The following is a 72089-nucleotide window of genomic DNA, read 5'->3' on the forward strand; positions in this document are numbered from 1 at the left end:
GTTTTCTTCATTTTTGTTTGGTTGAGCATAATTACCTCAGTTGTTTTTATGAGAAGCTCAAATCTTTTGGATCCTTTGGATTTTCTTTATCATGCCCTAACTTTACGTGGGCAGCTTTGATCATTGAGTTTTTTCGCACTTGCCCCCCCAGTGTGGTGTGTGATCCTAGTTAAGGTTATTTTCAAAAAACATTACCAGGCTCAAAAGGGGACTGCAAAGGATATACTTCAACCTTGTGAAAGGATTATCAAAGATGGCCTTTCCTCATCTCAAATGCATGCATTTAAGAGCGGTAAGCCTTGCTTTCATGCGAGTATGCAAAGTGATTATTCATTCAAATAAAACTCAGCTTTGGAGTCACCTCATGGTGTTTTTTTGTTTTTTCTTTGTTTTTGTTTTTATTTTGTCTTGTTTCTTTCAAGTTTTCTAGGTGTATGGTTACCCTTCTAAGGAATCACTTGAATTTCCAGAACGCATTTGTTTTGGACAAATACCAACATGATTTCTGTTTTTGTACTCACTTTGGAGGTCCCAAAAAATATCATTGAAAACATATAAGATTATATATGGTTTTGGAAGAAAGGAAAACACCGAAGGATTCTTCGTGTTGTAGTTTTATGAGTAAAAGTTGTGCTCAAAATGTTATTTACATGTAATAACAAAAAAAGAAATATGATATGAACATAAGAAAGCACATGATCTTATTTAACAAGAAAAACGCATTTGACAGAGAAAGTCTTGTGGCATTTGAACCAAATTACCACCAAGACTGAAATAGACATTATCAAAAGCATTAAACAAAAGGTAATAATAGGACAAGCTTCATTGGCGAATCTGCTCTTATGTTAGCCTCCTTTCAAAAGTTCGGTGCAGAGGACTCAAAGACAATGTAGAACAACACCACGACCAAAATTTGAGTTCTTCAAAATTCATGCTATCATATCCGCACCCATACTGGACCATTGATGCTTTCAGATTCCCCGAACATTCCATTGCTAATGTTTTTCTAATCCACTACTTCTAGCATGATGCGGTAGAGGATTCGTGTTCACATTAGAAGTGTCTTCAAATTCTATCCACCCGGCCTTGATTAATTGCAGAACCTTTCTCTTGAAAGCACTGCAAGTATGGGTGTTATGCCCAACAATACCACTATGGTATTCACAATTGAGCTTTGGCTTGTACCAATTAGGATAAGGTGGCTGCACAGGTGTTAGAGTTTCTGGAGCTACATGCTCGATGCTCAATAGCTTCTAGCACATCTCATTCAGGGGTAGCGGTAATAGAAGTCATTGTTCTTGAACCCTTTGGTAATTTTCAATTTGGCTTTTGGCTTGAAAGTTATAGGGCTCAGGTTTTTTGATGTTGGTAATCTGGGATGGAGTGTGGTAGTTTTGGGATGAGTTTTTCCTACCACTATAGCCATCTTCAACATTATGGACCTCTTTTCTTTCGAAGCCTCTTTTCTCGGTGGGTGCAGAAATTCTACCACTCTTGACACCTTGCTCTAAGCATTCACACACTACCACAACGTCAGTGAATTGCTGGGCCGAACTACCCATCACATGCTCGTAATATGGTGCCTTGAGTGTGTTGGCAAACAAAGAGACCATCTCTTTGTCCAGAAATGGAGGATGGACTTGAGAAGCTGATTCCCACCATTTTTAGCATATTCCCTATGCTTTCTTTGTCCTTTTTCTCTATATTGGACAAGCTGGTTCTGTTGGGAGAAATGTCCATGTTGTACTTGTACTGCTTGACAAAAGCATCCACCAGATCCTTCCATCTCTGGATTTTTGTGTTGTCTAATCTCATGTACCAGCTCAAAGTTGCTCCACTTAAGCTATCCTAAAAAAATTGCATCAGTAGTTTTTCATCATGTACTAATTCTGTCATTTTATTACAACAGGACCTGAGATGAGTCATGGGGCATTGTGTTCCACTATATTTCATGAACTCAGGAACACGAAACTTTTTTGGGATAACCACGTTTGGGACCAAACACATCTCTATTGCCCGTACCGGGTCATATGAGTCTACCTCTTCAATGACTTTGAGTCTGGCTTCCAACACCTCTATCTTAGCTTGATTAATGTTATCAGATGACTTAGCCTGGTAGGACTCGTTAGCAGATGCCTCCATGACTGTCAAAGCTGGTGTAGGTGTCGTTGACTGCATAAATGTTGGATTTTGTTGAGGCTCTTGACCATGTTCACTCATTCTTTCTTCAGGCTGAACTGTAGTAGGAGCCTAATTAAAGGTGACCGGTCGGTTAGAAGGACCTTCACCAGAGGTATTTCTCAGTGTTTACTCGAGTAAGCCAGTGAGGCGAGTCACGCTTGTCTTCAAAGACTCCAACTCTTCTTGAAAATAGGCATCACGTTGAGCATGCTCTTCATCTTCCATGTTTCTTGCTCGAAGTCGGGTGTTGCAGACTTTTTGGGGACCTAGATTTCAATCTGATGTATGTATGTTAAATGTATGAACATGTAATCTATATGATGAACTTGCCCTTCGAAGGGTGACATATGATCGTAACTCTTTGCATGATGAAACAAGAATCTTGATTATTGCCCATACTTTACAATGAAAATTTTCTGAGTGACGGTCTTTGTGTCACCCACAAGTCTTGAGTTCAAGATGCTTCAAGAAGGGTTTGCCCTGATGTAAATAAAGATAGCACATACAACCTAAGGACAGGTTCTATTCATTATGTGAACATGAGTAGGTTTTCTACCTGGTCTCAAAAAGGTTTCATATATGCCCAATGACGATCTTCGTAAAGACAGTATAAGGGCGTTACGATAAATGGTTAAGGCACGTATACTTATCATTACCAAGCAGGCACTCAGATATGAGTTGGGTGTTTCACGCATCTGAACCCTGATCAATAATCATAGGGCAGATCATTAATTCCCCACTTAACTTAGAAGCTTGTGTGTGCTTTTCAAAAATTTAAAGCATGTGATGCATGAGGCAGTTCTATACAATACATGAACAACTATGTTCAGAAATTAAAGCGTGTAAGAAAATAAATAAAAGGAGCATATTAAAAGTAAACGCACAAACCAAACAACACAATTATCAGACAAAAACAATGCTTAGTCCATAAGGTCCCCAGTGGAGTCGCCATTCTGTCACACATGTGCGGCGTCGCGGCGATCGTCCACCACTCTCAGGTAAAAATGGAAAGGTCTATCTGGCAAATATGGAGAGACAAGGAATTCTTGTCTCTTATTAGTAGAAAATTTGAATGTGAGTCGCCACCTAGTATTCTGGTCACTAGGAACCCTAACTGGTCTCAGAGATCGAGTACGGAGACTGGTTGCGTAAAGGGAAGGTATTAGCACCCCAACTACGCCCTACCTAAGGTAGGCTGTATTGTTTTAATGTCTGATAAAAAACTATGGTCTTATTGCATTTTCTAATTGTTGAGTTGTCTAAAGTTCAAGAAAAACCCTCTTTAATAAGGAGGTTCTTATCTTAATGGGGTAAAACCTAATCGCTCTAGCGTCTGAGAAAAAAGAATTTAATATCCGGAATACGTATTATGTGTAATGTCACACCCCAGATACGAAAAGACAAACAAAATAAAATTTTTGTTGTTTTTGAAATTTTGGTCAATGTTTTCTTGACTTTAATAAACTAGTTATTAAAGTCAAAATGCATGCTAAAACGTTGTTTTTTGGTGTATGAAAAACACAATATGATTTTTAGCTTTGAGACATTTGGTCGTATGCACAAAAACATTTTTTTCTTTTTTTCAAACTTTTTTGTATTTTGGAAGTTTTGACGAAAACCAGGTATTTTAATGCCGGATTTGTATTTTTTTGGTATAGAAATACCAACCAAATACTAAGAAAAATTTAGTAAAAAAAACACGAAAAACAATTACAATTTTCGAAAAGAAATTTTTTTTGTTAATTGGGCCGGTGCTGCCAGCCCATCAAACAGTGGGCTTCTCCACTGTTCACACGTAAAGTGAACAGTGAAGAAGAAGAAGGAGGTGGAGGAGGAGAGGGAAGAAAGCTGACCTGCAGTGGCTCACGGTGCTGCTGGCGGCGATGGAGGTGGCAGGACGCAGCTGTTGCCGACAGTGGAGGTGTCGGCGATGACGGTTCTCACAGTTTCTTCCCCTGTTTTTTCTTCTCTTCTTCTTTTTTTTTTCTTTTTTCTCTCTCGGTTCTCTCTTCTCTATCCCTATTCTACTCCTTTCTTCTTTCTCTCTATCCCTCTCTTTCTTTCTTGCTCTCCCTTCACCTATTTTTATAGGCAAAAAACAGGGGAGAGAGAGAACGGGGCGGCCATTATGCTGCCGCCACTCCAACACGTGGAAAGCTTTGGGTTGTGTCGGCATCTTTTTAAAGGGGAGTCGGTGTCTTTTTAAAAGGGAAGATGGCGGTGATAGAGGAGGAAAAAATCTTCTTCTTCCCCTGTTTCGCGCGTCCAGGGGAAGAAGAAAACCCACAGTGCCGTTTAAAACAGCACTATTTGGGTCCTTTTTTTTTAATGAACAATGTTTGAAACGATGCCGTTTTAAACAAAACGCGCTGTTTCATTTAAAAAGAAAAGGCGGCAAAAACGTGTCAGAGTTCACATTGGTCCTCAATTTGTGATTTGTTCAATCAAGTGCTAAATTGCAATTTTGATTTAAAAATCAATGCAATTGTATCCCTGCCAAAAATTAAACAGCGGCCCTAAAGTTGGCCATCTTTTTCACTTTGGTCCTTGGCCTTGAATTAGTGCAATTTGACCTCAGAACTTTAATTTCTTCCAATTAAAGCCTAAATTGATTTCAAAATCAATTTTCCTTGCAATCAAACCCTCCATAAATTCAAGTAAACCTTCAATAAAATTTAATTGAGTCCGTAAATATCTGATTTTGGACTTTTCTTCCTCAAATTGAATTTTCTTTGTCAATAGGGCTCTCATCAATCAATAAAATACTGCCAAATTTTAATCTTTGTAATTTTGAACCTCCTCAACCAATTTTTAGGACGCTCTGGCATCCTCTTTTCTCTGTTATATTTTTTGATAATATTTTTGATTTTTTTGTATTTTTTGAATAGAAAAAAAATGTGAATTAAGGAATAACCCAAAAATGGGTTATGACAAACTATGTTGCTCGATTCATTTTACAACTTACAACCACTTGTGAACCAATCTTCTGACTACTCCGAAAAAAGAATCATAAGGTATGGGATAAAGACTGTCAAGAAGCCTTTGATAAGATTAAATAGTATTTTTAAAAGCCACCTCTATTGGTACCACTTGTACTTAGAAAGCCTCTTATTTTTTATTTAACAGTGACTAATCAGCTATAGGTTGTGTGCTTAGATAACATGATGAGTCTGGAAGGAATGAGTAAGCCATTTATTACCTTAGTAAGAAATTCACTGAGTGTGAATCTTGTTACAATATGATAGAGAAGTTGTGTTGTAGTTTGGTATGGAGTGAAAAGAGGCTTCGACAATACATGATTTATTACACCACTTGGTTGAACTTAAAAATGGATCCTCTAAAATATATATTTGAAAAGCCTCCTTAAATGTCGAGTAGAATAGCCAGATGGCAAGTGTCGTTAGTTGAATATGATATCATCTACATGACAAGAAAATCTATGAAAGGAAGTGCAATTACTGATCATTTAGTTGATAATGCCATTGAGGATTATAAACCATTAAACTTGGACTTCCCTGATAAAGATGTATTGGTAGTGGAAAAGGAAGACAAAAATGAATGATGGACCATGTATTTTGACGGTGTAGTAAATGTGTTTGGTAATGGGGCCGGTGTTGTAATAATCTCCCCAGAGGAAAAGCAATATCCTATTTCAATCAAGTTGCAATTTAATTGCACAAATAATATAGCTGAGTATAAGGCTTGTATTTACAAATTGGAAGTTGTATTAGAGATGAAGATAAGGAAATTAAAGGTATATAAGGACTTTGATGTTGATAATCTGCCAAGTAAAAGGTGAATAACAGACGAGGGATGAGAAAATGAGACCAAACCAAGAATATCTCTCCTAACTTGCTAAAGATTTTGATGAGATAGAGTTTACTCATTCAAGAAAAGATAAGAATAAGTTTGCCGATGCTTTGGCAACTTTGGCCTCAATGGTTATAATTGATTGTGGTATTAGAGTACAACCCATATACATTGAGATCAGGAGCTCTCCTACTTATTTTTGTTTAGGAGAAGAGGAAATATATGGCAACTTTTTGTACACAGATATAAATAGATTCATCTAATATCGAGAATATCCCTTGACAATATGGGGAATAAATATGATTGGGCTAATTAATCCAAAAGCTAGCAACGGACATCGGTTTATCCTTGTAGCAATTGATTACTTCACGAAATGGGTAGAGGTCTGCTCCTATGCTAATGTGACTCAGAAGGTAGTTAAACGATTCATTAAGAGAAACCTAATTTGTAGGTATGGTTTACCTGAAAAGATAGTGGCCGATAATGCCCAAAACTTTAATGGAAAGACGATCGCATAATTATGTGCTAAGTGAAAAATCAAACATTATAATTCACCTGCTACAGACCAAAGATGAATGACGTTGTTGAACATAAAAAAGATTGTTCAGAAAATAGTGGTTACCTACAAAGACTGGCATGAATGGCTTCCTTATACTCTTCATGCATACTGAGTAGTTATAAGGACATCAACTAGGTTACACCTTATTCACTAGTTTATGAGATAGAGGCAGTGATACCATTGAAAGTGGAGATTCCCTCTCTAAGGGTCCTTATAAAATCTAAACTTGAGGGGGTTGAATAGACTAAAATATGATATGAGCAACTAAACATGATCAGCAAGAAGAGATTAGTTGTAATTTGCCATCATCAATTGTACCAAAGAAGGATGGCTAGAGCGTATGACAAGAAAATCTAACCAAGGAAGTTCAAGGAAAGAGATCTCGTGTTAAGAAAAACTTTACCACTACCTGGCGAAGACCATGGTAAATGGGCTCCAAATTATGAAGGTCCGTATGTAGTGAAGAAGACATTCTTAAGAGGAGCATTATTATTGACATGAATAAATGGAGAAGATTTGATTAGGCCCAAAAACTCCTGATTCTGTAAAAAAAAATCCATAATGTATAAGTTTTCATCAAATCAATAAAATGAAGTTTTGGCCTAGAAATTCTCTTTGCATATCTTCCATGTTTGTCGATACCAAAGAACCCACAAACACACATTTATAGCCTTGCATGATCTCGTAGACTTGGCTCATTTATTTTACCAAAAATCTTTTCCCCAATGGAATTTCAAAAATCTAAACTTTCTTTTGACTTCATAAATAATTCAATGTTTGTTTAAAACAACATTTGACATTCTATTTATAAGATGACAAATAAGTCAAACAACTCTCTTATTGAGGTGACTAAATTTTAAACCAGAATATATGAATTATAAAATGAAGAGTCACCCTCACATTATGTCTCTTTAGCCATGTTTTAGTTGTACGCATGATTACATGTAGTGGATTCAATGATCATGGAATCATGAAATGCATCTCTTCGTAAAGTTCAGATATTACACTAGATAAGGTCAAAGTTTATTGATTTTAACCATTTGCACTTGAAATGAAGAAAGGTCATCTTTGTTATCCCTTTCACATTAAAAAATAAATATATTCCTTGTAATCCCCTTTTGAGCCTAAATAATTTTTCTTCAGAAAAATCCTGACTAGAATTGCACCTCAAAAAGCAGTGAGAATGCCAAAAGGCAAAAGAGCCCGATAAACTCAAATGCTAGAGGGCATACCATAATCAAAAGCAAAAGTGATAGTCAAAACAAAATAAGGATGCCCTACCAAAACAATAAAAAAAAAGGCAAATAAAAAAAACGGCAAAAGAAAAAAATATTAAAAGACACAATGAGTCAAAAAAATGATAATGATCATGAGTCTTTAAAACCTTGAAACACTTTATAAGCTTTATAAATCCCTTTCTTTTATAGCCATGAGTCATAACCTATTTTGTGTGCCTTTAAAAGTCATTTCTAATCAAACAAGCAAGCAAGCAATATGGACCAATAATTGACGCTCTCAAAATGCAAGACTTTTTCATATAAGTTGTGATATTGCGAGCAAGCTACTCGTTATTATTCATATTGATAAAATGAGTACTAAAAAAAAGAGATAATTTTTCTCAAACAAAACCTCGAGCTTTTACTTAAGTATCTTGCTTTAAAACCCACAAAAACAGAAGGTCACCTCATCATGTACCTTCAACAATTTCAATCTCGCCGACACAAGAACAAATCATCCCTTCTTTAAAAACAAAATATAATAAATAAAAAATAAATCCCACAGAGTTATAAGATTTCAAAAAAAAGTGTTTTAAACTCACATCAGAATAATTTTTGTTCTCAAAATACAAGATGTTCAAGATTTAAAAAATCATTATGGTTAAAGATTTGTTCACTAAAACCAAGCAGAAAAAAGGTTGTTCAAAGCCATTGTTTGTTTGAGTCATTAACAAAACATACTTAGGGGTAATGGCTATTATAAAGGGGCAATGTTGTATTTTAGAAGGAGATTTGATCTTTTTAAGGTAACAATATAAAAAGGAATGTTTCCTACAATAAGACAATGAGGCATTTTTGTTTACAAAAAACAATTTGATCCTTTTAAGATAATTAGTAACACTGAATATTATTAGCAGAGAGACAAGAGAATAATGAATGATCCTCTCAAAATGATCAACGAGATAAAAAAATTTCAGCAAGTAAATGGATTGTGATGGGTACCATAAAGGTTGAGCTGTGTATAATTATAAATTTTCTGGAAAAGACTTAAATAGGCCAACATGAGTAGGCTAAAACCTAAGTGATAAGAAATAACAGACCTCGTCAATCAAGCAACAAAGAGATTGAGAAGAAATGAGGACCTATATTTCAAACTAGGTAAAGATGCTTACATGTCATCTAACTTAAAAACATTGAACAATGTGTTTTTGCAGAAAAATCATAAGATAAATCCCTGATATGGTCTATCAGAAGGCAGGCCACCTCAAAATGGCCAAATTTGAAAATACTTCTCCAAATTTTTTACTTTTGAGAAATCTTTGTATTTTTTACCTGGGCAAGTCGCCTATGAGAATTAGACAAACCTGAAAAATCTTTATATTTTTCATAATTAGGTAGGTCACCTATTACAATAAGATTAATGTTGAATTCACTTTCATGTATTTCACAAACGGGTAAGTCACCCGAAAAATGAGAGCAATGTTAAAATCACTTTCATATATTTCACAAATAAATAGGTCACCTGGAAAATAAGACTATTCTTGAAATCACTTTTATGTATTTAACAAATGACCAAGTTTCCTGGAACAATTATACCACTTTTGAAAAATTTCTGAATTTTTCACATAAACAGGTAGGTCGCATGGAACAATTAGATCACTTTTAAAAATTCTTCAAGTTTCTCACACTAAGAGGTAGGTTGTTTGGAATAATTAGATCATTTTTGAAAAATATTAGATATTTTTATACAATGGGCAGGTCGTCTAGAATAATTAGACCATTTCTAAAAATCTTTGAATTTTTCATTGAGAAGGTAGATTGCCTCTCAAATGACTAATTTCAAAATTTTAGTGTTTCATGAGGAAAGTCACTTCTCAAACGACTAGTTTTGAAGTTTTTCAAGGTAAAAATAAATAAATAAATAAATAATAATAATAATAATAATAATAATAATAATAATTGTTTTCATATATTTTGTCTTTACAAGCTTACTATATAATGCCTTTTACAAAATTATATATCGTAAACGTTGTAAATAGGAAGCAATTGTTATAACTTAATTTTGATCCTATTTCTTTTTATTTTGATTTTTAAGGAGATGTTAAATTTGGAATTAAATAATTGAGGACTACTTTTGATCAAGAGAGTGATTTTTCAACTTATAAAAGAAAATAGGAACTATAATGTGTTTTTGTCCTCTTGATCTTTAGTTTTAAAAAAGATATGATAATTTTAGTTATTCATTTTCAAATTTAATTTTAAATTCTAATCAAATTTAACTTTTAAAAAAGAGAATTATTTTGTTTGAGATTTTATTTTCCATATACTATGAAACTCTTGTATTATAAATACAAATTTTGCATTAAAAAAAAATTCCTAGGGTTTCAAGTTTTAAATTGTCAGCAACCATCTACCCTCTGACGAGAACACCCCTGAGCTTCATCTTTGTCCCATGCTGTCACCAACATCAACCCATTAAAGCAATGGTGATCTCTCAAGACAAGAATCGTCAAGGCCCCAACAATCGCAGAAACATCTACGGTAATACTATAAATAATTGTCTAGTTATTTTTGTTTAGCATGTGTAAGTCATTAAAATAGAAAACAAGGATTCCTAGGAATGTTGGCTTTGTCATCTTCTGTTGATGCTGGTCTCCTTCCGGCTTTAGTCATAGTGGGTCCTGATATGTAAATTTACCGACATAATAGGTGACATGTTTTTAAAATATTTTTTATTTTTTAATATCTCATCTATTCCGTTGATAAATACCAACTAAACTTAATTTATCAATAATTTTGTTTGAAAAAGCAAAAAAAATTATTCATCACAATTTTCATAAGCAATTACATTGTGAAAAAAATTTACACAGTGTTTTCGTTACTGTTTACTAATTTTCTAGTAGTGAAAATTCTTTTAAAAATAACTTGTGCGGCAACAAAACCGACCTAGCATATATAGTTTTGATTTGAAAAAACAAACTAAAACTAATGAAAAAAAATAATATCCACCTCAAATAATTTATTTGAAATTACTTTCCAATTTTTAGAAAACAAAGAGAAATAAATAGAATTTTTCACATAAACAGGTAGGTCGCATGGAACAATTAGACCACTTTTAAAAATTCTTCAAGTTTCTCACACTAATCGGTAGGTTCTCTAGAATAATTAGATCATTTTTGAAAAATATTTTATTTTTTTATACAATGGACAGGTCGTCTAGAATAATTAGATCATTTCTAAAAATCTTTGAATTTTTCATTGACAAGGTAGGTTGCCTTTCATATGACTAATTTTAAAATTTTAGTGTTTCTCGAGGAAAGTCACTTCTCAAACGACTAGTTTTGAAGTTTTGCAAGGTAATAAAAAATAATAAATAAATAAATAAATTCTTAGAAAATTATAAACTAAAATTATTTTTGACTAATTTTCTAGCAGTGAAAATTCTTTCAAAAATAACTTGTTAGTTTTTTATACGGCAACAAAACCGACCTAGCATATATGGTTTTGATTTGAAAAAATAAACTAAAACTAATGAAAAAAAATAATATCCACCTCAAATAATTTATTTGAAATTACTTTTCAATTTTTAGAAAACGAAGAGAAATAAATAGAATATTATAGGTTTGAATTGAAAATTATAATGGGAACAACCACTCAAATAATTTATTTGAAATTACTTTCCAATCTTTGGGCCTGCAATACAGACCAATAACCACCCGACTACGTTATAAGCCCAATATACATGTCGGGCTGGAACAACAATTTTAAGAGGTTGGCTTCTTCTCCTTTGCCACCCATCTCTTTTTATTCTCCCTGTTTGTTCTTTCTCAAAATTAAAAAAACAATTAAAAAAAAAAAGAATTCTTGCAGATAACACCAAGATAACCAGGAAATGAAATTATTATCAATGACAATAATATTTGATTAACAAAAAACCAACAAATTGTCACGTCGTAGTTTTTTTTTTCTTTAAGAAAAGACCTCACTTATTGTCATAAATGTATGATATTTTTTAATGTCATGTCAGTTTGGGATTATAACAGCTTTTAAGGTTGTGTTTGAAAACAATAGTTTTAAGAATTAAATTTTTTAAAATAAAATTCCATAGATGAAGCTGAAGTTTTTCGTACCCACTATGTTTTCTTATTAGTATTAAATTTTGTCATTTTTGCTTTGATTTTTTTTAAATTATAATTTAAAGCTCTATCCTATAATATTAACCTTTAATATAATGTTGGTAATACTTGATAATATATAAATTAAAATAAATTATAAAATTTAAAAACATGCAGACATACGGGAGCATGGGATAAAAAGAAATAAAGCTTAATGATTATTTTCCTGTTTATTTTTGTGTTTTCAAAATATTTTTGAAAAAATTTAAAAATTTTTTATTTTTTTATTTATTTTAAATTAATATTTTTTATGTTTTTAAATCATTTTGATGTGCTAATGTCAAAAATAATTTTTAAAAAATAAAAAAAATATTATTTTAATATATTTTCGAGTGAAAAATAATTTAACCACAAATAAAAATATAATTTCTCGAGTAAAGAGAAAACTGTAACAATTGAGCTGTATCACTCCACGGGTATAAACAGCCATGACAGTGAAACTATCTTTTTTAAAAAAAAAATTCTTTATTCTTTATAATTAACTTCGCTAGTTTTTCTATTCTCAAGAGGGAAAAAGGCAGTTGAAGTAAAAAAACAAAGAGAGAGAGTATTTGCAGTTGAATAGCAGTTTTGCGAAACACCCTCTGCACCTACATGACTGCATTATTTTCTTCATTACTTCTGTCATTATACTGCTGCTTGAATTGACTCATGCTGAACGTCTGTGCACGGGAGGGGTGTTCCTCTCCCCATGCGAATGACAGGTTGCTTTTGCTTTGCTCACCTAAGCCAATTGTCTCATTTCTCTCCAAACCTTCCTAGCTCTCTCTTTTTTCTTCCTCTCTACTGCTCTAGACAGCAACCCAGAGTGTCTGTGGGGTAACTTGGTAGGTTATGTGATTATGGTTTCAAAAAATAAAATTAGTATTTTATAATTTGATTAAATTACAGGATAAAGAGGGTAAATCTTCCAATAAATTAAAAAAATATATAATTTATAGTTTTGTTAATCAAATCATGAGAAAATCTGTAAGAATATCCATGCAAATTTATAATTGATGAAGGTTAAGCAGCAAGGATTAATCTGTACATGTAAATGGGATAAAACACTGTTCAAACCAAAAATAGCAAACGAAGCTAAATGGAAACTAGCTAGCTAGTAGATTAGGAGTGGTAGCAGTGTTTTTCTTTATTATTATTATTTAAATTAATCCATACAGAGCAAGATCAGTACAAAAGTAAACAGATGCCACAAATCATTACCTGCTCTCCTTCTCCCTCTCTCTCTCTCTCTCTGCGTACGTACGTGCTTCAAAAAGAAAAGAAAAAATTCTAGTTTTTGAACAGCTCATAGATGCAAAGACAAACAGGAAACAAAGGAGAGAGCAGAAAAGACCAGTTTTTGCCTCGGAAAAGAGCACAACACTCAGCTCCAATTCCTCTATAATTCTGTGTATTTCTAGTTTTAATCCCAAGAAAACCAAAAGGAAAAGATAAATTATTGTGCACAAAAAGGACTCCATGGGGGGTGTGTGTGTGTTTGAATACTGTTTTGGGTTACATGAATAGGAGAGAAGTTGCCAAATATCCCATAAAAGACCATGCCAACCCTTCTTTTCTAGCTAGCATGCACACATGGCCTCTTCTTCTCGCAAAATCCACAATGGTTATGACTATTCATGCCCTTTAGAAGGAGGTGAGGAAGACAGAGAGTGGCTTCAGCTAGGGTTAGGGTTAGGGATTAGTAGAATCACAACACCACCAACAACATGCAGGAAGCAAGAGAACAATATTATTGAAAAATCAAAATACACTGTTCCAGGATCTGCAGTTTCTTCTTCTTCAGTACATTTTCAAGCTCACCAGCAAATAGGCCACTCCTTAGGATTAGAGTTAGGGTTAGGAATTGTAGGGCTCAATGGTGGTAGTGGTGGTGTCAGGAGGGACAAAGTTGTGGCGCCGCTTAGTAATTACTGTCACAAAAGCAGCCTGTGCCAAGACAACCAAGGTCAAGAAGATCATGATTATAATGTTGATTTAACAGCAAGGTTATCATCACCATCATGCCCATTGCACATGATTTCAAGTAGTAGTACTGGCTTCCTTGGCTGGAAAATGCCGGTTTCCAATGTTTCCCATAATTGCTCTTCATTGCTACCACCACCACTGCCTCTTTTTTCTCCCACAACAACCATAACTACAAGACCGCACTTTGCTGGTTTGTGGTTTACGCTCAGCTCCTCTATCAACCGGTGAGTGTTTTCTAAAACAAAATCATTCTCTTCCTCTAGTGGTTCTATTTCAATTTTGCACCTTGAAATTTTGAGTACTTCGATCAGCACCCTTTTCTCAATTTGCAATCATTAAAAGGAGTGGCTGGTTCTCTTTGCACTTTCTCTTTTGATCCTCCCTTTCTGTTGTTAATCATTGCTTATGAGTCCAACAATGCTCACTAGCCAAGATGTGTACTCCCTTTCTCCAAATATTCTTCTCTCTAGTTGCCTCTTTACACTTATTTTTATGGCTTTCTTAGGTATTTTCACCTCACCCTCTCATTCTATGACATGTATCTCTCTTGCATATATTTTTATTTTGCGTAGCTAGTTCATGACTTGAACAGTAGTGTTGCGCGCATTTGTCTAAGTTCATTAGCTGATTAATCAAGTAAATCTTCTTCTTCTGCCAGATTTCTCTATTTTAAAACCCCATCCACTAAGAAATTCATCCAGCTTACTACATCTTTTAATCCTCATTGTGTATAAAATCTAGGGTTAATTGGGTTGTGTTTATGGATTGGCAGGGAAGGAGAAGCACTACCTCAAATACCAAAAGCGTACATAAGAGTGAAGTAAGTAGTCATAGAAAGTAGTGCACGTTCGAGTATTTACACACATGATCGTATCATGCATAATATATCAGTTCATCAGAAGTGTCATTCATGCTTATTCTTTCTTCTATCTAATGATGATGCTTGGAGAAAATGAGTGAAAAGCTGACAAAGTTGCTTTTGTTTTTGGGTTTTGGTGCTCTCTTTCACCGCTTTTTTCTAATGGGGTCATCTTGTAATAAAATAAAGAGACGAGAGCGTGACTGTTTTCATGGTTAAGAAGTACCTGGTTAGAAAGCTTGGTCTCTCTAACGAAGATGAGGTAATTTATTTCTCTTTCTCACTCTAATCATTCTTTTAGTGAGATGAGAAGCTCTTATTACGTGGGTCATGATGTAGAAAAAACCAACACTACATGATGCCTGTCTGTATTGCCCATGTTTATTCGCATGCACCTGGTAGATTTAGCTAGCCTTTTGATTTGAAAGTTTTAGGGTTTTGATGGCCTTTAGTTATAGACCTCTTGATGGTGCATGGATTCTGTCAAGGTTTCATCTCTTGGTTCTTTTGCATGGTATAGAGAGAGGGAGAGAGAGATTGAAAGCCATGAGCATGGAATAACCCTAAACCATGTTCCTTTGGTTCCACCTATGAGATAAAGAAGCACCTCTATAATTGACTACAAGATCTTTTACATAATTTGAGAAGTGAACGTCAGAAAAGTTAGTTGGACGTGATAATTAATAAGGTGTGGAAGTAGATAAATCATCTGAGTAAGATCAGATAAATGTATAGGGCTAGCTTTCAAGCCCTGTACACATCTTTTTCACTGTGTTCAATCTTTATCCTAAAGCCTTTTGCTTGAGTCAAAAACAACATTATGCAGAGAAATAACTTTATTGAAAAGCAGAAGTGCACAAAGTTTATATGTAATCCAACATTATTTTCTTTTCTGTAACACTAAATTTTGGTGTCATGTCTCTACTAGGAAGAAAGTGTCATCGATGAATCTTTAGAATGTAAATTCTTTTGCGCTTGATTTTTCTTCATACCTTCTTTGGAAAGAGACAAACCCTTGCATCTTTTCATTCCTTGGCATGTTCTTCAATCTTCACTGAACTATACTGTTAAAATTTGTTATATGTGATGGTAGACATGTCCCTGTCAAATTCACTGAGACTATACTTGGACTCGAGGTAAATTTGTCTATTAAATTGATTAATTTGTAATTAACAGCTGATCCAAATTAACCCCCCCCCGTGATCTCAAAACTGTGGTGAGTCTCATGATGATAACGTAATTTTTTTATGACAGTATTTTTGAATCAGAAATTCTGACACTAATATCATATACTAATAGATATAAAAGATTTAATTCTCATTGTAATCTAATAGTGAGATAAGATGGCATTGTCAAAGTATTTTGAGCTTCATTCTCTCCAATATTGCCTTACAGTCTCTTGAAACCCTCTTAATTATAAGTCTTTCTCGTCATCCCTCGCCCCGACCACAACTGAGGCTAGGATACTTAGTCCATAGATTACTGTTGTACAGGGAATAGACATTTGTCATAGTTATGGTTATGTTTAGAAATTAAAAAAACTTGTCCTTCGAGTTTTATTTTTCTTGCTAATCCACGGTTTCCATTTCATTTCATAATTTAAGAATCATTCAGTATTGTTGCACACGTTGCTAAATTTCTTACTTCTGTAACATTATCAATGTGATAGTGATGTCATTTAAGGATGTTTAAAATTGTTTTGAATTACGAAGATGAATTTGATTGTTCTGTGGAGGGCTGTATAAAATCGTTGGTTGAGAAACTGATGAAGCGATAAAAATGATCCTAGATACCAACGATATAGGGAAGTCTATGTAACATCAAAGATCAGTACTTGGTCACAGAAAAATCCGCAGACCAAAAATCTGGTGTAGATCATGCTTGTTGTAGGTTCAAATCTCTCTGTATAAAGGGCTAAAGGCCCTTTTGAAAAGTTAACCAGCCTGTAGGGTAGTCAACCTCTAGATATCTGCGCTTCATATTGTTGTAAAATTCAGTTAAACTAGTAGGATAATGAGTTGCGAAGAGCATAATGCATCTAGAAGTCAAACCTTTTAAGTGTTGCAAATGATTTCTTAGCTAAGATAATCAAGGGTCTTCATGCATGTTTTATAAGAGGAGATGATCAGTAAGTGGCTATTTATAGACAATTAGCAGAAGTCATTAATGGCTGATTACTACAGCCTTTTCATTTCGAACATTATTTTCCTGCAAATGAATTAATGATTCCGAATCATGGGAGTTCGAATTTTTCTCTCTTTTCCTTGAGAATCCATGCTTGTAATCTACATGTTACATGAAATACATTTTGTGTAAGCAGAATATGCCTACATTAGTTCTTTTACCATGCAATTATGTACAACGCAGATTGAAATATCATGCATGGGGCAGAAACTGATGCATGCAGAGACATTGAAGCAAGTGAGAGATGCTATTTGGCTGCCTGGACTTGTTGATTCTGTAAATTCAACAACCATATCACTTGAAAACTCACTGATCAATGGCTCGATTTTACATCAATTGATGTCTTTGCATTATCATGTACCATGTGATGTCTAGTGCTAGGGTTTCATTAAATGCCTAACAGGTATTGATCTCTCCTCGGAATCCACCAAGATGTATAAAATTACGACAACATATGTGTAATCTAAAATGCATATTCTGCACTTGAACCATTAATAACAATAATATTGTGTTGTTATCTTATATATACTGCAGTTTGATTTTGTCTTTGAACGTGGTAATAATATTATTTGATCTTCATGATCATAAAAAAAAAAAGACAAAAAAAAGGGAGATGAAAGAATTGTTCTTCGAAAGAAAACTAGAAGTTCATATGGAAAAAAAGGGAACTAATTGATTTTATTTATGTTATAATCATTGTTCATATGGAAAAAAAAAAGTTGAATTATTTCCATCAAATTAAGTTTTCATTATTTTTTTGAGATAAAAAATTGTAGTTTGATTCAATTTGATTATATATATATATAGCCATAGTGTATTTTTTTTTTAATTTCTCTGGTTTTTTTAATTTCTATATTTTATAAAAAAAATTTAACTGGTTTTTTTTATCAGTTTGACATCTGAAATTGATTTTTTAAGTTAATTTTGGATTGTTTTTACGGGTATTTTTTATAACATACCATAAAGTCATATATAGCCCTCGATATGATTGCCTCGATAAAGTAATTATTCATTAGACATCGAAATTCTTGAAACTTTGATCCCCTCATTTTGCAATGGAAAGCCATTGAAAATTAGCCCTTTTAAGAATCATACGTGGTAGCTAATGCAGTCTCATCTGCAGTGATGATCAATACCATCAAATCATAGATGACATTACAACTATGTTAATTAAATAAACTGTTTGGGAAGCTACATAGTGTGTTTTATAAAAATATATTTGTCTTGAAAAGTTATTAAATAAAGTTTTTTTTAGTTTTTTTTAATAATTTTAATGTATTGATTTTAAAAATAAAAAAATATATATAAAAAATTTATTTTGATATACTTTTAAGCAAAAAACACTTTTAAAAAATACTATGCACTACAATAATAAACATCATTCATGGATATAATATAAAATATATCATCTTCTGTAGGTTTGCTAATGTAGTACTTATCAAATAGCTAAGATTTAAGTTCATTTGGTAATATAGTGAAATCACTACCAGAAATTCGCTTAATACCAACGGAATTGCTGACGGAATACTTCTGTCGGTAATTTGGGGTCGTCATTACTGACAACATTTACTCCGTCAGTAATTTCGTTGGTAGATACCGACGGCCAAAATCTGTCGGTATATACCGATGAAATTACGAATGGAATGTTGAGAATTTAAAAAAAGAGGGTGGTTCGCTGACGTGGAGGTTATTGTGGGTATTTTTTATCGACGGAATCACCGAGGGATTCAAAACGTCAGCTCCGTACGGTGACGTGACCGATTTACCGATAAAAATGCCGATGGAATCACCGAGGGATTCAAAACGGCAGCACCGTACGGTGACGTGCCCTGTTTGCCGACAGAGGAGCCGACGAAATCACAGACGGAATAATCCGTCGGTGAAGCCGTCGGTAAAAGTTAATATATCCCCTCTCACTCGACCCTATCCTCCCTATTTCTCCTTCTTCTTCCTCATCTCAACTCTCCCCAACTGCAAACAACCAGCGCCCCCCCTCCAGAAAAAACCTCCCTCTTCTCAACACAACAAGTCATATATCTTGAAGTCTTCTTGTCACAGCATCCGTGTTCTGATTTACCGACGGATTTTTATTAGTTTTTATAAGTAATTCTATCCTTTTAAATTTTAACATTTAAATATCATGGTTTTTATTGTTTTTTTAGTATATGTATTTTGTTAATAGATGTACATGTTTTATTGTTATTTCTCAAACAAACTTGTAGTATATGAATGTATAATTTTATACTTGTTATGGTTTGTTTTAGATTTTGTAAGATTGTATTTGTTTGTAAATTGTTGAAATTTTATTGAATTACCGAATTACATGTGTTGTTTTGAAATAATTAATAGCTTGTTTAATGGGTCCGTTTTAATTTTTATCATCAATGGTATTGCGGAGTTGTAATTTCCGTAAATTGATATATATGTATTAATTTGTATGGACGTTGATAATTGATAATGAATATTTAATATTTATAAGAAGTTGTAATTGGTTTGTTGGATAATCTCGAGGTAAACCAATATTTTTGCAAATTTATTTACCTAACATAGTTAATTAATACATGTTGTCATCATAATTTTATAGAGATTCGATAGAATTCATGGATGATCGTTCATGGATGTATCGAGATTCACCCCAAGGATTGCGGAGAATAGATTATTGTAACAAGGTTCAGAGTTTTATTAATTTCGCAACATCTATTCCCAGAAATTTTACTGGAGGCGGTATTAGGTGTCCATGCAGGAAGTGTCAAAATAAAAAGTATCTGCATCTAGATGTTGTAACGATGCATCTTCTACACAAAGGGTTTATGGAGAATTACCAGTATTGGTATGCACACGGACAAGTATTTGTTAGTAAGAGGAGAATGGAAGAAAGGGTGGTTGGGTCAACTTCTAGTGCTAGCAACGTGCATGAAGCGGCAAATGACAACACTAATCCTTACAAGAATATGGTTATGGATGCAATGAGAATGAATCAAGGTAATGTCAGTCAATGTCCAATTATAGAAGAAGAACCTAATGCAGATGCAGCTAGGTTTTTTGATTTGTTGAAAGATTCTGACGAACCATTATGGGATGGCTGCACGAACCACAGTAAATTATCGACCGTAGCACAGGTGTTCACCATCAAGTCAGATTACGGGTTGAGTGAGGCCGGGTATGACAAGATTATTGAATGGGCGAGAAGCATTTTACCTGAAGGGAACAGGCTGAAAGAGAACTTCTATGCTGCGAAGTCCATGATAAAACCCCTCGGTTTAGGATACCAGAAAATTGACATGTGCCCTAACTTTTGCATGTTATACTACCTTGAAAATATTGAGATGACCGAGTGCATGACATGCGGGCATTCCCATTACAAACCCAGAACTGGAAGGGAAAAGACTCTAGTGGCATATAAAAAACTTAGATACTTCTCAATCACATCTAGACTGCAGAGGTTATTCATGTCACAAGTGCATCCTTCTGACGGCGAAGCGTGGAAACACTTTAATAGTGTGCATCCTCACTTTTCAGCTGAATCAAGGAACGTGCGTCTTGGGTTGTGTACAGACGGATTCAACCCATTCGGGTCATTTGTTGCTTCTTATTCTTGTTGGCCGGTCATACTAACGGTTTATAACTTGCCACCGGGGATGTGTATAAGGTCGGAGTTCATGTTTTTATCTATGGTCATACCATGTCCGAGCAGCCCGGTCCGGAATATAGATGTTTGTTTTCAACCGTTGATTGATGAGTTGGTGCAGTTATGGTCCTCCGGAGCTTTGACTTATGATATATCGAGGAAACAAAATTTTCTTATGATGGTGGCTTTGATGTGAACTATCAATGATTTTCCAGCTTATGGAATGCTTTTTGGTTGGAGCACGCATGGAAAACTAACATGTCCATACTGCATGGAAAACAACAAGGCATTCACGCTAACAAATGGAGGTAAAGCTTTTTTTTTTTTACTGTCACCGTCGTTTCTTGCCACATAATCACAGGTACAGAAAGAACATAAAAGATTTCTTTGTTGGCAGAGTTGAAAAGGATGTTGCACCCCCACGTCTTTCTGGTGAAGAATTGCATGATGTTGTATCAGAGTACGGTGACATTGTGTTTGGTCTCCAATAAGGTAAGCAGAAGTTTCCTGGTTTTGGTTTGACCCATAATTGGGTAAAGCGAAGTATCTTTTGGGAGCTTCCTTATTGGAAGACCAATCTTCTCCGCCATAACCTTGACGTCATGCACATTGAAAATAACGTGTTTGAGAACATTTTCAACGCCGTCATGGATGTGAAGGGGAAGACAAAGGACAACATCAAGGCTAGATTGGATGTAGCGTTGTTCTGTAACCATAAAAATATGGAGTTGGTTTGTGATGGGTCACGAGTCGCAAAACCAAGAGCAAGCTTCGTGTTAGAGAAAAACGCACAACTACTAGTCTACAAATGGCTTAAGAGTCTGTGTTTTCCGGATGGACATGCCTCGAACATATCAAGGCTGGTTAATATGGAGGAATGCAGATTGTATGGAATGAAGAGTCATGACTGCCACGCGTTTATGCAAACACTCATCCCATTAGCTTTTCGTGATTTGTTACCAAAGGGAACATGGGATGCACTCACGGAGATCAGTCATTTCTTTAAAGATATATGTTCCATCAAGTTGAATGTTGATCACATTGAGAGGCTTGAAACGAATATCGTCGAGACACTATGCAAACTTGAGATGATATTCCCTCCATCATTTTTTGACTCAATGGATCATCTCCCCATACATCTACTGTTCGAGGCAAAAGTTAGAGGACCGGTCCAGTGTAGATGGATGTACCCATTCGAACGGTTAGATATTACAGTTGCAATGTAATTCATATATAAAAAGTATTTTATTTGTTTTTCTTAATTGAAAATATTTGATTAATTCAATGCAGGTACTTGTTCAATCTCAATAAAAAGATTAAGAACAAGGCGCATGTTGAGGCTTCGATATGTGAGGCCTATATTGTTGAGGAGATCTCAACATTTATCTCGTACTATTTCGAACCTCATCTGAGAACGAGAATCAATCGCGTTCCACGGCATGATGATGGCGGTGAAGTGTCTTCCAGTGGGAACTTGTCAATATTCTCCAATCCTGGACGACCCACACCTAAAAATACCGTAAGAGGAAAATATTTGTCAGAAATAGAGTTCAAACAAGCACACAATTATGTTCTATTTAACTGTGATGAGCTGAGACCTTTTATTCAGTAAGTATATATATGTGTAATACTAATTAAACTTTGTCAATAATATACTGTTAATTATATATTGTAATATAATACACTCATTACCACTTGCAGGGAACATCGACAATATTTGTTGTCCAATAACTCACAGCTGACCCAATCCCAGATCTTTCAATTACAAGATGAACAATTTGTCACATGGTTCAGAACACATGTAAGCACTATCACAAACTCATTCTCACTTGCAAAATTATTGTATGCATGTCATTACATGATTCTCGTTTACTGTTCATTGATGTACATTATATACAAGGTTTATCAAATGAGAAGAAGTGCTGCAAAGTCATTGTCTTCATTAAGCCTGGGCCCTGAAAGAAAAGTTAAGTGCTACAACGGGTATTTTGTTAATGGATATGTTTTTCATACTGAAGAATACGGGCATGGAAGAAAGACATACAATAGCGGTGTTTGTGTTAAGGGATCGACTAGTAGTGAGTTAGAAGTTGACTACTATGGTAGATTAGAAGAGGTCGTCGAACTGCAATATCATAGCGAGCAAAATAGAGTGTTTTTATTCAAATGCTATTGGTATGACACGACTGACAGAGGAATCAGAGTTGATCCGCACTATGGTCTGGTCGAAATCAACTCAAAAGCTAGACTCTGCAACGTAAACGATGTCTTTGTTTTCGCAAAGCAATGGCAACAAGTTTATTACACACACACCCCTTCTTTTAGAAAGGATCGATCTAGAGTGGATTGGTTGTCCATTTTAAAAACAAAACTCAGGGGTCGAGTCGAGCTTGTTCGGGATGAGAACGAAGACACAAGTGTGCGAGATGAAGTTTTTCAATTTAGTGAGTTGGTTGAACCATATCGAGTTGCTCATTCGATTGACTTGGAAGAAAATTCAAATTTTCGTGTTTTCGATGATAGTCTTGTTGATGTTGACGTAGAGGAATTGAATGTTGTTTTGAGCTCTAGCGGACAAGCAAATGTCGATGAAGATGATGATATCCATATTGAAGATTGTGATGAAGGTGATGACTATTCAATTGACGACGACGAAGAAGAAAATTCGGACTAACTATCATAATGAAGCCCTGTGTAAATTTTTTTGTTCATGTAATATATATTATGGATGATATATTTTGTAACATTTCCATATTTATTTTATAAGTTTATGTATTGTTTAAGCACTGTTGTTATTGTTTTGTGTGATGAACAGTTTAGCAATCAAAATAATTACTTGAAATGCCACTATCACCGACGTCCATCCCGACGGAATAGCGGTCGTCGGTATGTTGTCGGCGGGTCACTATTACCGACAACATCACCGACGGACGATGCGAATACCAAAGAGCGGTGCATTAAATGCATCTCTCACCGTGTCATTTTGCCGACGGAATTACCGACGGACCGCGAAAATTATGATAGGTAATACGAAAGGTTGGTGCGAAATTCAAAAATTACCGACGGATTTTCGAAACGTCACCGACGGAATAAATTAAAATAATATTATTTTTAATAGTCGTCGATGAATCCGTTAGTAAAACTGCGCTATAAATCCCTGCGGCCGCCCCTTTAGTTCATTTTTTCATCTTCTCCATTCTTCACCTTCGATTTTTTTCCTCTCATTTCTTCAAGGTTTTTGCCTGTAATCTCTAACTAGTTTTCTTTTTAATCTTCATCAAATTAAAAGGTATGTGGTTCCTCTATTTCATTTTACATTAAAGTTTTTTTTTTTTTAGCTATTATTTTTGTTATGTTTTTTTGTTTTGGTGTATTTTTATAATGTAGATAAAGTCTTGAAATAAACACATTATTAAGGTAAGCATATTTTATTCCTAAAATCTATAGTTGTTTTTTTAAAAAAAAATTATTCAATGTATTTTATTGTTGTATTGGCATAATAATTGAATAATTTGTTGAATTATAATTGTTAATGTTGAATTTACTTTAGAATAAGTAATTGAATATGTTGGAATAATTAGTAATTTTACTACATTATTGCATGATTTATGTTTAATTATTTGCATTAATTTTAATTGTTAGTCTAGAGTTTTTTTTGAATTTATTGAATATTTTTTATTGTTAGTCTAGAGTTTTTTTTTGAATTTATTGTATATTTTTTATTGTTTGTATTTATATATCGATTGAATAATTTGTTGAGTTGTAATTGTTAATGTTGAATTTACCTTAGAATAAGTAATTGAATATGTTGAAATAATTAGCAATTTTACTACATTATTGCATGATTTATGTTTAATTATTTGCATTAATTTTAATTGTTAGTCTAGAGTTTTTTTTGAATTTACTGAATATTTTTTATTGTTTGTATTTATATAATGATTGAATATGTTGTTAATGTTGAATTTACCTTGTAATTAGTATGAATGTTATATGTATAGATGTTATGTTATATACATTATTAGTATAGATGGAGTCAATTGGTTGTGGCTTTTGTCAATATTTGCAGGTTTGTGGATTTGGGTAGTATCCAGTATAGGGGAGGTGCTGTCGAATTTTTTTTAACATTCGAATTTAATTATATAATTATTTGTATACAATTATGTAGATGCGTAGAATAAAAACCACAGCCCGTCGCTCATGTATGGTCGCAGCTAGTTCTTCTAGCAGCGAGGATGACGTATCCTTAGGTGCCTCTCAAGAAGAGGCACCTACGCCACCTGCGCCGTCAACCGATGCTGCCTCTTCCAGCGCGGGTTCACAGCGCAGAGGTGGCGTGCCTTCGCAGTGGAATCAATTCACCTGCAAGTACGAGGCACAGTGGAAGGACGACCTTTCAATGTAAGTTTGTTAAGATTTTAGTTTTTTCTTTTAAATTATAACATAATTTATGAACAACTAATCAATATTTCATTAATTTAATTTATTTTTAGGTTCACAAACATTGAGGCCGCCCGAGTAATATCATCGGCGTTTAAATCGTCGATGGAGATTTCATTATTTCAATGGAGTCAGGTATCCAAACATCCTAAATGGATAACTCAAATCGATGCATGGTTTAGCAGATTTGAGTAATTTCCAGCTTATTTCTAATAATTTATTAATATAATTGTAAATAAATTATTATTTTTATTTATCTAATTATTTATACACAGCATAAATTCGCCTGGGATAGGGCGCATGACAAAGTTGTGAGGAGGGTGTGGGAAAATCACGCGGCAACTAGGTAACATCGAAAACAATACAAGATTTCTTTAGAAAAATATTTATGTTTCAACGCCTAATTTCTCGCTATGGAAGTAGGTTGTGTGATTTTTGGTATGAATCACAAAAAAAGGCAAAACAATCGCGAGAGATAGGGGTCTTCAAGGCTGGAACGACGTGGCGGTTTGGAGGGATTTCAAACCGATATACATCCCGGAAGATATATGGCTGCACTATCTTGGGCACATGATGTCTGAGCGGTTCACACGACGCTCACAGTCCGGTGCTGGCAACCGAAATCGGCCAATTCATGGATCGGTGACAACGTACACCGGCGGCTCCGCTTCGTTTGCTGCACATGCGAAACGGATGGTAAGATTAATTTAAATGAAATATATCGTTAAATTAATTTGTTGTTAATTAATTTTTTTTCATTATAGGCTACGTCTCTTGGACGTGAGCCGAGCCCAATGAAGCTGTTTGTGGAAACGCACGTGCGGAGTCAAGACTGCCAAAAAAGGGCGCAACAGTTCGTTGACAACCGTGCTCAACACTTCATGATATGTTTGTTCAACCATTTTATTTTGTAAGTTATTATTTTTATTGAATTGAATATGATGATTACTTTTTTTTTAATTTTCATGAGACCTATAATAGCCGGTTGAGGGAGATATATGGGGACGATCCTTTGACCCATCCAGAATTTGATCCGGATTTGTGGATGGAGGTTGGATCGTCTGGTGGACCTGATAAAAATCAGGTTTACGGGCTCTCCAACACTACGGCCGAGAACTTGCGGGCGGCCCGTACGTAGTGTTTCAACCGTTGGGAGCTCCCAATCAGTATCGAGCACCCAATCTAAAGAGTTTGTGGCCTTGCAGCAATACACGGCTCAGCTCATTGAAAAATACGACCACCTATCAACGGAGTATGCACAACTCAAAGCGAAGCATGCATAACAAAAAGCGGATTATGCACAACAAAAAGCGGATCATGAACAGCTTCGCGAAATGGTCATGAACATGGCATCACAGAGTGGTGATACATGTGTGCCTCCTCCTTTTTGGCCGTATAACAACCAGCCTCCTCCTCCACCTCCAGCTCCACCATTATGTTAATTTGTAATGAATATTATTTAACTTTAATAGTTAATTTAATATTTTTTTTAAACACATTCAGTTTGTAATGAATATTATTTAACTTTATTTTTTTTGGTTTTTGATGTTTAATGAAAAATTTATTTGCATAATTGGTTTTTATTACCATTAATTTATATAATTTTATATTATATATTCTAAATAATTTTTTAAAAACATATTTAAAAATAATCACAGAGGGTTTTACTGACGGAATATATCCGTTGGCATTTGACAGCAGCTGCCACAGTCACCAACAAATTTAAAGATGGATATATTCGGTCGGTATTATACACTCACCGACAACTTTACCGACGGACTTAATCACATACCGACGGAAGTCTTCAACTTGACCAGCTTAATCACCTAAAGTTGTCTGTCGGTAAAACTGTGAAATCTTGTAGTGAATATGGTTGAAACTGTATAATTATAGTTTTGAAAATGTTTGATTAGTTTATACATATCATAATTTTGCATAAGTCCCACTCATAAGTATCTCTTGAAACTCTGGATATGAAAAAGCTACAATTTATAGCTTTCTAAAAAACTTATCTTCTTAAGGTCAGAACTTCGAAAGCTACTACAATACTAAACACACTCTAAGAGCTTATTTTAGAGTGTGGTAAAAGTTGTTTTACGAAGTGTTTTTGCTTGGAAATGCATCAAAATAATATTTTTTTATTTTTAAAATTAGATTCTGATATCGGCATATCAAAACAATCCAAAAACATTCAATTTGAAGCTAAAAAATTCAAGAATTTTTAAAAACATGATTAAACTGCAATATCAAACAGGGCTTAAGACAACTTATCCAGCAAGCAAATTAGATTGTTGAAACCCCTCCTTTGATGTATGGTTCTCTAAGAGGGATTTTCTTTCAATTATGGAAGCTATTTTGTGGTTCAAAAAGACATTTTATATTTGTAGTGTTAGACTCAAAGTTATTGAAATCAGATTAATTCAGGGTATGGGTCATCGGTTAATGGGATAACTTGGGTCATCGGTTGAATAGGTTGACCCGTGTTAATAAAAAACAACATGGTTTTGAAAATTTTATTTTTTAATCCAATAAGGTTTTAATCATGTCAACTTCCACTTAACTTTTTTTAAAACTAGATCCAGATCAAGTCTCCTGTGATTTGTCAGGCCGAGTCGAGTTTACTTAGATTTGATTGTGTTTATGTATAATAAAACACAATGGCCAAAAGGCCCCCAATGTTATCTATTCAAGATTAGTAGTGGAGTAATTCAAAAGTTAAATACATGAATGACTGTTCTGTATATAAACTATAAATATAAGGACTGTTTTGTATTTAGTAACAGAGTCTCAGAATAAAGTTAATAACAAAAGCAAGGACCGAAGTTAACTCTGCTTTGCTTCTTTCATGTTTTACTTTCATTTCTTGACTGACGACTTTATTTGAAAGCTGAGTGCTAAGATCATTCAGTTGAGTTCCTTCTATGTCTTTTAGAACAAGGATTACTGTTGAGTTTTGCCCATCACATTTATCTTTTAGAAGTTCATTAATTTTTCTTTCAATGTTTGAGCTCTTGGCTAAAGATTAATGCTTTACTGTAATTTCATAAATAAATGAGAGAGGTTGATGAAGGTGGTTGATTCTTTGTTGACGCAGCAGAAAACAGTAAATGAATACGACCAACGTCAATATTCCATAAATGATTTACAACGAGAGAAACTCTCAGAAAACTCAAGGTTTGTTTATTCAACAATCAATAGCTGCCACGATCAGAGGCCTTACAATGGTATTTAAAGCAAAACTCTAACCTAACCCATGACGGATAAGGAAACGACACAAAACATTAAATTTACCATAAATGGCAAATTTGAGATAAATGCAGAATATGAAAGGCCTATGAATCCTAAGCAAACAGGAATTGATGAAAGTCAATTCGGACTCGGAAATCAAGAGTTATGGCTAAAACAAAACTTTCCAAAAATGGAAAAAATGACGATTTCGGGGCCGAAACGATGGAATTTGGCCAAAAACTGGTAGACATCAGGGGCATAGCCGCTGACTTCCTCCGCAAACGGCGAAACGCATTGACTCGGTGAATTTTGCAGCATTCCGACTTCGACGCCCCGGCTGCCGAAATTCAGTTGCCTTTGAATTTCGGGTGATCCCTCTTGAGCATGTATGCTTCCGCTACTTGTTCTACATCAGACTCCTCCACTTGAAAAGAACTCGACCTCGAGTTAGGTTCTGGATCAGGATCAGGATACAAGTGTTCCTCTGCATAATACTGAAACAAATCTGCAACGTTGAAAGTCTTGGAAATGCCCATGGTTTCGGGAAGATCAATTACATAGGCATTATCGTTGATCTTCTTCAAAACCTGATATGGACCATATTTCTTGGGCTTCAGCTTGTTGTAAGTGCCTACAGGAAACCTTTCTTTGCGCAAGAAAACCATCACGGAATCTCCCTCTTCAAACACCTGGCGACGTCGATGCCTATCCACCGCAGCCTTGTACTTTGCATTTGTTGCTTCCAACCTCTGCCTCACTTCCTCCTGCACGGTCTGGCCTTGTGTCGCCATGTTCTCAGCGGCCATACTAAATCCTGGGCCTCCCTTAGGTAGACGAACTAAGTCCACTGTATGTCTCGGTGGTGTCACATATATCATAGCAAAAGGAGTCTTCCCCGTTGCGCTATGAACAACACTATTGTAAGCAAACTCAGCCTGTGGCAACGCATGATCCCACTGTTTTGGTTTATCTCCACAAATGCTACGAACCAGATTTCCCAAAGTTTTATTTGTCACCTCTGTCTGCCCATCAGTTTGCGGGTGCGCGGTTGTGCTTCGGTTCAGCGAAGTCTGAAACATCTTCCATAAAGTCACCCAAAAGTGGCTAAGGAATTTCGTGTCGCGATCAGAAGTAATTGACTGCGGCACGCCGTGAAGTCGGACCACCTCCCTGAAAAATAACCGGGCTATATGCGAAGCATCTGAGGTCTTTCGGCAAGGGATGAAGTGAGCCATTTTTGAAAACCTGTCAACCACCACAAAAACAGAATCCACCCCTCGCTGGGTGCGAGGCAACCCCAGCAGAAAATCCAAAGACAAATCTTCCCAAATATTGTTAGGAATAGGTAAAGGTGTGTAAAGACCAGTATTTTGCGACTGACCTTTAGATACCTGACAAATATAGCATCTTTGTACAAAATTGCCGACGTCTCTCTTCAGTTATGGCCAGAAATATCGTTCCTCTAAGCTAGCCACTGTTTTGTCCCTGCCCAAGTGTCCACTCAATCCACCCCCATGAAGGTCACAGATCAATTTCTCTCGCAGTGACATCCGGGGTATACACAGACGATTTCCGCGAAACAAATAACCTTCGCTCTCATGAAAATCACTGACGGGGTGCTTCTCAAGGCACTTCGCCCAGATTTATTTGAAATCCTCATCCTCCTGATACAAATCCTTTAGGCACTCAAACCCCACTATCTCATGAGCCAATGTCACAAGCAGATTGGCACGACGGCTCAACGCATCAGCAACCCGATTCAAAGCACCAGACTTGTGTCGAATAGCAAAAGGGAACTTTTGAAGAAAAGTTGCCCATCTGACATGCATGTTATCCAAGTGCTTCTGGCTATTAATAAATTTCAGAGCTTGGTGATCAGTGTACAAAACAAACTCCCGCTGCACTAGATAGTGTTCCCAATGTTTCAAAGCTCGGACCACCGCGTAAAACTCTTGGTTATACGTACTCCACTTCTGACGAGTCTCACTCAACTTCTCACTGAAGAAGGCTACTGGTCTTTTCTCCTGGGATAGCACAGCCCCAATTCCCACTCCACTTGCATCACATTCAACTTCGAAAATCTTCTCAAAACTGGGTAGGGCCAATACTGGTGCAGTGCATAGCAAGGTTGTCAAAATCGCGATTCAACTCGTAAAATCATACGTTTTTACGAGCTGATATAGGCTTTACGTGCTAAATCGCTTGTAAAACTCGAAAATGTGTAAAATCGGGTCAAAATCGGGTAAAATCGTTAAAATCGGGTAAAATCGCGTAAAATCACGATTTTACCACCGATTTAACGATTTTGCCCGCAGGAAAAAAAAAGCCATGTGTTTGCCAGGTGTCGACCGCCTATTGGATTTAACAAAGCAAATGCAATGTTTCTCTTCAGTCTTCTTCGCATTTCAGTTCATCATTCACATTCAGAACAAAAAAAAATCCCTAAATTGAAATCCCAAAATTCAAGTTCCAGCCGTCCCTAAACTGAGGATTCCTCAGTCACTCAGTGTCTCGGTCTCTACTCTCTATCTCTTTCTCTCAACCGTCCACGATTCCAGTTCATCATTCACAACAGCCCTCGCCCCTCATCGACGACGTCCTTTTCACCAGCCACCGTGAGAACCAGAGTCCACCCAACAACAACGGCGTCTCTCCAGTCTCCACCAGGTAAGTTACTCTGTTCATCTTGTTTCTCTGGTTCTCTCTTCTCTGTTGGTAACTACCAGCGGCTGGGGGTGCTTTTTTTCCCCTGTCCGTTTCTTACTCTAATGCAGTAAGCCAGTAATGCAAATATTTGTTTGATTGGATTCGCAGGCTCCAAGTTTGACTGCAATATTGATCTCCTCGGTGCTCACTGCTCAGAACAGAGGTAAGAGTTTCTTACCATGTCCATTTCTTACCTTGTTTGTAATCTGTCGTGGCTGTTGTTTAGGACCATTAGGTGCTTTAATCTTTACAGTTTAATGATGTTAAAGATTGAGATTTTGATTCAAAGTTTCTGTGATTGTCTATTATTGAGATATTGAAAATCAATTGGATCAAACCGTGCGGTGTGTGTGTGTGTGTGTGTGACTCTGTGAGTCTGTGACTCTGTTTTTTCACATAAATCAATTGTCTCTGTTTCTTGATCTGAACAAGTTGGAGTCAGGTTAGTAATCCATGTGCAATTTCATTAGTCCTTGTTAGTTGCTAGTAATCTGTCGTGACTGTTAGTTGCTAGTGAATTGGGCTGTGAAGCCTGTGATTATGTTGAAAATGCATGTTGCTTCTGTGTGCCTATGCACCGGCACCCAGCATGCATTTGCTATCATGTATTGGGTGTTTTATGTTTCTGTTTCTTGCCCTTTCCTTCTGGCTTTTATTTCTATTTTTTTTTGGAAGCTGTAATGGTTACCTTATATGCATAAAATGTTTGGATTGATTACAGGGTTGATTTGAATTGATTCTTGAATTGTTGAACTTATGGCATCTAGGAAAAATTCTTCTGGTAATAGGCTTGATGTGGGATGGCAACATGGTATAGATATTGATAAGAATTCTAGAAAAGTTCAGTGCAAGTATTGTCAAAAAATTATCAGTGGAGGTATTTTTCGTTTTAAACAGCATTTAGCTTGCACTCGTAAGGATGTTGAACCATGTCAACAAGTACCAGAAAATGTTAAGCAGATGATTTTAGGTGTTTTGGTGAAAAATCTAGAAGCAACTGAAAAGAAAAGAAAGGCCCATCAATATAGTGTAAATGATGATGATGATGATTAAATAAAAGAAATTAACTCCAGGGACAAAGGAAAGAGAGTAGCTAGTGGGAGTGGAAGTACACAAACAACTCTAAATCAATTGCTAAAAAAAGATATTAGAGAAGAAGCATGTCGACAAATTGCAAGGTTTTTTTATACTAGTGCAATTCCATTTAATTGTGTAAAAAACCCTGAGTTTCTTAAGGCACTTGAATTGGTTGCAAAGCATGGGCCAGGTTTCAAGCCTCCATCCTACCATGATATTAGAGAGAAGTATTTGAAGCAAGAAGTGGACCAAACTATGAATTTGCTTGAGGATTACAAGCTAGAATGGAAAAAAACTGGTTGTTCAATAATGTCTGATGGATGGACAGATAAAAAAAGACGTTGTATTTGTAATTTTTTGGTTAATAGTCCTAAAAGAACAGTTTTTTTATCATCGGTTGATACTTCTAATATGTCCAAAACTGCTGATAAGGTATTTGAGATGTTAGATGCCATTGTGGAGAGGATTGGGGAGGAAAATGTTGTCCAAGTAGTCACCGATAATGCTGCAAATTATAAGGCAGCGGGACAATTATTGATGGAAAAAAGAAAGAGTTTGTTTTGGACACCATGTGTTGCCCATTGTATTGACTTGATATTAGAGGATTTTGAGAAGAAGTTAGAGATTCATCAAGTAACTATTGCTAAGGGGAGGAGAATCACCTCATATATTTATTCAAGAACTATTCTTATTTCCATGCTAAGGCACTTTATGAAAGGAAGGGATTTGATTAGGCCTGCTGCCACACGGTTTGCTACTGCATATTTGACTTTGGGATGTTTGAATGATCATAAAATGCAGTTGATGACTATGTTTACTTCCAATCAGTGGAGTTCATGTAGGTTTGCAAGAATAGAAGAAGGGAAACGAATTCAAAATTGTGTTTTGGACAGCAGGTTTTGGCATGATGTTACTATATGTATTAAGGCAGCGTATCCTCTAATTAAAGTTCTTCGATTAGTTGATTCTGATGAGAAACCAGCTATGGGTTTTATATATAAAGCAATGGATGAAGCAAAAGAGAAGATACAAGTGAATTTTGGTTCTGTGAAAAAAAGGTATATATCTTGCTAATTTCTATTTTAAATGTTGTCATCTATTAATATGAATGTCTTTAGAGATACTTTCAATTGAGATATTCCTTGAGTGTAATGATATTTTTATTGTTTTTTTTTATATAGTTATATACCTATATGGAATATTGTTGATGCAAGATGGGAACTTCAACTCCACAGACCCTTACATGCAGCAGCTTATTATTTGAATCCTCATTATCATTATAATCCCAATTTTAAGGTTAATACCAACATTAAAATTGGATTATATCAATGCTTAGAAAGGATGGTGCTTAATGCAAGTGAAAGGTGCAAAATTGACTTGCAACTTGAATCATTCAAGGATGCAAAAGGGTTGTTTGGCATTGAGGCTGCCAAGACAGCAAGAGATAAAAAAACTCCAGCTCAATGGTGGGATTCTTATGGAGATGAATGTCCAGAATTACAAAGGTTTGCAATCCGAGTTCTAAGCTTGACTTATACTTCATCTGGATGTGAGCGTAATTGGAGTGCATTTGAAATGGTGAGTTTTTTTTATTTTTTTATTTTAAATATTGAAATATTTAATAAAAATCTTATAAATTTGAATTGAATTATTTATTTAGGTTCATACAAAACGAAGAAATCGTTTGCACCAGAGAAAAATGAATGACTTGGTATTTGTAATGTGCAATCTGAAATTGAATAATAATCAAGTCAAAAAGCAAGCAGATGATTTTGGTGTAGAAGATGATCTTTCATCTGATGATGATTGGATAACCGAGGGAGAAAAACATTCAAACATTGATTTGCTTGGTGCTATTGACAATGCAACACGAAGAAAAAATGGTGATGAAGATGAAAGTGATGAAGAAGAAATTCCTAATGATGCTGAAATAGAGATTCATGGTACTGAAGATGATTTGGAGATTCAAATTGATGATATTGGTGTTGGTACTAGTAGTAGCACTAATGCTCATAATATTGGTGTTGGTACTAGTAGTGACACTAATAATCCTCTTGATGAGTGTCTGAGGAATAATGAGGAAGATGAAGGCAATGAAGCTGGTTTTAGTTTACATGACACACCAGCAGATTATTTGTTTTAAGTTTGTTAATGATTATCTAATGAATAGTTATTTAAATTATGTATGGATTTTTATTTGAACCATGTATTTTAAGATGCTTGAATTATGTATGGATTTTTATTTGAAGCATGTATTAACCATGTATTTTAAGGTGCTTGAACTATGTATGGATTTTTATTTGAAGCATATATTTTAAGGTGTTATGAATTTTTATTTGAAACATAAATTTTTTTTAATGTATTTTAAAATTCCTTACGATTTTACGATTTTACGATCCGTTTTTACGATCCGAGTTTGGTTTGCATGTTCTGTGCCGTGTCAAAATCGCGATTTTGACAACCTTGGTGCATAGCTTCTCCTTTATCAACGCAAAGCTTGTTTCTGCCTCTTCCCCCCACTGAAATTTGCCTTTCTTCATGCACTCGGTTATCGGTGCCATGACAGTACTGAAGTTCCGAATAAATCGGCGGTAGAAAGTGGCTAATCCATGGAAACTCCGAACTTCACCCACGGTCTTCGGTGCAGGCCATTCTCTAATTGCTCGGACCTTCTTTCCATCCACATGAATCCCCTCTGAACTTACCACATAACCCAGAAACAACAAGCTATCCGTCATAAAGCTGCACTTTTTCAGATTAAGGAATAGCTGGTTCTCTTGTAGCACCGCCAACACATCCCGTAACTGCTTCACATGCTCATCCGCGGTTTTACTATAGATAAGGATATCGTCGAAATAAACGACAACAAATTTTCCCACAAAAGGCTTCAATACCTGATTCATCACGCGCATAAAAGTGTTGGGCGCGTTGGATAACCCAAACGGCATAACCAGCCACTCATATAACCCGTCTTTGCTTTTGAATGCTGTCTTCCACTCGTCCCCTGGTCTGACCCGAATCTGGTGATATCCACTGCGGAGGTCAATTTTTTAGAATAACTTCGAGCCTTCAAGCTGATCCAACATGTCATCTAGGCGGGGAATTGGGAAGCGATACTTGACAGTTATCTTATTGATAGCTCGGCTGTCCACACACATACGCCAACTCCCATCTTTCTTTGGCTTTAACAACGCAGGAACCGCACACGGACTCATGCTCTCGCGGATAAAACCCTTCTCCAACAAGTCTTCAATTTTCTCCCTCAAGACCTCGTTCTCTTTCGGACTCATCCGATAATGAGGTAGATTTGGCAGGCTGGCCCCTGGTATGAGGTCTATATGGTGCTGGACATCCCTCAAGGGCGGTAGATTATTCGGCAACTCTTCCGAAGTGATATCCCTGAACTGATCTATCAATGGTTTCAGCCTGTCAGGGACTGTCACCGAAGCCTCAACTTCCCCTTCCACCATGAGGGCTTTCACTACGAGCGCATAGAACTCTGGCGCACCCTTGATGTCTGCCACAAACTCTGTATCCGAACTGGACACTGTCAAAAACGACTGCTTCCCCACTTCAGAAGCCTTACCGGACAGTGCCTTCCTTTTGTAAGGAGCCATAGCAATTTTATGTGATCCCCACGTGAACAAATAAGTATTATCCCGACCCTTGTAGGTAATATCAACATCATACTGCCACGGCCGACCCAACAACACATGACTAGCATCCATATCAATCACATCGCAAACTACTTCATCTTTATATATTTTTCCAATGGAAATAGGAACGCGACAGATTTCAGTTACCTTCACCGTGGGTCCTTTCTTGATCCAGCCGATAGTGTATGGAGTCGGGTGCTTCTCGGTTGGTAGCTTTAGGTGTTCAACTAGGCCCCTTGCAACGAAGTTCTCGCAACTCCCGCTATCCACAATTAAGTCGCACACCTTCTGGCTCACGGTGCAGTATGAGCGGAAGATGTTATTCCGCTGTCCTGCATCCTCTTGCCTTGGAGTGTATAATATTCGCTGCACTACACAGTTGATTCGTTCTCCATCCTCCTCAGCGAACTCTGCCCCCTCATAACAGTCATCCTCCCCTGCATCATCCCCAGTAGCCTCTGGATCCCCTTCTTCCCCTTCGATCCAGTTGACAGGTCTGCGACGATCCGGGCAAGTGTTAGAGAGATGACCAGGTTTCCGACAACGATAACAGACTCCAGGTGCAGGTCTGGCGTAAGGGTTGGGATTCAAGTTTGTGTTCGTGTTCTGATTTGGATTTCTGGGTATATTCCTGTTGCCTTGGGCTGCTTGGCTGCTGCTGCTGCCTCCTTCTTTGTTCTGATTCATTACGCCTGTTTGGCTGCTGTTGCCACCCTTGTCTCTGGTATTAAACGAAGATTCTGGATTGCTTCGACGAAACCCTGAGACTCCTCCTCTTCGTTCCATCAGTTCAGCCTTCAATGCCAAAATGGAAAAAATGACGATTTCGGGGCCGAAACGATGGAATTTGGCCAAAAACTGGTGGACATCAGGGGCATAGCCACTGATATCCTCCGTAAACGGCGAAACGCATTGACTCGGTGAATTTCGCGGCATTCCGACTTCGACGCCCCGGCTGCCGAAATTCAGTTGCCTTTGAATTTCGGGTGATCCCTCTTGAGCATGTATGCTTCCGCTACTTGTTCTACATCATTTGTTAATGCTCTTAGATAATGTTTCTGATAAAAATATTCAACTCAGGCAAGATATTCCCATCTTGATTTATTCGATGTTTTGCTAATTATTGCGTAAATATTGGATCTTGGCATAATTTTTTTCTGTATGCTGAGAAATTGGTTTTGTATAGCAAGGAGTCAAGAATTGAATTTGTGTTTTACTTGCCAGGAGAGTTGGTGGATTAAATTTTATTGCTTCAAAACATTCCAATGTTCTTCCAATTCTTGGATAGAAATTCATCACTTCAATGCTGCTCTCTGCTATTCCAGTTTTGTTGTTATTAAGCATTCTTCACATTTATGTCTTGTTTCTTGATGATTCCTTCATGTGCATTGCTAGTTTATTGCGAGAAAGAACCCCATTTCCTGAATTGCTGAATAGTGCCTTCCACAGCAACCATGTTGTTCGAGTCCGAATACTAATCATCTTCCTCCTCCTCTAGAATTGGATATGCTTATGATTTCTTTTGAGTTTTAGAGGAGAAGATAATTAAGAATTTTACAGATCATCTTTATATTGCCTTACTTCAAGCATGAATTCATACCTTTCAGGACGATAATGAACTTCCCAAAGGAGAAGACATTCTTCACAACTCCTTAAGGCAATTCAGGAGTCGAGGATTCCATACTGATCTTCTCCGAAAGCCATGCTTCCTCCACATGGTGTCTTGATGAACTAGAAAAGATTATGGATTGAAAAAGTACAAAAGGGCAGATTGTGTTTCCTGTATTCTATGATATTGATACGTCCAGTGTTCGAAAACTGAAACAGAATTTTGCCACGTTAAAGGATTATATAACATTTTAGGATTTAAAGATTAAATTTTTGAGTTGAAATAATAATTTTTTTTATATGGTATTAAAATTAAATAGACATGAGTTTAAATTAAACCATTTTTATTCTTATTTATTTATTTAAAATGAATCAAGATTTATCCAAAAAATTGTTGAAGATGTGTTGGATAAATTGAACCCAAATGCTTAAATGTTACTATGCACCTAGTAGGTATTGATTACCATGTAGATAACATCACTGTGAATTAATACAAATGATGTTCCTGTTGTGGGCATGCAGGAATAGGTAAGACAACTGTATCAAAAGCTGCATTTAGACGATATTTGGTAATGTAGCTACGGGTGAACATATCAGTGTTTGGTAAAGCAAGCAAAACTGATTTTGCTTGGTAGGATCCACTAATTTTTGCTGCCCAGCCGCATGATTGGAGAAGCAGCATTTGCTGCTTCTCGTGGGTATTTTTAAGGAACAGTGGAGCATAGCTCCACTGTTGCTCTGTTCAGTTTTTTTTTTTTTGAAAAACCAGTAAGAAAAGTTTAGTTTTTTTTTCCTCGAAAAACCAGTGCAGTTAATCGTGAACAATATTTTTTTTGTTTTTTTTTTAAATTAGTTTAAGGTGAATTAAATTTACTTGTACTGTAATCTCAATTTTATTCCTGATAATATTTTACCTAATTTTATTGCACGCTCAAAAAATCATGGAAATTGTAGTTCTTGTCGAATAATTTTTGTACGTAATGAAATTGTAATTTTTTAAAAAAAAATTGTGTTTTACTCGAAAAACTAGTATTTAATTGTTGGATAGATTTCGTATGTAATGACATTGCACATAGTTTAATGGAATAATAAAAAATATTTGATATCAATATTATTTATTTCATGATGTAATAACAGTAGTTAAATCTACAATATTTAAATTAAAAATTATTAATATTAATATATATATTTTATAATTATTTTATAACCTCAATTTGAAAAATATTTTTTTAACCAAACATATTAAACTACTTTTTGTTCAACCTCAATTTCAACCACAATTTTAACCAAACATATATTTTTTCAAACCAACCTCAACTAAAAGTACTTTTATAAAACAACTTTTTTAAAACCACAACCACAACAGCAACCGCAATACCAAACACACTCTGCAGCAGATTTGAGGGAAGTTGTTTTCTTTTGAATTTCTAAGAAAAATCATAACAACCAAGTTGATGTATCATCTTGTTTTATGCATGTTATTTTTATTTAAAAGTCATGTTTAAAAAAAATTATCAAAGAAAGACACGGTGAAGAATTAATATCTTTGAACCAAAATATAACAAAGATCTCAATAAAATAAGTCATATTGTAACAGAACATCGGACTCGACCACAGCCACCCCACGAAGGAGTATCTAGTAGGGCACTCAGCTGTTACTAGATAGCGAGCATCTCAAACCAAAAGACTCACTTTTGGTAAACCTAACTATATTAAAACATTTAAATGAAGTGTTTTAACCGGTCAGATCACCTAAAAGGTGATCGTACTTCATTTTAGATGATCTAGCTAGACATATGAATCATATAATTTATTAGAACTAACATTATTTGATCATCAGACCTAACATTATTTGATTCAACTACGCGCTGAGTTCAAATAAATATGAAACTAAAAAACTAACATACTCATCATCTCTAGGCTCAACTTCTCGCTAAGTCTTTATTATGACCTTTAACATCGAAAATTAAGGTAAAAAAATACTCATCTTTTTATACACCTAAATGTATTAAAGTTTTCAGAAAAATATAATATTTATTTTTCATTAATGATGTGTAAGAAATATTTATCCTTCATTGATAATATATAAGGAATATTTTATTCATTTTCAATGCTATCAAAGCAAGAAGATATTACAACCCTTCCTCTAAAAAAATATATATATATATATTCACATACTATAAAAAGATTATGAATCTTCAAATAAAAAGGTTCTTAATCTATATGATTAACTGGATATTTATTTTTAAAGTCTCTCTAAATATTATGGTATTTTTTTTAAAAAAAAATATTTATTTAAGTATCGACGAGTCTAAATTCACGAAAAAAAAATATTAGTACCAACCACCAACTACCTTAGCTTATCATACACCAGCCACTTGGCTAGAAAAAATAAAACAAATTACTAAAATAAAGAGATTAATTGATTATTCAAGACATAAGTTGTGAGCGTGATAAATATTATTTTTCAAAGTATTATTCACTTGAAAATATATCAAAACAATATTTTTTTTATTTTTGATATTAACAAATCAAAACAATAAAAAAAAAAGTAAAAAATATTAATTTAAAACTAAAAATATTTTAAAAAACAAGTTTGATAGTAGTATTATTTTTCGGCTTGTGTTGTCATTACAATTAATTTACAAATTCAAAAATGCATTTTTTTTGGAGGGGCTAACAAAATAAGATATGAAGCATTCAAAATCAGTGAAAGTCAAATTATTGAAAATAAAGAAAACAGAAGATTTACATGGTGAATCACAGTTTTCGCTGGCTATGATCAAAGCCTACTCAAAAGGGGTTAAGAAGGACATGAATTCAATCCAATGCGCGTGTTTGAATGAGGATTGTGGCAAAACAGCAAGCAAACCTAACAGTGTTTCATTCACTGAAAATGATTTGCAATTCCATTCACATAAAATGGCCCAAAGAAGAATGTCGTTGGGGAAAGTGTGCCTGAGGCATCCTGGCCACTGGGGAGCACATTGAGCTGCCCCGCCATAAACACCACCCGGAAAAAGAAACGTGTTCATGGCTCGAAAGCTACAGCCACCGCTTAAAACAATTGCCAAACTAGAAAGTTGGCAAGATTGGCCTCTGCTGAACCCCTTCGGACGTAGATCAAACACATAAACGCACTCAAGGAGAGAAGCTTGGAGCCTGGCCTGCATGCAAAAACTAACATATAAACCTACTAGCAAATCTCTCCAAAAACTCTGGACTTCTTTGTTATTCTTCACCAGTAGTCGTCTTTCTATCTTTGATCTTGTCATCTCTATACTTCTGCATCTAATCAGTTTAATTTGCTATTGTCCTTTGCATCTCCAAAGCCAGATAAACAAGCAAAAACCATGAAAAAAATGACAAAACAAATGTGGCGAGGCATTGATTGATTGACTGATCAAAATCAAGGATATGGCATAAATGAAATTCCCTCTCTTTGGAAGGATCAGACATCCAATTGAGACTATTTTCGCTAATATTTAGTCTCTTCTTTAAATTAAATGATCCATCGTCTATACATAAAATTTAATGAGAGTTGCATAAAATTTCCTAGAAACACAACACTGGCATGCACGCGGGCGCACAATTCTTCATGGAACCTCTGATGTGTCAAAAGTAAATTAACTGTGGTAAATAGAAAATGTTCCAATCCAAAGCTACTAACTAGATCTTAAAACTGCAACTGACAATGGCCCTGTCACAGCGAAACAGTATGGAAAATTAACAACTGAATCCTAAAATTGAATGCAAGCATTGAAGAATAGAGTTTACCAGTGTAGTACGTCATGAGATATTGTGACCACTGACATGTCTGAGAGACAATGCACACCTAATTCAGCCAAGCACACAAGAAACCTTTTAGCTTTTAAAATCTTGTGTGACATAAAAGAGGCATAGAAAAATCAAACAAAACATAATAAATTATGGCAGACCTATGAAAGAACCACCAAATAAACAGGCATAACAAAAACTATAAATCTACTATGGAAGATACCTAGCTGGCTGAGAGAAACCTCAAGTAGTGCAGCAAAGCTGTGAAACGTAGCCATGCGGGATCTTTGGAATTGGAGGAAAAAACAATCTGGAAAATGCAAAAAAATAAACTAAAACAGTGTGTGAATTTCCTTTAGTCGAGTGAGCAGAACTAAATGCCACATGTCAAAATCATAACTAATGCATCATTTTTGTGGTGAAGAAATAAACACCTTCATGGCAATTCTAATGTGTTAGCATCAAAGAGATAAGAAACGTGTTCTTATAAAGCAACTATCAGTCTATTACCACATTATGAAAAGGAAAAGAAGACAACTGTTAAACACCTTCATTTTCCCTCCAAAACAGCCAGCAAACGACCTCCAAAAGCAGAAGCAAACAGAACAACTGCTCAAAACAGAAGATCCACAGCCAAATAGCCATTTGAATTACATGAATCTTGGTTCCCCATTTAACTTACATGGGGCAATAGCTACAAGCCACAGATTTTTATAGATGCTATATATGAAGCACCCAATTCTTATAAGATACCGAGGTAATAATGACCAATAATCCATAAATATTTTCAATATCAAGACTCGGTCTCATCCGATTAATTCTATAATGCAAAATTTCAATCGACAGCCAGAGAGACTGAAGATGAAGAATGAATCAAATCAGCATACAGAATGCAATCAGAAATGTAGGGTGTGCCCCATCCCTACACCTGTATAACTGTTATTAAGATCCAGAAAGAATTTGCTCCTTATAACAGTGCTCCAAATATGGATAGCCTTTAAAATGATTTGTAAGGATCCCAACTTACACCTCCCTATGTAGACAACAAGCATATTGTTGCCAGAAAAGAAAACAGAAACACACAACAGAGGAATAGCCAGACACAGAAATGTTATTACAAAAAGCATTACATACAAAACACAGAACTCATGCTTGTTAGCCAAGTGAGTAAACAAAAAGAAAAACAGTACAGACAACTTTGCGCGCCAGAATCTAATAAAAGGTAACTATCATTAAAAATCCAAAAGGAAATGAAATTTTATATGAAAAGGGTATACTTTCTGAGAGGATAAAAGGACCATACCTTAACAAGAACCTTTTGCAACAAGGACCCTCTTGAGCTCTGGTTATCCTTCAATAACGAGATCATTTTTTCACATAATAACCCATTATTCACATCATTTTTGCGTGAATGATCCTCGAACTACTCTCCCTTAACCTCCAAAACCAGTCAGAATTTAACAAAAAAAATCCCATCTTTCTTGTTTTTATTTAACAAAAATCAAACCCAGATAATATAACTATCACTGAAGAGCTAATCAAACAAAACATTCAGAACCCATCAATACAAATTAGCAAAAAACAACAAACCAAAATTTTAAAAAAGAAGTAAACTTTCTGGTCAAATTATCATGTTTATTTAAGTACTAAAACCTACACCAAAAAAAGAAAAGAAATTATACCATAAAAGAAAGAAAAAGAAGAGCCCATAAAACCCGAAGGGAGGATCATTGCACGCAAAAATGATGAGAATGAAACGGGTTACAGTTGTGAAGTCGAAGACCCACCTTCTGAGAAAGGTGGGGATTGGGGAATGAGAGAGCCATTTATAGCAAGTTGGTGTCTAGTTAATTTATAGCAAGTTGGTGTCTAGTTAATTTATGAAAGAAGAGAGAAAAAAACAATAGAGACCAATCCAGTTATATACCAAAACTAAATTACCAACGTTAACTCGAATGGGTTATACTTATCCTTCAAAGTTAGCAAGTGAAAGGTGGGGAATGAGAGCCATTTATAGCAAGTTCGTAAACATTTCAGAAATGTTTTTAAAAAGTTTAATTTTTTTTTTAAATTAATATTTTTTAAATATTTTTATATCATTTTAGATTATTTTAAAAATTTATTAAAAAGAAAGGATAATCAGAATTATCCAAATTATCTGAAAACAATTTGGGTAATTATATGAATTACCATCGTTTAAAATATTTAAAATTTTGTTACCTGAAATGTATAGTTTTGAAATTAGGCCCGGCCTGGCGGGTCGACCTAAGACCCGGCCGATCCAGGGCTGGAACCAGGTCGGGTTGAAAAAAAATAGAAAAAATAATGATCTGGTGTAACCTAGCAGTTTGACTCGGCAAAATCCGGTTGCAACCCGTTGACTTTTGTTTTTTTTTACTAAAACGATATCATTTTGACTTTTTTTAAAAATAGAAATTAATCTGGGCGATTTGGTGATCCGGTGAAAACCTGGAACCCGGATCTTAGATCAGGCTGGTTACTGGATCGGATTTAAAAACTATGCTGAAATGTTTAAGGATTTAGGCAAAATTCATTTTGGGAAAAAAACCACTTAGGGATCTTTATGGTTTATTCCCATTTGCATGCTCTTGGTTGATTTTTTTTATCTGGTTTCTGAAGGAATTTTTGCTCCATTTTTGTCTTTGCCTTTGATCTGTCGCTGCTTGCATAGGTTTCTTATGCTACTTTCTTTTCCCTTTGATTCTCTGCTGTATTACCCTTTTCCAACCTATTCTTTTTAGCCATCCTTCTCTTTTCTCATTCATTGAATTTTATTTTGTTTTGTTTTTTGAATATTTTTTTTTGTTTTTTTTCTCTTTTTTTTTTTTTGGCTTGCATAGCATTCAGCAAACTATAGTTTAGGTCATCACTGGATGAGCGGATGAAATTTGTTTGAAGTAAAAAATTTATCAGCTATTGCTAACATGTTTTTAGTAAAAAAATAAATAAATTATATGATAATTGATATGATGTGATCTGATTAATTTTATAAATTTAAAGATAATTTAGATGATCAGTAAAAATATTATTTGACTAAAAAATTCAAGATAACATTATTTTTTAAAATATTAAGATAATAATATATTGGATCGATCCAGGTCATGAGACTATTATAATCTCATTAAAAAACAAATTAAAAAAATAATTAAAGCTCATTTCTTAATCAACTCAATATTGAATGATGAAATTAAAAAAAAAATCTATTTAAAATAAAATAAAATAAAATAAAAAACATGAGTCAACTCAAGTTAACTTGTCAAATTTACGACTTGGTTTAATATGTCAAACCCACAACCTGAATTTATGAGATGAAGATAACCTCATAGAAAGCAAACCGAAAGAAATAATGAAGTTCAAATCCCAATAAACTTTAAAGATGAAATTGAAAAAAAACAATAACAAAAACTCGAGTTAACTCACCAAACTCATAACATAGGTCATAAGACCAAGATAATTTCATGAAAAAAACTAAAAAAATAATTTGAGTCAACTCAGGTTAACCTCCCAAACCACGACTTGGGTCATGAAATGAAGATAACTCTATTGAAAATAAATCAAAATAAATTACGAAACTCAATTAACAATCAAGTTATTGTCAAGGGATAAAAAAAAAAAAGAAATCAATTTAAAAAAGGATGCAATAAAAAATTACGGATCAATTCGTAAAACTCATGACTTGGTTCATGAGATCAAGATAACCTCATAAAAATCAAACTGAAAAATCATGAAGCCTAATTCCTAATTAATTCAATATTGAATGTTGTAATTGTGAAAAAAAAATAAAAAAAATTAAGTCAACCAGGTTAAGTCACTAAGTTTGCAATCTAGTTCATAAAAGTAGAATAATCATTTTAAAAGAAAGTCAAAACAAATCATAAAATTCAATTTTTAATAAATAAAATATTAAAGAATTAAATTAAAAAAAACAAAATATTATTACAATAAATAATATTTTGTAAAGTGATACATAGTAAAAACAATTTTTTTTAGGTTTTTTTTTTTTTTTTTTTTTTTTTTTTTTTTTTTTTTTTTTTTTTTTTTCCACACAGGTCATTGGCTTTTCATCTTCTATATTACCGTGTGTTTGTTTTTTTTTTTAAAAAAAAATCTTGTTTTCTACATTTCTCTATATCCTTACAGTTAGTTTTTTTCCTTCCCATCGTAGAGGGACCTTGATGTAGGCGAAGGCACAAAAACAATAAAAGCACTGAAATACTTGATGATAAAAAAAAAGTTGCAAGCTTGAATTTTAAATTTGCAATTTACTTTTTTGAAAATAAAACAAATAAAATCTGTCTCTTAAAAAAATTTATAATGCCTAGGTAATAGAATCAAAATCCTAAAATATAAAAGAAAAATAACATAAAATTCAAAATAACACAAGAAATCCAAAAAAAATTAAGAAAAATTAGTCAAGCATGATTCAAGCTCTTTTTTCCCTTTGATTATTGATTGGTTGCACTTTGAGAGGCTTTTTATTTATTTATTATTATTATTTATTTTTTTATCAACTTCGAATCTTTTTCGCAATTTTTTCAGACCTTTCAAAGAGAATAATGGGCTTTTCTCTTGGACGAGTTGTTGGGCTTGGTGGATAAGTCATTAAACGTGATTATTGAACTTGGGTTTACTTCTCTACAAATTAGGAGACAATTTAATGATTAAATTAAAATTAATGAAGGCATCCAAAAAAATTCCCCCACCCTTCTCCCCATGGCTTTCTGATTTTTATATTGATGCTGTGTTGTTGTCTAAGATTAGTTTTATTAACTACAGCTAATTATCATTATTCATTGATGGGATTGTACAAGGAAGGAATCAAAAGAATTTGGGCTTTTTTTTAATATATCTATAAATAAAAAATATTTTAAAACATAATTATTACCACGATATCTCTGTAGAAATATAAGATTGTAGTAATAGAAACCGGAGCCCATGAGGTGAACCCGTTCCTAAGAAGGGTGATGTGTGCTCGGGAAGCTGTCCCTCTGTAGGTGTTTTCACTGTGAGGATAGGCTAGGCCGTACACCCGCCCATGGGCCGACCTCCCTTGCCTGGCACCGGCGTTTGGACTATCAACACCCCCCCCCCCCCCCCCCCGGCATAGCTCAGGCCTTTGGACCAGTTTGGAATGTAAATGAAGGGTGCGGCCACCCATGCATTCTTAGCCAACCTCATAAGAGATGATGATAATGATTAATATATGGCGACATCTACAAGTAATTAATGTCTTCATGACACTCATGCGGTCTTCGCATTATGGAAAAACATAAACAATAGATTTGCCTAATCATTGTGTTTAGTGCTATACAATTTCGGATGGTCATGCCTCATGCCTTAGCCCCCACGCCTTTGGTTTTTTTATGAATTTCTTCAAGGTATGGTCTGAACCACGGGAACCATGGATGCCATGCTACAATCAAGAAATATCATGAGAAAAAAAAAGGGTATTGTTTGGATTACTTTATCCACATAAAATAGAGAAAAAAAACATTACTTGTATATTAGAACACTAATTAAATATAAAATTTCAAGAACCGTGGACTATTTTTGGAAATGACAAAGTCTAAGTGATTAATTAGTGAAATCACTCAGCATCAATTAAAATAATATTATTGATATCAGCTTGTCCCTTTCAATTAATGACATTAATTGCTGGAATCGCGAGTGCTTGGGTTGGGTGGTAGTTTCTTCAGTTCTCTATAATCAACATGGAATATTTGGGTGGAAGTTTTGTGCATTTATTATGTTTGATGATATCTAGGCTCCTTAAATCTTTGTATAGTTGGCCATCAATTTCTAATTTTTCCATGGCAATTATCGGTGGATAGTTTCTATCTGCATGGCATGTTTTTGGTTGGAAGCAGCTTGTGGATGTTTCCCAGATTTAATTACAAAAACATGGAAAATAAGAACAAAAAAATAAAGAAAAAAGAAAATTATCCCATAACTTGCTCGATGAACTATGATGACTCAAGGTAATACAGTGCCAGTTTAGGGAGAGTAGAGGACCATTTGGGACCAGCAGCAGGGTGGGATGGTGATTGGTGAAAACTACTGACTGGACCAGAAGCTATATAAATCAAATATTATATAAGAATTCCAGCAAAAGTGAAGTTGAACCTGACATTACTCCCATTTGAGTATACCCCATTAACCCACTCTCTAATCAATGGAGCGTGTTCATCACTCCCTCACCTTCCCATTGTTCCATCCCTGAATTGATTACAACGAATTTTAACTAAATTATGAGGTCGATTATTCGAGTTTTTAATTACATCAGACTGAGTTGTTTTAAGGAAACCAGTACAAGGATTGAACATCCATCAAGCACAAAAAGAGCAAAAGCAATAGGATTGAAGTCCTATCTGAGTACGACCAGGGATCCATGGCCAAAGAATGATCAAAATAGGGTATTTATGCATTTCTTTTCTTGTTAAAAAATAAGAACAGGAGGAAGTGAACAAGGGGCGTGTGTGTGTGTTGATCACGCATGGAAAAACAGCAGCAGCTTCGAGAGACAAGCTTGAAGAGGAAAATAAAAAACATCATATGTCAGTGGGACCAACTGCCAAAGAAGACTTGTGGGGACAAGACAAAAACAAAGAAAGAAGAAGGAACATTGTTAGATTAGAGGCTGTGGTTTCTTTTCTACAGCTTTTAAAGAGCAGTGAAAGAGCTTTTGTTTTGCTTCTTGTCCTTCATTTCTTTCTTGTTATTCATCTGTTGTTTTTTTTTGTTGCTGCTGTCTTACTGTCTCTTCTTTTCAAAACAAGAAAGAACCCATCTGGCAAGAACCATTGCTTCTTCTGCTTCTGCTTCTGTTTTTTCTTTTCGTTTTTCTGATAATGTCTCCCATTTGGGTCTCTTCTTCTCCGATGTACAGTTCAAGATCTCTCCTTTTCCTTCCCATTACTGTTCCACACTCTCCCTCTACACAAGAAATTGTTTTTCTTTTCACAATGCAGTGGTTATGTTGAACAATGCTTGGTTTTAGATACTCCAAAGATCTGCAGATTAACATTGTTGAAGATTGCATTTTGGCTTGAGTTTGAGTTGTAGCCATGGAATTATTAGGTGAGTTCATTTTTGGCAGATAATGTGATTGAATGGCATTATTCTTTCTCTGACTCTCCTTGTTGGCATTTTTTTGTTGTGTAGTTAATTAAGCCAGATGTGCAAATATATAATATTTAGATATGTTGGGAATTTGGAATCTTGCAAGCATATGTAGATTACATTATTTGCTTTAACCTCCGCTATCTGTCATATAGATAGCTTGTGTTTTATGTAAAAAATATTTACTTTATTGCAGAATTAATCAAATTCCCGAAGGAAAACAACTTTTTTTCATGTTTATATGTCAAGAATAATGCTTTTTTGCCGCCATGGTTTTGTTTGTGTTTTCTTCCAGCATTTATCCTGGTCCAAGGCTATAATAGTGTTGCATAGAGAGATGGGCTATACCCTTTTTTGCTGAGGTTCTTTAGCATTACAATCTGCATTTGCCTTATTAGAAGGATGCTCGTTTCTCTATTTTTTCAAAGTGTTGGCATTAACAAGATTGAAGTATAATTTATGCACTCAATTAATGGTTAATGTTGATTCAGGATCTCAAGAAAATGATGTGGACTCATCTCCTGGGCAAAGTTTGAATGGGAGTTTTAGGAAGACAAGATCAGGTTGGTATTTGGATTATGGAATGCAATTCTTGCGAGCTGTGCATTTACCTTCTCGTTTATAACTATAATTGTGTTTTTACGGTATAGTTCAAGTGGGTTTTTGAACTTGGTTTGCTTTTGATTGCTCTAAAAACTTGTCTAATGTCTCTCACTTTGATTACCTGCAGTGGTGCTAAACACCTGTCTGATCTAGTCAGTTTGGATGTCCTTAACACTGTCTTAGGCCTCTGACTTCAGTTACTTGCTGTACTTTCAATAATCTGACGTACTTGACTATTTGGGTTGTGGCTTTCTCTTACTTGGACAAGCAAAAGCTTTAGAAGTAAAGAGGATCTTGCTTTAGCCATGTTTGATTTTTCTGCCACCTTACTTCTTGTTTAGCCCGGATTTTATCTTCTTTCATATGCCATTTTTCATGATAACAACATTGTCAGTTGATCTAAGCTTGTTATTCTAGCTTTAAATTTGCAAACCACCTTTCTTGGTTAATGAATTATTAATTATGTCCATACTTGATTGCTTTCCATGTTTTACAAGAGTGATGATTTTGGATCAGGTATTTCGCAAAATGATTTGGACTCACCTCCAGGAAACAGTTTGAGTGGAAGTTTCAGGAAATCTAGCTCTGGTTTGTAATGATGGCTGGTCCTTTTTCCTTCATCTTTGTCTCTTAAGTACTTTCAGTTGGTTCCTAAATTTCATCTCAGAACTTACAAATTAAATGTTTCAAAGTATAGTAGAACGAGATTGAATGCATTGTTTTCACTTTAAGATCATCGAGGTTTTGAATATTAAGATTTATTACTTTTAAAAAATGAATCATCACCTAATGAATACAGATGATGCAGACTTGGCACACATACTTTCCATCTTGCATAGGAGAGATCAATGCTTGACAATGAAATTTGAAATATGGATGATGAGCCAAGAAGGAGAAATATAGAAAAGAGATGTTTTGGACCTATTATTCTCAAGTACACGTGCATGGAAAGTACTAAGCAGCTCATTGCATGCTCACAGTTTACTGTCATTCTCTTAAATAGCACATGGAGATGTTCTGTCCTCTAACTAAGTATTAACCTGCTTTATTTCAGATTTCTCTCGATAATGATGAGTAACTAACACATGGATTTCTGTGGATATAGTGATGTCTGCCCGGAGTTTATCTGGCATTTCCACCTCAAGCAAGTCTGTTCCTGCTTCCAGAAGAGCATTTAAGGCACTTAAAGACTATGCAAGGAAACTTGTCAGCCTCGAATTATTCACACAAGGTCTTGAGGACTGGGTTTTGGAAAATTCAGTTGGAGATTTGTCCAACAAGGGGCAGTTTTTCAGGTCTCCCTTCTCGATTGATGAATTGTGCAAGCTTGATTTAGCATTGGAGGGGGTCCTATTTCAGCAACTGTATCGTATGCCGTGCTCAGCATATGCTTCTGATGATTCAAAAGAAGACAAGTATTTTGCAATAGAAGATTTCCTTCATGCTATTGTAAATGGCCTGTGGCGTACATTTTGGCACAGAAGTGGGCCGCTACCATTCTTTTTATCTTGTCCTCGTCATCCTGGATCAAAATTTTATACCGTGGAGAAGGCAGTGTCAAGGGGAAGGCTTGAAGAGCTCTGTGGTTTAGCTTTGGTACAAAGAACTGGGAGTGATATGCAAGTTCGTTGGGATCATGTTATGGAGTTTGCCTTGTTTAGACCAGATATACTGTCAGAAAACGAGTTAAGATTATCTCCTGGCAGTATCTGTGAAGCCCTCTTTTATGGTGTTCATATACTTATCACACAGAGTTTGAGCAAGTTCAGTGCAGTTGGCAATGATTCTGTATTTATTTTGGTTTTTGATTCTAAATTTGGTGGGGTAGTGAAGCTTGGGGGTGATATTGGCAAACTTGAAGTGAACTCAGCTGATCCATACCAATCTGTGACTGAATGGATCAAGTGTCATGCTGAAGTCGCAGTTTCCCCAGTTGACCAGGTATGGAACAAGCTAGGTAATGCAAATTGGAGAGACCTAGGAACTCTTCAAGTACTTCTGGCAACATTCCATTCTATAGTCCAGTGGATGGGGTTGCCAAGAAAGTCAATAACCTCACTGGCTTCAGATCATGGTCTCCGTCTTCAGAAGCGTAGGATGGAGTGTCGCCTAATTGAAAATGAAAATGCAATGGTCTCCTTCCAACAAATAGTACATCAAGGAGAGATTGAAGAACTTGACCAAAGTGACAATCCTTCTTTGAAAAAGCGAGCATCAAATATGAAGCTTAGACAGGGTGATGTATTGATGTTGGATGACCAGCAGCAGGGAAATAAAAGTTTTCAAATACAGGATTCTTTGGTTGGAGGGAACTACTTTATGTATAGTGCTGTTTCTCCAGATTTTCCCGCAGAGTTATTCACTTTATATGTGGGTGCTCACCCATCCAGACTAGAGCCATCCTGGGAAGACATGAGTTTGTGGTACCAAGTACAGAGGCAAACAAAAGTGTTAAACATCTTGAAGCAACAAGGAATTTCATGTAAATATTTGCCAAGAATAGTTGCCTCTGGCCGGATTTTGCATCCTGGTCCATGTAAAAAGCAGAGTCCTGGAGGGCGTTGTGATCACCTATGGTGTGGAACTCCGATACTTGTGACGTCTCCAGTCGGGGAGCCACTCTCTTTCACAGTTGCTCGAGATGGCCCATTTTCCTCAGAGGAAGCACTTCGCTGCTGCCGAGACTGCCTAGCTGCTCTAAGAAGTGCATCAATTGCCAACGTCCAACATGGTGATCTTTGTCCCGAGAACATAATTCGTGTCATTGACCCCAAAGGGTCTGGAAAGATGTTCTTGCATGTTCCGATTTCATGGGGACGTGCAGTTCTAGAAGACAGGGATAGCCCGGCAATAAATCTACAGTTCTCCTCATCACATGCACTTCAGCATGGTAAACTTTGTCCATCATCTGATGCTGAGAGCCTAATTTACCTCCTCTTTTTTGTATGTGGGGGGCCTATGCAGCAACAGGATTCCATCGAGTCTGCCTTGCAATGGAGGGAAAGAAGCTGGGCAAAGCGTTTGATTCAGCAACAGCTTGGTGAAATTTCAGCTCTTTTGAAGGCATTTGCTGATTATGTTGATAGCCTTTGTGGAACTCCATACCCAGTTGACTATGATATATGGTTGAAAAGACTAAACAGGGCTGTGGATGGCTCAGCAGATAGAGGTAAAATGATTGAAGTAGTAGCAACGAAATTAAGATTGGAAGATGTTGCTGAATCTTCAGGAACTTCTGGAGGTGGCATTTAATCATGTCCATGGAGGTTTTTGGCAGGGTTTGTTTTTGTTACTCTATCTGAGTGATAACAGCAAATTTTTTTTTCCAGAGGCTCTTGGATTCTTGTATCCACAGCCTGCTATCCTTCTCATACATTAAATTGTTAAGAGTTGATTCTTACTGGCACAAATTCTGTTGGCCAATTTTGAAGTGGATTCAATGTAAATGTTTCTTTATTGCAATTGTCAATTCCATTGTCATTAGTAAGCAACAGAAACCAGCACAAACTTTTTCTTGTCTGAGACTTTTGGTACAAACATGTTGAAATAAGGCTTTGGAATTCCAAGACAATTTTATTTACAAGAGAATGATGTACAATTGAAAATTGGGATGAAACCATAAACAAAAGAAGCACAAGCGAAAATCATCAGATTTTGCAGACAAGAAACAAGTAATAGAAAGGCTAAAACTAGAATCAGATACAACACAACTGTAACTTCATTCCAGCTGCAATATCAGCACAAGCCGGAGTAGCATCTGCAGCAGAGGTAAGGTAGGAGCAGTGGCAAGCAGAGCTTCACAGCAGCAAATGGAAAGTTGAGAAGCAAGCAGAAACTGGCTATTTGAAGTTATCAAGAAAGCTCCTGATATGTCTACCATGGATTAGGAAGGATCCAACAGGGCGGTGGTTGAATCTTCTATGCATTACATTCATAGAACTGTTTGACACTTCTGTCTTCCAAGTTATAAACACCCATATCATGACCACCATATGAGCAATCGTCATTTGTCCCCAGTAATCGTCAGTAAAGTAGATGGAGTTCTGTTTACGTCCTCCACAGTTTGAAACCGAGACTGATGCTGAGTGATTTGCACCAATAAAAAGCGCTCTATCCTCCATGGTTTCCATGTCCACCCATGGTTTCTGCTCAAAGTCCGTTCTGAACAAGCGAAATTGTAATGTCCAATACGGACAAACCAAAGGCTGAATGCCCTCATCAATAAGCAAGTCTTCTTCAAGCACGGGGCTGGCACCTCCAAGAACAAATTCCCCTACGCACCTTGCAACGAGAAGAACTGTGCCAGCTGATTCCACCAAATAAAATGTGGAGGTACAAAGATCTCTGGGGATATTCAGGTCAGTAAAGGAGGCTTTACAGTCATTGTTTTAAGAGGAAAGCAATCAGCTGCGAAGTCCCAAACCTCAAGAGAACCACAGTTTCCTAATGCGTGCAGCTTATTTTCGGAGCGCATGATGTCATGGTACGGAGCATTTTTACCATCAAGATACATCCAAGAGCTTTTCCTTTTACCTCCGCACTGACAGAATGCAAGTTTCCAACTTTTGCGACAGATTAGTACCACTCCAAAGCTGTCACTATGGCACGAATCTGATGACAAAATAGCCTTTTGAATCAAGTGCTCTCTCATTCTCTGCTGTTCTGAATCTTGCTCTTGAGAAGCACAAACCCATTCAATGATGTATCTGCCACCTGCAGGGATTCGTATGCTCCCCAAGAAAGTATGTATTGGAGGAAGTTCTATTCGAGTGCTGGTTAAAAAGTTTCTAAGAAAAACGGTGTTACTTTCACAGTTGATGAAGATCATACATCCATGGGATGATCCAACACAGCATTCTTGATACCATAAAATTTTCCTTCTTCAATACTGAATAACCTGGTGCTGTTGCTTGCTTCATTATCTTCTTCTTGGGGAGGAATCAAGAGCCAAGGAATCTGATGGACCTTCATGTACGATTTAAGTTCTTTTGCAACAGAATGCCGATGAGAGCAAACAACTTTGACTTGAAGAACATCAATGAAAGACAAACCGTTAAATATTGCTAGCAACATATCACTATCAAGCTGAACCCAATCATGCATTGATGACGATCTTCTTCTTTTGGAATCCGTATAAACCAAACTTGACGAGGATGATTATCAAAGAATCATCTCAACCCAATATCTTAAGCTGTTAGGTAAGGTCCTAGGATATGATTTATATTATTCTCAAACACTCCCCCTCAAGTGAAAGCCCTTTGGGCTTGAAACTTGCACAGACCCACATTACCTTGTGCTTAATTTTTATCAAATAAATGAGGATGGTGAGATTCGAACTCATGACCGCTTGGTCATCAAGGCTCTGATACCATGTAAAATAACCATCTCAACCCAATAGTTTAAGCTGTTAGGTGAGGTCTCAAGATATGATTTATATTATTCTCTAACAATGACCGTCTCCTTCTTGAGATGTGGAAACCATATGTACTGATAGCCATTGCTTTGCAAGAAACTGACATACTCCTTTAGGGCAGAAAAAAGGAGAAGAAGGCAAGAAAACAAGAAAGCAAGAGACCAAGCCAATATAGATGATATTGTGGTTAAAATAGCATTGATAAAAATATTTTTATTTGTGTTTTGTTAAATATAGTTTTAATTTGATTCTTAATAAATTTTTAATTATTGAAAGATTATTTTGTAATTAATTTTTTATTTTTTATTTTTTTTCTACTTTCACATATTTAATATTTGGAATTATGATCTATACGCGAGATGTTTTTTTGATATTAAACGAATCGGTTAATTTGTATAAAAACAACAAATAAATTTTCTTTTAAAAATACAATTTTTATTTTAAATTGCATAAATCCTAAAAATTATTTGAGTATTATTTCAAAATCTAAAATATTCTATCATGTTTTTAAAAATATATTGTATGGATTTTACAACACGTTTGTAAAACTCCAAATGATTTTGGCCAATATTTCAATAACCCTAAAAATTTTAATTCTTGAAAATTAATTGTCAACATTCTGGTATAAATACTAGACTTACAAGAAGACTGATATTTAAATATCAGGAGTTGACTAGAAAATTTTTAGAATTAATTTGGATATTCACTAATTTTAATTGAGATTATTTTTTACCACAATATATGAATTATGGAAAACACTTTCGCCTTCTATGATAGGCGAACTTTGTCAGGGTACCTACATGGATTCTTCCTATAAGAATTTATCTGGGTATATGAGCCCATAATAAATTCAAAATGCCAGATTTATTCATAAGTTTAAATCTTTGTTCTGAGCCGTAGATGGACCACCGATTAGGAACCTATCAACACCTTTAAACCATATCCAGATCACACAGTGCAACTTACCTCAGGTACAGTGCGCTTGGGGTGCTAATACATTTCCTAACCACAACCAGTCCTTCACGCTAGAACTTTATACAAGACCAGTCCACCCGGGTCTCTTAGTGACCCTAAACCAAACAACTAGGTGACGACTCCTTGACCCTAACGTTCCACCATGTCGATAAAATGGCGACTTGACCGAGGAATTTATGTTTTTCACAGCATTGGACTAGGCTTTGCGTGTTTTATGTGGTTTGATGTGTTTAAATTTTCGCATTTAGCTTACTTCTTTGTTTACTTATTTACACTTTAGCTTGTTTTATTCTGTTCATACATGTACGTTGGATATAAATGAATGTCTTCATGCATCACTAGTCTATTTATGATATAACATTTCAGAATGCATATACATGGAAACTTTAGGTTAGGTGGGGGAGTAATGACTTATCCTATGACTTTAGTCATGGTTTAAGTTTGTGAAACCATTTGACTCTTTCCTGAATGCTTAAAATGGTAATGATTGATATACGTGCCATCTCATTACCTACTGAGCCCCTATATTACTTCCATGAGGGTGATCATTAGGATACTAAGAGATCCTTTTTAGAGATCAAGTAGTAAACTTACCCTCTGTCTCATGTAATAGGGTTAGAACTTACCTTTAGGGTATATCTACACATGTTTTATATCAAGTCAAGCCTTTCATGTAACATCTTGAGTTCAGGATTTATGATTGACACAATGACCGTCACTTAGGAAATTTTTGTTGTAGAGGTTGAGCAAGAATCAAAATTCTTGTTCATCATGCAGTAGTAACAACCATGTGTCACCCTTTGAAGGACGAGTTCATCATATAAAAACATGCTCATACATTTAACATACATGCTCATAGGTTGAAATACAAGTCCTTCAAATCTGGTTTTCCCTTAAAGAGTCAAGAGTTGACAACGTTTGACAGTGTTAAGGAGGATTTGCTTAACTTCCAATCCAGAAGCATTGTTGTGGTTTTCTTTAAGCTAGTAACAAGAACCTTTGCTTTACCATGAAATCATCTCATGACCTATACCTAGATGTCATCTATGAAGTTTTAATGCATTCATCAATGAAGACTGTGGGGGAAATGTAGGCTTTTTTTCAAGGAGTGCAACAAGTTCACTTACGAATCCACATTCACGAAACCACACAACAAAAGAACCAACATTGTCTCTGGGTTCTTTATACAAAGTATGATCAGGAATGAATATCATATTTTCTTTGTTTCAATTAACACTCCGAGCCTCATCCTAAAATGTCATTTAATTTCCTTCTTGACCATGTGAAGATTGTGGCATCAACAAATGAAGAAGTGTTACTTTGCCACGCATATCATAGACCATGATATTATATGGGCAACCCTACTACCAAACAATGACAAAAGATCTCGAATATGAAGACACGATATGACACTATAGAATTTGACATGATGGTTGAAAGATCAAATCCTTTATACTATAAGATCGTGAGATTCTTGAAGCCCAAGTTCTGTCCGCATGATAAAGAATTATATATGTACCACTGTATTAGAGTCAAGTTATTTGACTCAAAGACTTGGAGGTGGAAGTTGTTGGATGAGGTAAAATTGCCACAAGAGGAGTCCCTTTGTCGTATGAAAAAAATATTAGTGAATGATTCACTTCATTGGCTTACTTGGAAAAGAAACATATTTGCATTTGATGTGAAAAAGGGAGAGCTATTGCTTGCTTCCACTTCCTCCACCAGCTTCTAAGGGTAATGATAGCTATGATATTGGGCTTGTAGAATACGAAGGAAAACTTGTCATGACCTATATTAATAAGGAGAGTGATTTCATGAAAGTATGGACAATGAAGAGTTACAACGGAAGATAATGAAACAAAAAAACACTCAATAAACATAGGGGTTTTAATGAGAAAAAAACCTCATGCAAGTCCTTTGGTCTTCTGCAATGCTGACATTGTGCTAATGAGAAAATATTTTTCCGACATGATATTTTTCAACTTCAAGACCGAAAGCATTGATATGCTATAATTAGGAAAGAGTTTAATTTATGGATGCTTTCCATTTTGATCCACTTTTATTGCCCAGGAAGGAGCACAACCGGACACAACAATGGAATTACCACACTCTCAAGAACAATTGCCCCAAACCACTATTCCCTAGGTGGTATAATCCAAATGATAGTGAGTAATTTCCATAATTTCAAGTATCGAGTCCAGAAGTTAATGAGCAAGAGGCAAGTTGAGGATGATGTCATCTGCCATATTGTCACTGAATCATCATGAGCATAACAAAGATTGATAAAGAATGACGAGACATGAGTGATTGTTGGAGAAGCTGACCTAATTGGTGTGTGCATTATCAACAATTTTGTTATGGAATTTTGTTATTCAACACTTTATTTTAGGATTAAATCATCTTTTTTTAATGAAATATGCCTTTTATTTTTATTTTTGTTACGAGATGTTTAGCATTTTATTATTGACTATGATATTTTGATTAAACTCCAACATGTGAAACTAAGACTAATCAATCCTGAAAGATTAAAAGTGTTTTGTTTGTATAAATGATTCAACGTTTGTTAAAATATCATGACAAATAATATGGGATGACCAAATAATATTGAGCTCACATATGAAATTAAACCACACATCATGGAGCTAAGTCTTAGCAGTATACATAATGACATGTAGTAGATTCGATAGTTATGAACTCACGAATCATGGTTCTTTGCAAGTCCAAATTATTACACTAGACAAAGTCAAAATTTATTGGTTCTAACCAACCTTTCTTGAAATGAAAAAGCCATCTTTTTTTTTTATTATTCTTTTCACAATTCTTAAAAATATATATTCCTTACAATCCTAATTTGAGTCTGATTGGAATCTTTCTTTAGAAAAGAAACCTTAACTTGGATCATACCCCACACTAGGGGCAAGTGAGAGATCTTTTGGTTGAAAAGATGATGACACTAATATAATCAATGGTAAATGGAATGCTAAGAATGAAAGCCCAATGATTGAGAAATGACTAAAAATGGAAAAAACCCTAAACTATGGGGCATCTAGGAAAACTTTGAGAAAGACTGTGAGAAAGCCAAAAGTAGAAATTTGTTTACACTTAAAGATAAATCAAGTTTTGATGATTGGTGGAATGCCATGAAAATGTTAAAGGTAGAAAAATGCTTTATCATGTCTAGGAGGGACAAGAAAGGTTTTAATTGAGAAAAGACACAATAAATGCTAAAAGTTGATGTCGAGGGCAAGAGTAAAAAATAGTAAAAAACATAAGAAGCAAAAAAATACTGAACTGTGAACATGTCTTTTGGTATCTGTGATAAAGCCTCCAATGTCTTTAAATAATTATATTGGTTATCCATAAAATGAAAAGTTGGAGTTGCATTATGACCTCTGTTAAGAGAATATTGATCTTTTAGGTGAAAATGAAATGTGTAGCATGGTTATATGCCTTTCTTTTACAAAGATAACAAAAGAAAAATGAAATAATGAGGCTAACGATTGGTAGTGAACCTTGACCCTTCCTTCAAATTGAAATGTAAGACAACAAAAAGATGAAGGAGTATCATGAGATAAATGATGGACAATAAAATTTAATATTCTCCTTAAGTTTGAGATTAATAATGAAATGAATGACATGGTTATATGCTAATGATTGATAAGAATGGAACTTCTTGAACCATTGATTGAATGAGATGAAAATTCCTGTTGAAATGAATGACATGGTTATATGCTAATGTTTGACCTTGATTAATAACATTGAAAGTTTTTGATTGATAAAAAATCCTATAAAGAGGAGAGGCATGATTATATGCCACTACTTGATTTTGATTAATGGAGATTCCTTAGAAAAGGTGAAGCATGGTTATATGTCATTGTTTGATTATAATTAATGGAAATGAAGTTTCCTGTCCAGTATTAGAAAACAAGACTTTTTGATGAAATTTATGGCATGGTTATATGTCATTACAAAGATAGCAAATGAGAGAGAGTGAAGTGAATAGTTAATGGTGATCCTAGGTCTTTGAAACTCTCAAACACATTTTGAGCCTACGAATTTCCTTTTTTTTTTTATGACCAAGAACTATAACCTGTATTACGTGCTTTTAAAATATCTTTTTAATCAAGTAAGAGATTTGAACTAATAAATGATGCTCTCAAAACATGAAGAGCTTTTCCATAAGGATCGTGACTTCAATTAAAGGCAACCTTGCGGCTAACTAACAATCTAAGATAAGGTTGACACCAAAAAACCCTTTTGATAATTGTTGGCAGGATGCACACAGATAATTAGATGGTTGTTTTTGAAATAATCTAAGAAGTTTATGATTTGTTAAACTCCTTCATGATGAAACAAGCAACACCACACTTGGGGCCTTGGTCAGACTTGATAAACAATGAGAGCAATAATGGCTATTGGATAGTCCATAATGAGCACTTATATTTAAGCAGAAGATTGACATATGATATACTCGAATGAGCTGGTGAATTAGAGGATTAAGAAGGCTTCAGATGGCAAGCCAAGACACCATATGATGATGAAGTATTGAACACGGGGGGCCTATATTTCAAAAAGCATGCATTGCATATGGTTTAACCTTAACTTTGAAATAGTGTTGGTATAGGATTCACTAATCAAGAGGAAAGTTGGTGAAATATGCATGGGTGAACGGAAGCCGAGAAATGCCAAAGACATCCTATCCATAAGGTACGAATAACTAAGGTCATAAGATAAGACACTCGTTTTAAGAGTTTACCCTAGGAGGGCATTTTTTTTTGTTTTGAATTTTGTTTAATAAAATTTTTGGAAGGATCCAATGTAGATCCTATTTGGAATTTTCAAAATGGGCAGGTCTCCCATGAAAATAAACCAATTTCAATGAAGCATAGAGGCTTGCTGAAGTTATTTTTGGAATTTGAAAAAGGACAGGTCACCCATGAAAATATACCAATTTTTTAATTTCAAAATGGATAGGTCGCCTGTGAAGATAAATCAATTTTAAGGAAGCATGAAGACTTGTTGAAATTTTGTTTGGAGTTTGAAAAAAGACAGGCCGCTTGTGAAAATAAACCAATTTTAGGAAAGCATAGAGGCTTGTTGAAATTATTTTTGGAATTTAAAAAATGATAGGTTGCTCGTGAAAATAGACCAATTTCAGGAAAGCATGGATGCTTGCTGAAATTCTTTTTGGAATTTAAAAAGGAGCAGATCACTCATGAAAATAGATCAAATTTTTAAAAGTCAAAAGGGGTAGATCGCCCGTGAAAATAGTCTAATTTTTGAATTCTAAAAGGGGCAAGTCACCCGTGATAATGAGATCATTTTCTTAAAAAAAAACAAAGTTTTTAGAATTCTAAGATGGGTGGATCACCAGACAACCAAATTGGAATCTCAAGTTGATCGAGTTGAAGACATAAATTCTGGTTTTTGCTAAAAAGGATAGCCAGATTGGGATCTTAGGTTGACCAAGTTGAAGGTAAGATCTTGGTTCTGGTTAAAGGAGATTGCCATATTAGGATCTTAGGTTGACAGAGCTAAAGAAAGAGATTTTTGTTCGGGTTAAAGAGGATCGCTAGATTGAGATTTTAGGTTGGCCAAGATAAAAACAAAAAGAATGGATTCTAGTTAAAAAGGAATTGTCAGATTAAGATTTCAGGTTAACTGAGCTGTGAAAACAAAAGTCTTATTGAAAGGAATCACTAAGATGCAGGATTTTAGGTCAACTAAACTGAAAACAAAAGTCACCAAAATGAGAGGATTCATTTCCTGATGGAAACATTTGAATCATAGTTCTAGTTAAAGGGAATTATCATATTGAGATTTTAGGTTAACCGAGCTATGAAACCAAAGTTCTAGTTGAAGAGAATCGCTGAGATGCAGGATTTCAGGTCAACTGAAATGAAAACAAAAGTCACCAAAATGAGAGGATTTATTTCACGATGGAAACATTTGAATCATAGTTCTGGTTGAAGGAGATTGTTGCGAAGACAGAGTCTCAAGTCAACCGAGCTAAAGTTTTAAGAAGATCAGGTTTGAAGAACAATTTGTTTGTCTTTACAAACTTAATACATAAAACCCTTGATAAGTCTTTGCTCCGTAAGTATTGTAAAAGGAGGGCATCTGTTGCTACCTAATTTTTTACTCAATTTTTAAAAAAACCAAAAAATAGTAAAAAAACAACAAAAACTTTAAAAAAAAATGTTTTTGACGTATCTGCATCATTTTCAGTGTCTTTTCCAAATAATTTAAAATGTAAAAAATCTACTTTCAACGCATTCAGTTGTTAACACGTTTTTCGAGTCAACGTTGATGTTGCCCTTTTTTTAAAAAAATAAAATACAAAAAAATAAGAAAAATCAAAATATAATAAATAAGCAAAGGGACCAAAACTGAAGAGGAAGAAAATGAGGGATCAAAGAAAATTTAGATTGCTTGGGGACCAAACAATTGAGGAGAAGAAGATAAAAGGTTTTACTTATATATAGGTAGTTATACACACACACACATAAGGAGAGATAAATTTTAGGGAGCCAAAAACAAAAAAAAATCCAAAAATTTGTTCACATACTTTTCTCCCTTCCCACGCATCTATCCTTTCCTCTCCAGCTCGACTGTGGACCAATGACCTCTTCCAAACAACAACTAGTAATTCCTACATTGTCCACCTATGAGTCACCATAGCCTCAACCATCGTAAGTAGCTGCCCGTACAACCAAACTGATACGGTTCAGCCTTGTGATATGACCCAAGTAAGGTCAAATTCAGATTTTGGCATAAAATACGCAACAATCCAAGTTTACAACAACAATCATAATTCTCAATCCAACCAACCGTTGGATCGGGCTAAAATTTTACGTGGACTCTCCAGACATGTTTTCCTACCTTGGGTTACAATTTCAGGTCAATCGAAGTTTGGAAAGGCATGGAAATACTGGTCAACAAAGGCTGTACAAATTTTGTTATTTACTTCCTTTTGACTTGTGGACTTCCTATTTGGTTAGGATTCTTTTTCTACAAGGATGTGACAGCTGGTTTTGGGAATTTCCTAGTTCCACAAGGATCTGTAATGAGTTGCAATATAATCTCCAAGTGTGGCAAGGATTCATTAATGTTTTAGAATCCTTTTCTTATAAGGATTCCTTATTCATCCTAGCTACACAAGGAAAGAAGGACTAGTGGTATTTAATGACAAATTAGTTATTTTTATTATTTTCTTTCATGTTTGGGCTTAATTAAAACTTTGTTTTGAGCTAGGATCCAATGCTTGTTTGGATCAGGTTATGGGCTTTTCAGTTTAGGGTTTTGGGTCAGTTTTTGAGTGGACCTCATATAAGTTCACATAAGGGGTCCATTAGGGCTAGTTTTTCAAGAGCTATTTAAACTCATATAACCTAAATTTCGACAGCCTTGGATGATTATTACTTCTGAATTTTTCAGTTTTAACGCGTGAGAGTGATTCTTGCATTCTTCAGTTCTTGAACGAACTGAATCTGACTTATCGAAGATTAACTGGCTTCGTGACGTCATTCTACTCATTCCAATAGCGTTGGTGCCTTGGGGCAGGTTTTCATTGGGTTACACTCCTATTAGACCTAAGATTAACTGGCTTCGTGGCGTCATTCTACTCATTCCAATAGTGTTGGTGCCTTGGATCAGATCTCAATCTTGATTATGGGTTGCGTGACCACGTGATCACGAGGTTCGCATCACAACAATAGGTCACAATGACCATTTCCTTTCTACCTAATGCTGCTTCCTCTTTCATAAGCCCTCCTCTATAGCCCGCCTTCCAATCAATAACCCCGTCTTTCTCCCTTGACCTTAACACCACTAGTGGTGGTGAGTTTCCCTAAGACAACTAAACCAACAAATACCCATCAATGCCTATTCAACAACTACTGACTTCATCATCGATTGAAACCAACAACCCCCCACCTCATCTTGCACCTCAAAAATCCATCGAAATTATACCCATCGGTAGTAAAAAAGAAGAAGAAATAAAACTAACCCAGCCATGGAAGAGGGAAACAAATCTAAAGAAAAGGAAAGCCAATTATTGTTGGTGTGATTTTGTTTTTGCAGGTGATGACAATACTCACTGTTGGCACATGAAGAAACATAAGAAGATTTTTCAGATCCACTAGTTTTCCTTTCTCACCGGTAACGATGCGTAATTCCACAAGCCGATAGTGATAGTGGCACGTGAAACCCACGCATCGCCACTATTTCCCTACTACCAGCATTGGTCTCGGGTTACATCAGCCTCTCCAGTTGATTCCCAGTCTTTGATAGGTCTATTTACAACCTCAAATTATTTTTTTGACAAATTGTTAAGATTGTGAAATTTTAGGACCAAAATTTATTATTTTGTATAATATTTGGACTATTGGACACTTAATTTGGTTTGATGTGTGTTGCGATTTGATCTAATTTGTGTTGGATTGTTGGTTTTCTTTTTGGTTGTGATTGTTATTTAAACATTAAATGTTGATGTGTGAATTTATGTTTGGATTTGGGTTGAATAATTTGAATTAGCATGAAATTAGAATATAAGTTTGTGAAATCAATAAGATTTGTGTGAATGTTTGACGTTGTTTATTTTTGAGTTAATGAATGATCGATAATTTGTTCTGAATTGATATCATGGTTGAAATAACCTTGATAAAAACATTTCTTATTTACGTTTTGCCAAATATGGTCTTCGTCTTGTTTTTAATAAAATTTTAATTGTTGGAAGATCATTTTAAAATTAATTATGAATTTCCTACTTTTTTATCCCCTTACATATTTAATATTTGAAATTGTGACCTACACGCGAGGTGCTTTTTTGGTATTAAATAAATCAATTCCCTTCCACAAAAAAAAATTTAAAAATACAATTTTTATTTTAAATTGCATTTGGCAAAAAATCCTAAAAATTACTTAAGCATTATTTCAAAATCTAAAATATTCTGGCATTTAAAAAAAAATATTGCATGGATTTTAGATCAACTTTGTAAAATTCCAAAGGATTTTGGCCATTATTTCAATGACACTAAAAATTTTAATTTCTAAAAATTAATGGTCAATATTTTGGCATAAATATTGGACCTATAAGTAGGCTGATATTTAAATATCAAGAGTTGACTAAAAAATTGTTAGAATTATTTGGATATTTACCAATTTTAATTGGGAATATTTTTTTTACCATAATATACGAGTTGTGGAAAACATTTTCGCCTTCCAATATAGACAACCCTGTTAAGGGTACCAACATGGATTCTTCCTATAAGAATTTATCCGGTTATATGAGCCAATAATGAATTCAAAATGCTAGATTTATTCACGAGCTTAAATCTTTGTTCTGAGTAATAGACGGGCCGTTGCTTAGGAACCCATCAATACATTTAAACCATATTCAGACCACACGATGTAGCTTATCTCAGGTAAGGTGCGTTAAAGATGTTACTACTTTTCCTAACAACAACCAGTTCTTTATCATGGAACTTCATAATGACCACCATACAAGTAATCCTCGTTCATTCGCTCCCAATGATCTTCAGTAAAGTACATAGAATTCCGTTCAAATCCTGGAAGATCACAAAGTCTAATGTGTTTGGTATTGAAGTAGCTGTTGTGGTTGTGGTTTGAAAAAAGTTGTTTTATAAAAAGTACTTTTAGTTGAAGTTGGTTTGAAAAAATAGATATTTGGTTAAAACTGTGGTTGAAATTGAGGTTGAACAAATAATAGTTTAATGTGTTTGGTTAAGAATGCTTTTGAAATTGAGGTTATAAAATAATTTATATATATATATATATATATATATATTAATATTGATGGTTTTTAATTTAAATATTGTAAATTTAACTATTGCTATTACTTCATGAAATAAATAATACTTTATATAAAATATTTTTTATTGTTCCATTAAACTATCTATAATTCCATCACGTATGAAATACATCCGACAAGGACTACAGTTTTCACAAATTTCTTAAGAGCGCAACAACATCAAGTAAAATATAATCAGGAACAAAATTGAGATTGCGATCAAATTCTGTAAATGCGACGTCATCAAGCGATCTCCGTCTAATTTATATAGTCATTGAATAATGTTTAACACTAGTTTTTCGAATAAAACACAATTAAAAATAAAAAATATATTTTTTTATTTTGTTGGGTCGGACCTGGTTTAATGCATTTTTAGCGTTGAACCGGACTGGTCCAGCCGGAACAGTGGAGCCATGCTCCACTGTTCATTGAAGAAAACCCATGAATAGCTCCACTGTTCATTGCAGAAAACCCATGAACAGTGGAGCATGGCTCCACTGTTCATGGGTTTTCTCATCACAAGAAGCAGTAACGAGCTGCTTCTTGTAAACCTGTGGTTGTGCCACAGTTAATGGTGGGACCCACCAGTGCAAAATTGCGGTAGGAGCATTACCAAACAATAATATTTGTGGTTGTGGGTGAACCTCACTCGCAGCTACAATACCGAACGGCGCCATGGAGAGTGATTTCCACCCACAAATATTGCTTGATCATACAACGACTTCATGCTCACCCATGTTTCCTTCTCAAAGTCCATCCTAAACAAGCCAAATAGCAATGTCCTGTATGGACAAACCAAAGGTTCAGCAGCCTTGTCAGTAAGCAAGCCTCCTTCATGCAACACTCTACGTTCCTCATCAACAAATTCCCCTATGCGCCTCACAACGAGCAAAACTCTACCAGATGTTCCACCAAGTAAAGTCCGGAGGTGTAAAGATAACTCGAAACATTTAGCATTCGCCACGTTGATGCACTCAAGAAAGCCTTCGATATAGTCTTCGTGCTTGCAGGAAAACTATAAGCTCCCAAGTCCCAAACAGCAAGAGTGCCAAAATTCGCGAGTGCTTATAGCTTATTTTCATGGCACATAATAATATCATGGAACGGGGCATCCATAGCATCAAGATACATCCATGACATTGCCCCACTATCTCCACACTGACAGAAAGCAAATTTCGAATTTTGACAACAGAATAGTACCACTCGATAGCTCTTATTATGACATGGGTCGCATGACAAAATAGCCTTTTGAATAAAGTGCTCTCTCAGCTGTCTTGAACACGTCCACCCCCTATAAAATCTTGAAGTTTAGGCAGCTTCAGGAGCAAATTCAATAATGTATATATTCACCTCCATTATCCATATCATCCCTTATTCTCCCCAAGAAAGTGTCCTTTGCAGGAAGTTCTGTTCGTTTGTCGGTTAGAGAGTTGAAAACAAAAAGGGTGTTTCTTTCACAGTTGATGGAGATCAAATATCCAAGAGATGATCCAACACTAAAACTCTGATCGCAAATCTCCTTCGACGCAACATACTTGGTACTATAAATCTGTCCTTCTTCAATACTGAATAACAGTTTGATTTTATATGCTTCCTGGTACTGGTTTTGCTGTTTGCATTACCTTCTTCATCTCGAGGAGGAATCAAGAGACAAGGAATTCCATGGAACTTGGTGTAGAGTTTAAGTTGTTTCGCAACAGAATTCCAGTGCAAACAAACAGTTTTGACTCGTTGAACATCAACGAAAGACTGACGGTTGAGAATTGGAAGTAAAACATCACTAAGAAGCTGACCCCAATTAGGCATTGATGATGATCTTCTTTTAGTGTTAGCAATGCTTGGCAGTGATGCTCCTCTCTTGGTGGTTGATTCCAATCTAACTAAAATCATTAACATTTTTAGTTTAATATTATATTCATCTTGATCAATAAGTTGCTTTTTCTACTCATATTCCTCTTAAATGAGTTTTTAAAATTAACCATGAATTCGTGATCATTCTTTTCATGATTCTAGGGCTCCTCACCTTTCCAACTTACGAGTTAATTTTGCAATTTGTCTTCACATATCTTATATCACTAGTTCTTGAACACCTATTTTCAGTTTTGCAATCTTTCTTTGCACGTCTTCTATCATTAGTTTTTAATAATTTTTTTTTCGAGGGTGAACCTCCTACACGAGCACATCATGTTCTGTTGCCTCTTCTAGCCATAGTTATTCAAGTACATAATAACTAAATAATCACCAGGATCGTTGAGCTTCAATACTAACTGATGCAAAGCTTCAATACTAACTGACATAGACAAAAGTGAATGATAACAAGGTTTGTTACGAGTTAAAACCTTTAAAGACCAATAAAACCATAATTACAGGGAGACATCCAAAATATTCGATTTTTATTCATTCAAGTTTTCACTTGCCAAAAGCTATTCCAACTTTTTATATAAAAAAAACTAGAAAACCTTATTAATATCGAGTAGAAAAATAGAAATAGAAAAATTATTCCATTCATATTGTAACTAATAATATTGGATAGAAAAATAAAAATATATATAAAATAAAATTAACTAAGAAAAATATGTTTTTTCCTAAAAAAACTCTTGCATAGTCTTTAGGGATTGGAAATAACTTTTCCTTGAGTTCAGACCTGAGTTAGCAACCATTCTCCTTCATAAACATTCTTTATGTATGGGTCACTCCATCATAAGTTCCTAACATAACATCTTTATACGGGTCGTCTCATTGTGGGTCCTTTACACAACATCTTTGTACGGGTCGCTTCATCGTGGATCACACTACTATTATTTCTAATATCAACAAATAACGTAGATATGACACAATATACTAGTTATTGAACGTCTTCTTTTTGAAAGGAATCTCCTCATCCTTTCCTATACAACATATTATTTTGCAACCTCTTTCGGCTATGGTTATTCAACAACACATATTAACTAACTTTCATGAATCTTGGACCTCTAAAACATGTTCTCTACGTACTCTAAACAAAACCACTAAGAACTATTAGGCTTTGATATCAACTGATGTAGACAAAAATAACATGTTAGAAGACAACAAACTAGAAAAATAGAATTGAAGTCGAATAGGGTGGTTACATAGAACCCTAATTTGCATTTTTATTATTGAATAAATAACTCTGATGTAGTTTGTTTCTATGAAAGGTTCACAACTTCTTAAATAAGTTAAAAAATCAATCTAAATACACTAGAAAACCTAAAAAATAAAGGAGAAACAATAAAAACCCTAAATAAATTAGAAAAAATAAAAACACCATAAATAAAATATTTTCCTAAACTAATAGAAAATAATAATAACTAAGAAAAATAGTGTATTAATAAAAATCCTCGTGCATCAACTTTTTATTATAATAATTTAACCCCTCCTAACTTATAATTTGAGCTACAAGTTGACGTGACTGATTAAACACATATCAATATAAAAAAACATAATTTTGTATTTGTTTTTAAAATAAAACCATGAAAGAAACTTTTTCAATGTCTATGGTACTTTTTATTTATTCTTAAAAAAGATTTTTCATTTTAAATTGTTTAATCATTATTTTATATTATAAATATTTTTTCAATTAAGTAGATAAAAAATATAATACTCCATTTTTATTTATTTATGGGTTCAATCAACATCTATGGTAGTTTTTATTTTTTTTTAATTTTTAATTTTTTAATTATCATTTTTTATTGTAAAGAATTTTTCAATTAAGTAGATGAAAAATATAATATTCTAAAAACAATTTGTTTACTATGGCTTAGGGGTGAGCAAAAAAACTGAAAAACCAATTAAACCGAGAAAACCGGAAAAAAATAACCGAAAAAACCGAACTGTGAAAAAAAACCGATTAAACCAATTAAAATTTTAAAAAAACCGACCAGTTTGGTGCGGTTTCGATTTTATAAGTCTGAAACCCAAAAAATAGAATTGAACCGAACCTAAACCTAGCCAAAACAAAGCCAAACCGAAAAAACCGAGCCAAACCGGTTTGAACCGGTTTCATTTTTTTTAAAATTTTGGTTTGGTTATTTTATTTTATAAAAATCAAACTGAAAAAAAATGATCATCCCTATTATGACTTTAATGAGTCACTAAGACAAAGGGATGTGTTTGTTTTTTAGTTCAAAAAATATTTTTAAGAATTTCTAAAATGTTTTATAATTTAAAATTATTTTTATATATTAATATAAAAATAAAATTTAAAAAATAAAAATTATTATTTTAATATATTATAAAATAAAAAACAGTTTAAAAAATGACTAGAAACCATCATGTCGTACCAATTCATGGAAGCTAGTATAACATACTTCAGCCATGTTTGTTTTCCGGAAAGTAGTTTACGGGAAACCACTTTCCAAACTTTCCTGTGTTTATTTGTCATTAGGAAAGGTGGTCAACGGAAAACACTTTCCGGTCAACGGAAGTCACTTTCCAGTCAAAGAAAAACACTTTCCGGTCAACAGAAAACACTTTCCAGTCAAAGAAAAATACTTTCCGGTCAACAGAAAACACTTTCCGGTCAAAGAAAAATTTGACTTGGTTTTCAGGAAAATGTTTTTCCTTTTAGCTGTGTTTGTTTTCCGGAAAGTGGTTTCCAGGAAAACACTTTCCAAACTTTCATGTGTTTGTTTGCCATTAGAAAGGTTGGTCAACGGAAAATACTTTCCAGTCAAAGGAAAATTTGGTTTGGTTTTCAGGAAAGTGTTTTCCTAGAAAATTTGGGCCGAAAAAACTTTCCGGAAGTTGTGAAAAATTTAGAAATGTTATTATTTGCTGATTATATCAAATTTAATCATCAAACTTTTGATTGCTATATATATATATATATTTTGTTTTGAATATTTATTTTTTAATTTCATCTCTTAAAATTTAATTTTTATATTAACTTTAGTCTTTATTTTTATAATTGCTATTTGCTTTTTCCTTATCATGTTTTTATTGAAATTTTTTATCTATCAAATTTGGTCCTTATTTTTTTTATTGTTACTTATTTTATTTGAAATAATTTATGAAATGTTAATTATTATTATTTTAATTTCTTCATCTTTCAATTTTTTTATTTTTCATTTGATCTCTATTATTTTGATTATTATTTATTTTATCTGAGATAATTTATGAAATTATATATTTTTTTTCAATTTCATTCCCATTCAACTTTTTAATTTGTAAGATTTGTTTCTCATTATTTTAATAAACTTAAAAAAAATAAATTATTAATAAATTATTTTCCGACTTATTTTTCATAACATAACCGAATACTAAAAAGTATTTTCCACCTTATTTTTCATTATTCTACGTAACATCGACAAAACACGTTTTCAAAATTTACTTTATAAAAAGAAACTGCTTTCCTTCTGCTCTTTCTCATCGAACTTGATAGATACATCTCCTTCCTATGCACGCTTCTTCCCTTCTCTTCCGTCTCTATAAATTCTGAAAATCAAAATTCCAAACCCAGAAATCAAAATTCTTCCAAAGACACAAACTTTACTCATTCTTTTGAGTTACAAATAAAACCCTTTAAAGAAAGCAATCAATGGAATTTGGTGAATGCTCTTCTGGTTCCAATTCCTCCTCCTCCAATGAAGCCTGGGCCAAACTTGGTATTTTCCTCATATTTATTTCTACAGTCTTAGTGTTGTTTCATATGTTATCCTCTGTTTGTTTCCCTATAAAATGTTTGTAGAAACTGTTTTTAGTGAATTTTAGTGTTGAAGCTGACATTTTTTTGGAAGTTAAATTGAATTGAGAGAAAACCAGGAAATTTAACAAAGGAAGAAACTTTCTTGGGTTTGGGTTCTTAATTCATCGTTGCATTCTAATTTTTTTTTGGAAGTTCAATTTAATGCTTCTGTTAATGTATTTGTGCTTGCATGTTTGTGGAGGGATTGTTACTGTTCTTAAGTATTTTTCTTGAATGCGAGTGAATATGATCGTAGTGCGAGTACATTGGAATTAGAAAGTAGGGAGTCTTTTTTAACATAAATCATGAATGATAAAAAGAAACCCTTTTGGTTAATTCAACACTTTTTGTTATGAACATTAGCCTTTTCGTGATTAACATAGTATGAAATACTATAGAGTTCCCATTTTGAATTGGGGTTCTTTAGAAGTTTGAACTGCCAATACTGGAGCCTTAGATTTGTTCAATTATATAAATGATAGCATTTTCATCGCATCTCCAATTTGTAGACAATTCTGTTTGATAATGTGGATGCTGAGAATCATATGCGTTCTTTTCTTATTGAAAAGGCTACATTCAATCATTTGCAACACAAACTTTTAAAGCAAAGAGAATAAACTACAGGGTTTGACAGCAAACTTTTCTGATTTGGGATTTTGAAAATTAATTGATTTATTCTTTGTTGCAGTACCATCTGACTCGAGATATTCTGATGTTGAGATAAGGTCAAATGAGATGGTAATCTGCTCAGAGATTACATCTACTTCTCTTGAGAAGCATGAATGGTGCAAAATAACAAGGAATTCAGATCAAAGTTCTGCTATGATGCAAAATAAGAGGTGATTTATATTTACTAGTTAAAACTTATATTTATTTTCTGATATCATGAATAAGTTGATTTTATTTATAGAGATTGGTATAATTAAGTAATAACCCACCTGAGAATCTAAAACATGAATTTCTATACTATTGACTGAATTACCAGACAATTGATTAAATCACAGGCAAAAGGTTGTCTTCTTGTAGGAGACAAAGAGCTGCTTTACTGATCCGAGCATTGTTTTTTAATTGCAGATATTCTTAAGCCAATTATAGAGTTAAGCTCATTGTCTTTGTTGAGTTATTACTAACATTCTATCTTTAGTACCATAGTTAAGTCCATTAAGGCTGGTGATATGACTTTTGGCCCTATCGATTAGCAAATCATTTTTCCATTATCCAAAAGACAATCAATTTATTGTAGCAACCATGGTGATAAGAGATTTTGAATGCTAGTTTTCTGAATGATGAATCATATCACTCATAACTATTGACCGATACATGCATCTTTTAGTTGATCAGAGATTCTCAAATTCTGTCGCTTTGGTTGTTGT

The 72089-nt window shown here is 34.7% G+C and overlaps 5 protein-coding genes and 1 long non-coding RNA gene across 12 annotated transcripts in view; 4 read left to right on the forward strand and 2 right to left on the reverse strand.

Moving 5' to 3' along the window:
• Positions 1 to 13136: 13136 nt before the first annotated feature.
• On the forward strand, positions 13137 to 17475 carry LOC18097754 (uncharacterized). The gene is made up of 4 exons (XM_006384313.3): positions 13137 to 14134; positions 14683 to 14730; positions 14959 to 15031; positions 17137 to 17475. The coding sequence occupies exons 1-4, from the start codon at positions 13518 to 13520 to the stop codon at positions 17326 to 17328; spliced, it is 930 nt and encodes a 309-aa protein (XP_006384375.3). The 5' UTR covers positions 13137 to 13517; the 3' UTR covers positions 17329 to 17475.
• A 15301-nt stretch (positions 17476 to 32776) lies between these two features.
• Positions 32777 to 33305, forward strand: LOC127905274 (uncharacterized). The gene is made up of 2 exons (XR_008059113.1): positions 32777 to 33087; positions 33211 to 33305. It is a non-coding gene; the product is annotated as an uncharacterized LOC127905274 (long non-coding RNA).
• A 117-nt stretch (positions 33306 to 33422) lies between these two features.
• LOC112327342 (uncharacterized) lies at positions 33423 to 36621 on the reverse strand. Its single transcript, XM_024600131.1, has 3 exons — positions 35147 to 36621; positions 34492 to 35062; positions 33423 to 33455 (listed from the first exon to the last, which is right to left on the reverse strand). The coding sequence occupies exons 1-3, from the start codon at positions 36619 to 36621 to the stop codon at positions 33423 to 33425; spliced, it is 2079 nt and encodes a 692-aa protein (XP_024455899.1).
• Positions 36622 to 39999: 3378 nt separating this feature from the next.
• On the reverse strand, positions 40000 to 43038 carry LOC18097755 (uncharacterized). Of its 6 annotated transcripts, none has more exons than XR_008058940.1 (4): positions 42374 to 43038; positions 41294 to 41380; positions 41071 to 41128; positions 40000 to 40460 (listed from the first exon to the last, which is right to left on the reverse strand). XR_008058940.1 is itself a non-coding variant. In XM_024599056.2 (4 exons), the coding sequence occupies exons 1-4, from the start codon at positions 42437 to 42439 to the stop codon at positions 40352 to 40354; spliced, it is 342 nt and encodes a 113-aa protein (XP_024454824.1). In that variant the 5' UTR covers positions 42440 to 43013; the 3' UTR covers positions 40000 to 40351. The 6 variants fall into 6 exon arrangements, 1 of the variants encoding a protein (XP_024454824.1); XR_002981291.2 differs by having other exon boundaries at positions 40000 to 40993; positions 42374 to 43004; XM_024599056.2 differs by having other exon boundaries at positions 41294 to 41402; positions 42374 to 43013.
• Positions 43039 to 47715: 4677 nt separating this feature from the next.
• Positions 47716 to 52275, forward strand: LOC18097756 (uncharacterized). 2 transcript variants are annotated; one of them, XM_024598680.2, is made up of 4 exons: positions 47717 to 48168; positions 48702 to 48773; positions 49330 to 49401; positions 49919 to 52275. In XM_024598680.2, the coding sequence occupies exons 1-4, from the start codon at positions 48156 to 48158 to the stop codon at positions 52063 to 52065; spliced, it is 2304 nt and encodes a 767-aa protein (XP_024454448.1). In that variant the 5' UTR covers positions 47717 to 48155; the 3' UTR covers positions 52066 to 52275. The 2 variants fall into 2 exon arrangements, with proteins under 2 accessions (XP_024454449.1, XP_024454448.1); XM_024598681.2 differs by lacking the exon at positions 49330 to 49401 and having other exon boundaries at positions 47716 to 48168.
• Positions 52276 to 70381: 18106 nt separating this feature from the next.
• The window catches only part of LOC18097759 (uncharacterized), an 8516-nt gene continuing 6808 nt past the window's right edge, over positions 70382 to 72089 (forward strand). Inside the window, exons 1-2 of the mRNA XM_024598726.2 lie at positions 70382 to 70636; positions 71405 to 71555. Coding sequence (XP_024454494.1) covers positions 70570 to 70636; positions 71405 to 71555 — 218 coding nt within the window. The 5' untranslated portion in view covers positions 70382 to 70569. The remainder of the gene's footprint in view (positions 70637 to 71404; positions 71556 to 72089) is intronic.

This window comes from Populus trichocarpa, chromosome 4 (assembly GCF_000002775.5).
Source record: "Populus trichocarpa isolate Nisqually-1 chromosome 4, P.trichocarpa_v4.1, whole genome shotgun sequence".
NCBI lineage: Eukaryota > Viridiplantae > Streptophyta > Magnoliopsida > Malpighiales > Salicaceae > Populus > Populus trichocarpa.

Coding starts and splice junctions, on each gene's coding strand:
- LOC18097754 (XM_006384313.3), top strand. CDS start 13,518: ATGGCCTCTTCTTCTCGCAAAATCCACAATGGTTATGACTATTCATGC. Junction 14,731..14,958: donor AAAGCGTACATAAGAGTGAA/GTAAGTAGTCAT, acceptor AATAAAATAAAG/AGACGAGAGCGTGACTGTTT. Junction 15,032..17,136: donor GTCTCTCTAACGAAGATGAG/GTAATTTATTTC, acceptor TGTACAACGCAG/ATTGAAATATCATGCATGGG.
- LOC112327342 (XM_024600131.1), bottom strand. CDS start 36,621: ATGCCGCGAAATTCACCGAGTCAATGCGTTTCGCCGTTTACGGAGGAT. Junction 35,063..35,146: donor ATCAATAAGATAACTGTCAA/GTATCGCTTCCC, acceptor TGACCTCCGCAG/TGGATATCACCAGATTCGGG. Junction 33,456..34,491: donor AGGAGAAGCTATGCACCAAG/GTTGTCAAAATC, acceptor CTGTCTTGGCAG/CCTCAATGCCAAACAACCCT.
- LOC18097755 (XM_024599056.2), bottom strand. CDS start 42,439: ATGATCTCGTTATTGAAGGATAACCAGAGCTCAAGAGGGTCCTTGTTG. Junction 41,403..42,373: donor TGCAAAAGGTTCTTGTTAAG/GTATGGTCCTTT, acceptor ACACTGTTTTAG/TTTATTTTTTTGCATTTTCC. Junction 41,129..41,293: donor GGTTTCTCTCAGCCAGCTAG/GTATCTTCCATA, acceptor TGGCTGAATTAG/GTGTGCATTGTCTCTCAGAC.
- LOC18097756 (XM_024598680.2), top strand. Junction 48,774..49,329: donor TTTTAGGAAGACAAGATCAG/GTTGGTATTTGG, acceptor ATTTTGGATCAG/GTATTTCGCAAAATGATTTG. Junction 49,402..49,918: donor TTTCAGGAAATCTAGCTCTG/GTTTGTAATGAT, acceptor CTGTGGATATAG/TGATGTCTGCCCGGAGTTTA.